The sequence below is a fragment of the Rutilus rutilus genome (genome assembly GCF_951802725.1).
Source record: "Rutilus rutilus genome assembly, chromosome: 2".
Taxonomy (NCBI): Eukaryota; Metazoa; Chordata; class Actinopteri; order Cypriniformes; family Leuciscidae; genus Rutilus; species Rutilus rutilus.
In genome coordinates this window covers 43324383-43385330 of record NC_140210.1, presented here as the reverse complement: position 1 = coordinate 43385330, position 60948 = coordinate 43324383, and the positions used below count along the sequence as shown (strand labels likewise).

Sequence of the window (60948 nt, the reverse complement as noted above, 5' to 3'; positions counted from 1 at the left end):
TATAACTCGCAATTCTGACTTTATATCACGCAATTCTGAGTTTATAACTCGCAATTGCGACTTTATATCACACAATCCTGACTTTATAACTCGCAGTCCTGACTTTATAACTCGCAATCCTGACTTTATAACTCGCAATTCTGACTTTATATCACGCAATTCTGAGTTTATATCATGCAATTGCGACTTTATATCATGCAATTCTGACTTTATAACTCGCAATTGCGACTTTATATCACACAATCCTGACTTTATAACTTGCAGTCCTGACTTTATAACGCACAATTCTGACTTTATAACTCGCAATTCTGACTTTATATCACGCAATTCTGAGTTTATAACTCGCAATTGCAACTTTATATCACACAATCCTGACTTTATAACTCACAATTCTGACTATATATCACGCAATTCTGAGTTTATATCTTGCAATTGCGACTTTATAACTCGCAATTCTGACTTTATATCACGCAATTCTGACTTTATAACTCGCAATTGCACCTTTATATCACACAATCCTGACTTTATAACTCGCTATCCTGACTTTATAACGCACAATTCTGACTTTATAACTCGCAATTCTGACTGTATAACACGCAATTACGACTTTATATAATATTACGCAATTGTGATTTTATAACTCGCAATTTTTACTTTATAACTTGCAATTTTTACTTTATATCATGCAATTTTGACTTTATAACTTGCAATTTTTACTTTATATCATGCAATTCTGACTTTATAACTCGTAATTGCGACTTTATATCACGCAATTCTGAGAAAACAGTCAGAACTGTGAGATGTAAACTCACAATTGTGAGAAAAAAAAGTCAGAATTGTGAGATAAAAAGTAGCAATTGCCTTTTTTATTTTTTATTCTGTGGTGGAAACAAGCTTCCGGTCAAATCAGAGGGCTAATATCAGGGTAGTAAAAATGTTGTTTATTTCTAAATTATGTTGTGTAAAAATCTGATTAACATAATAAGTGCACCCCAGGAAACATTATAAAATAATAAATGCAGTTCATGACCCTTTTAATATTACATTAATTAAAAAAAAAAAAAAAAAATTACTTTTAAATGTAAAATTAATATTGGGGACTAGTTATACTTAGTTTGTTAAAGTCTTGTGGACATTTCTCACCTTCATAATCCTCCAGGACACTCCCTACATAGATATTAGTTCCAGTCACACAGTTTATCTCTGAGGTACCTTAAAAAACAAGTAATTGGTTTCAGGATAAATTTAGTAGTACACACTATACATTAAACCACACAATATATTGAAAACCAAGACAAATAAAGCATTCAGTTTAAAAATTGTTCTGAAATACTGAAATTTTGCTGAAATGCTAATGACATGGCTCAACTGTGGGGATAGAATTGTTGCTTTATTCCATATTATTATAATCCACAAATAAATGTAAAGGGATTCACAAACATTAAACATTCCCAAATAAATAGAATGTGATCCACAAATATATGTGAGGAGTTTCACAAAAATTAATTAAATTCACAAATAAATAAAATGAGATTTGCCAAAAAATATTCACAAATATGATTTGTTTCAAACACAACTCAGCCAACTCCGCATTTGTGGATTTTGAAACATTTCTGTCAAGACATGCAAATTCACAAATAAGTGGACTCCACCCACCGTCTACTCAAGCCAATTAGATAACAACCACATTGCGATTGTGATGCAATTAACTGCAAGAGAGCCAAACTATAAGTCTATATAATGTTCTGGCACTGAAATATGGCTTGTTAAGGTGCTCTAAATGGTTGCTAGGGTGTGGTTCGCTCCGCGACAGTGGACCAGTACAGTGGCAAAACTCTGCTCAATGCCGCTGGCAACAACGCCTTCGTTTTGGGGTGTGTCTGTAGTGAGTGTGTTTAATGTAACTGTTATGTTTATTAAATCACATGGGTAATATAATCATCACAGATGCACGCGATTACATTTGGAAATCGGCAAGCTTTGTTTCCAAATGCCCCAAAGATATCCTGTCAATTTGATAAACTTTTGTAAACCCAGCCAGTATAATCACAATGAACACATCCAAACTGCAATTTTTAACATAAATATAAGTCACCTGTAGTCAAGTCACCTTTATTTATTTAGCGCTTTTTACAATACAGATTTTTTCAAAGCAGCTTTATAATGATGACAGGAAAATAATGCAACATAAATATAACAACTGCAAAGTGTCCAATTTGTAAACAAAAGGATTTACACACTAAATGCAGCATATATTACATGCACAACCTGTATATTTCCAAATGCTCGAGACAAACACTGCCTGAACAACACAGCCTGAACTGCCTGCGTTGTTCGCTTGATATTTGCATTTGCCCAAACTTTTGATGCTCTCAATGCTTTCTCTGGTCCACTGTCAATCCCACAATGCACTGCGTGAGAGTGAGGCTCAACTTCCATAGGAATGAATTGAAAACGCTGAATGAATCTGTTCCCACCCTGAGCAAATCATGATTGGTTGGAGCAAGAGATCGGTCAGCGCAAGGTAGCTATTATCTGATTGGCTTGAGTAGATGGTGGGTGGAGTCCACTTATTTGTGGATTTGTCTGCATGTCTTGACCACAGTCTTGACACTAGAAATATTTCAAAATGCTCAAATGCACGGAAAGGGATTCACAAATGAATGCCAGGAAGAGTTGTGTTTGTGAAATAAAAACATATTTGTTAATGTTTATTTAAAAAATATATATATATATATATATATATATATATTTTTTTTTTTTTTTTGTGAAACTCCTAACGTTTATTTGTGAATCTCATTCTATTTACTTGTGAATATGTTTAATGTTTGTGGATCTCTATACATTTATTTGTGGATCATAATCTATTTATGTGTAAAAAAGCAACAATTCTATCTCAGTACTCAACTGATATTCTCAAATCTTCTCCTTACATCAATTTTTTTTTTTTGCCAACATGGCAGCAGTTCAGATAATGCAAGTTGTTCAGAGAGTAAGCTAAGTTAATGAACAGTGTGTACACATAGATGATGTAAACAAATCAACATTATCCAGAAATTTTTCTTTGCTTCATTAGAAGATCTTTGTCCTGTAAAACATGTTTTTAAACAACAGGTAGGTATGTACCATAGATAGATAGATAGATAGATAGATAGATAGATAGATAGATATGGATGTACATTGTCACATTTCTTTTTCTCATTGTCACAACAGAGTCATGTAAACAAAGTTCCAGTTCTGCCTACCATCTAAACATTTCAACTTCAGCTGGTTACGAATAAATTTGACTTACCAATAGCACTCCTAGCACTGTGGACATGAAAACAAGCTAAAATAAATAGAAGAGAGAGTAAATCCATCTTTTCCATAATACATTATCGACAATGCAAATGTATTGAAGCCTTTGAGGAAAGAGAATGAATATTCCTTGTGTAACTGAGCTCTTCTTTATTGTATACCATAAACAGTTATTGGTATAAGCAAGTATCAAAGGTGCTTCATAAAGGCCAATAATAAGGAGTGATGTGGGAGGGATTTTCTGGAAAGAAGTTGATGTTACAAGTTTATTCAGAGATATTTGAGATGTCTTGAACTCAGATTTTGTTACTGATCTTGTTTTGAGTTTGTACTCCACAGCTTCTCATGCAATAGTTTACATAGACCAATACAACAGTGAAAGCTAACATCCAAAATCAGAGTATAACCAACAATTACTGTATTTCAAAACAATTAACTACTACAGTTTTAAATATATATTTCTTTTTTCTTAGTTTATACCTTACTAATATCAGGAGTCTTCACCCTTTTTCAGGCCATGTTAGAAACATTGAGCGAGGAATCATGGAGTGTTGCATTTTAGACTTGTATTTAATGCATAATTAGTTTTTTTTTTGTTTTTTGTTTTTTGCTCAAAATTCTCTCAAAGACTAGCCCTAAACTCAAATATGGCTTCTGTAAAGATACATGACAACAATGAATATTTCACACTCGGTGAAATGGATTTCCCGTGTTCCTATTGTCAACACAATGAACTTATCACTGCATGAAAATGATCAGAACCAACTATAAATTTATAACACCAACATCATTGAACAAATCAAAGGTTACACTGGATGATAAACAGGGATTATATCTTATCTTGATGGTTTTATGTAACAAAGAATTTGTGCAAGTGAAACATTAATTTTACACCAATACGGTTTACTTTAGCAATCCACACAAATAGACTTGTGCTGGTGTTGGTTTCTTATGATTTACCACACGACTGTGGAGGCACATGACATGCAGCTTGTTGAGAAGTGTGCTATTATTTTTCTTTTATTGCATGTATAGCATGTTCAACTGGCAGAAAATAAAATATATATAAAATATACATATATATAAAAAAATATTCCTTAGCGTTTTTTCATTTAATAATTTGGCAGATGAATATCTACTTTTTGGTTTGTGCTCAAATTGATTGTGCTATGTAAATTAAAAAATGTGCTGTTTAACAAATGCATTATCTCCATTCTTTTGCTTTAGACAGGCTACAGTCTGATTCAGCTAGTTATTTTGAGCTTTACGTGAATGTGTGTTTTACCTGATAAATAAGCTCTGTACAGATTAAAATACTCTTTTCATTGCTTCATTCTCTTATTCTGTTTCCAGTCTCATTTACTTTCTCTTTTCCATTTCCCATGTATGCATGATTTGTGTTTGTTTAGATTAGTTATGTGTTTGTAATTTAGTTTAAACTTTTGTGCACATTTCACATGCGTATTGATTCTGTTGATTCTATTGATTATATGCTAAGAAAGAGTTATTTTTCTGTGGCCAGGATTTATAATTAATTATAACAAGTGAAGATGTGGCTCTGGTTCTGCTGGTGTTCAGTGTGTCAGGCTTACAAATCCATCTCAAGAGAAGATTTATTACTCCACTTACAGCCCAATCTCTAACTCGAGACCAACCTTAATCTCAGACCTCATCCCACCTGCAGGAAAACAGATTCAACAAATACTAAATTATGAATTGCTAAAGAAATCTTATGTTACTATTTTCCCCTGAGGTTCACATATTATGTTACTAAAGTTGTCTATTTTGAGTTCTCTCAGGCATAATCATATGTTCTTATCATTTGATTGTTTCGGGTTGTTTCATTACAATTAATTTAAAGGAAAAGCAATCAAAGACATTTAGTCTATTTGTACAAATGTCAAATTAATCAAGGTTCATGTGTTAAAAATAATAATACTGTAGATGAACTACATTTGAATTCGGACTTACTTCGCGACCGTTAAAAAGTATGCTATAGTATGAATGTGTTGTGTAAAAGTGGCATAAATATACAGTAAGTTGTATCTACAGTAAAGAGTGAGATAGTGAGCAACTGTAAAAACGTGTATTATTGACTCGATGGCTCTTAATAAATATAACTAAGAGCACAGTTGAATAACTTGAATTGAAATTGAATATGGGACGACTCCTGTCCATGGTCACATGCATACCCAGACAGCAACATAGTGTTGGCCCACATCTGGGCTGTGTGGATTCCAGTTGTTCCAGATCTGGGCCGATACTATGTTGCTGTCTGGGTACTGGCCTAACCAGACATCTGCAACTTTTACACCATCCAGACTGCACTCACTCGTCCCTGACAGCTGCTGAGAAAGGTCTGAATCAATGATGAATCAGTTTTGACAAAAAAAAAAAAATCCATCTTGTTTACTATTAAAGGGGTGGTAAAATGCCCTTTTCACAAGATGTAAAATATATCTATGATGTCCCCAGAGTGTGTGTGTGAAGTTTTAGCGCAAAATACCCCACAGATATTTTTATATAGCAAGTTAAAGTTGTCACTTTTTGAGGGTTTGCAAAAATGCACCGTTTTGTGCCTGGCCCTTTAAATGCAAATGAGCTGCTGCAGAGGGCGGGGTTTCAAGAGCTCCTGTGTGTTAGCAGCTGCTATTACCTCACACTAAAATGACAGAAACTGTTCTGCCTTTAATGTTAAAACGGAGTCAGACAAAGATGGAGAGACTCAAGAAGAAGTGACAACATGTAGAATGCAACAGGACGTCTCTGAATGGTTAGTTGATGAATTTATGTTGCTGATGTGGAGTTAACTATCTTCAATTAAAGATACACTGTGTGATATTTTCCCCCATCTAGCGGTGAAATTGTATATGACTACCCAGTGAATATTAGTTTCTGTTCCTTTGAATTTCGAGGGCGTTTTAACTCCTACGGTGGCCGTATTATTCCAAGATTAACATGGCTTTCAGTTCGACTTCGTCCAATTGCGCCTTTAAAACTATTCATCACCTGTGATCCGTCGCAGCACAGATTTATGTTACAAGGTAAACAATACTTTTTCACCATTGACGTGAGGAAAAGTAACGCAAGTTATAGTAGAGGTCGTTCTGGCGTTATGCACAACCATGCTATGGTTAGATGTCACGGTGTGACAAATGAGGGCGGAACTAAAGTTCGCCGCAATTGTGTCCCCTCCGGTATAATAACAAGGAAACACTACCCCCCGTGTAAGTGTATATCTGTTGCCCTGCCAACCGGGATGAGGAAATTGACACCAGGTGTGGGAAATTAATTTAGAGCCATGACGAAGCCATGTGGGCATTGAGAAGGATATAAAAAGCCAGTGAAGAGAGACTGTGGGGTGGTTCTCTCCCGTGAGAAGTCGTTCTATTTGAGTGTTGCATAGAAGAATTGCGGGGTGCAAAGGGAAGTGCTGCTGGAGGGGACTTGAGGAGTGTGGAAGAGTTGTGAAAACACACCGTTTGCCTGGAAGGGAGAGAGATAAGTAATCGACCATCGTATCTCGTACCTGCATGTTTCAACACTGAATTTGAGGTGGATTGGAGTGCTTGATTGTGCTATCTAAACGTCACTGAGTGAATTATACTGATTCATGTTCGATCTCTTGCCCTCTTCCCCCGTGTTGGAACGGTGATGTGAATCCGTCTATGTCTGTGGAGGAAAACCCTGAAACATCTTCTTCCCAACATTGGAGCTCGTTGCTTGTGGCACGGAGATCCCTGGGTGAGTGCTGGCCTTATCTGCACTTATTGAAGTGGATTGCAGTGCTTAAATTGATGTTTCCCCCCTCACGTTGCATGTTTGGAGTGAAATTGCCGTGTGTGTGTGGAAGATTTATTCTCTTTTGCCGTGCACTCCCCACGTGCCATGCTGGTCTACTGTCAGTAACTGGAGCTTAATAATGTCGATCGGTCCCATCTGTTGAGGACTAGAAGGAATAGCATCTGTGAGTCAAACTAACCTCTCTGTTTTGAAGTAGCGATTCCGACTGGCTTAGAAGAAGCTCAGTCCAGCCTGTTGACTTAAGTTCGCTACTTGCCTGTCAACCCACCTGTATGGTGAGAAGGTTCGCCCCCCTTGCAACACATGTGAGACTGCACACTCTATCTGCAATCTTGATTCTGTTTGTCTTAGCAGGAGCTCCGCTCAGCCTGGTGACTTTGAGTCTGCTGCAGCCCTAAGCCCACCTGCATGGTGTGAAGTTATCTGTCCCCTGCAACACGTGTGAGAACTGTATATTGCTGTTGAAGTTGATTCTGTTTGTCTTAGAGGAGTTCCGCTCAGCCCGCGACTTGAGCCTGCTACAACCCCAAGTCCATCTGCATGGTGTGAAGTTATCTGTCCCCTGCAACACACGTGAGAACTGTATACTGCTGTTGAAGTTGATTCTGTCTGTCCTAGAGAAGTTCACCTCAGCCTGCGACTTAAGTCTGCTACAACCCCAAGTCCATTCTGTATGGTGTGGAGTCATCTGTCCCCTGCAACACACGTGAGAATTGTATATTGCTGTTGAAGTTGATTCTGTCTGTCCAGGAGAAGCTCCGCTCGGCCTGCACCTTTGAGTCTGCTATAGCCCCCGGTCCATCTGCATGGGGTGGAGTCACCTGTCCCCGGCAACACACGTGAGGCCTATATACTGCTGTTGAAGCTGACTCTGTCTGTTCTAACTGTCTGTCCTAGAGAAGCTCCGTTCAGCCGTTGACTCGAGTCTGCTGTAGCCCTAGAGTTCCCACTGTCTACTCACCTGTGGAAACTTACCTGTCCGTCGTAGGCCTCTGTGAACTTTGCATCAGTGTGGGAAGAGGATTAGCCCTGACTGTATATCCATCTGTAGAAACTCACCTGTCTGTCGTCGGTCCCTGTGAACCCTGCATCAGTGTGGGAAGAGGAAGGGCTTTGACTGTCTACTCACCTGTGGAAACTCACCTGTCTGTCGTCGGTCCCTGTGAATCCTGTATCAGTGTGGGAAGAGGAACAGCTCGACTGTCTACTCACCTGTGGAAACTCACCGGTCTGTCGCAGCCCGACTGTCTACTCACCTGTGGAAACTCACCTGTTTGTCGTCGGTCCCTGTGAATCCTGCATCAGTGTGGGAAGAGGAACAGCCCGACTGTCTACTCACCTGTGGAAACTCACCTGTCTGTCGTAGGTCCCTGTGGACCCCGCATCAGTGTGGGAAGAGGAATAGCCCCGACTGCATACACACCCGTGGAAATCCATCGATCCATCTCAGGCCATTGCGAACCTTGTATCGGCGTGGGAGTGGGCCCCGGAGACTGCTGCATTGCCTCGATTCCGGGGAAGAAGAGGAAAGGAAGATTTTAGCTTAGGTTATTCAAATTACTTTTAACTTTAATAAAAATAACTGTTATTCCCTTGAATTTTGTTTCCGTCTCGTCTCTGACACGCTCCTCAGGGTGGTCCTGGTTCAGGGGTGGGCGCAGTCCGGCTTGGCCCATCCCGACCTGTGACATAGACAAGCAACTATAAAACTTCAAATTTACACAAATAGGCTGAATTACCTGCCGAGAAGAAAGCAGGCAACTTCGGCGTCCGTTTTAAAATCTTTGCTCCTCATGAGCTCTTTCCATCTGGGAAAAGTTACTCCAGTATTGACTTTGGTCTTGCTGATTTGCCTGTCGCGTTGACGTTTTAATTCACTCTTTCGCTTCCTTGGCGACTCTGCTACATGTCCTCGAAAATAGGCGTGATCCTCCATCAGCAATCTTTCAAATCTGCCGGCAGTCGCGAGTAATCTCCCCCTCGCATTCGTCTCTGAGTCACTGAGTGTAAAGCACGAAAGGCGAAGCTTGAATTTACAGGTATGTCCCTCTTTGGCTAATGTAGTTTCAAGATGAAGGGGCAACATGGCGACCGGCATTCAAACCCCTCACCCGTATGTACTTTCAATGGCAGATTATAAACTTACGAGAATACTTTATTACTTGAAAGATGTAAATATACATTAATGAGCACATATATTTTTTTAAAGAACTAAGTGTTTTTTGCTAAGAATCAACAAAAAAAATTACACAGTGTAGCTTTAAGATATTCTGTCATGATAAATCTATAAATCGCTCATATAGGAACTGTTGTGAGATGCACACAGAGTGACTTTCTATTGCATGTGAGAAGATGGATGCTAAAGTTTGAGCTGACTCACAAATGTACTCTTATACAACAACTTTCCCTCTTCTCAACATGGACTGCATGCTCCCGGGGGCGGGGTTTATGTAAATTCTAGGGTTAGTGATGTCACTAACCCGGGAGGAATGTCGTGTAGTCCCAACCAGCCTTTTGTTGTAGTCCTTTTCTTTAAAAGCAAATATCTTCCTTTGCTTTGAACTTTGAGTATTGTAACTTTGCAGATGTTGTTTATGCTCAAACGGCAACATTACACACTAACTAAAGTTAGAAAAGTGAAATCATAATCAACCACCCCTTTAATACTGTTTTGTTACACATTTATATATATATATATATATATATATATATATATATATATATAATGATATATTTAAAAACACACATACACACACATAGCCTATATATATATATTTAAAATCTTAGAAATCCGTATATGTGTACTTCGTTTTCGAATGGAAAAAGGGTCTTATAAAAAGAGTATATATTTTAAAGTCTTTTATGGAGTTAGCGATCACATACACTCAGATTAGTTGCACTTATTGCGCCCTTATGTAGCCCCGCCCATTTTCAGCGCTGCGCTCGTTGTCTTTTGACTTCCGGTCTGTATTTTCATAGTGATCTTGCATATTTATGAATGAACATCTCGTTTTAAAATCTTCCCGGTCTACTGACATTTGTTAACACATCTGCTTTAAACATTACTATCCTCATGATAACTTTCGTCAACTTTACCTTAAGTTAATCCACTTCAAAAGCTAATTACTCCTGGACAGCAATGCCATAGAAATATACAGAGCGACCGCAAAAACGGAAGTTAAAAGACAATATTTTAAAGATGGCTGTGCCCTTTTTTCTCTGGCGCATAAGGTCTGTAGGGAACTGCCTTCTTAGGGCCGGTTTTCTTCTCAAGTGTTTGTGTTTAAACTCACTGCTTTTATTAAAAGCTTCCAGGCTCTATTATATTCATTCTGAAGCTGAATGCAAAGCTACCGCAGAATTCATCCTGACCAATCACAGTTGTGGTCTGCGTAGAAATGCATATAGTTACTTTATTGTCATCTTATCATTATGTATCTTGTATAGACAGACTCAACTCACATTTTTACTCACATTTAACTCACATGTTTATTTAATGAGACAAGTAAGAAATCTTCCCAAAGGAACTGTGTAACAACTTCATAAAACAAATGTTGCAAACTTTTCTTCCAACATCTTACAGAATACACATAGATTGAATACATCAGCAAAAGTAACAATTAGACAATTTGCTGAATATATGTTATGTGATGTAAAATGACAAACCAAATGTGGGTCATTCCAAACCAGAGTAAGTGATTGGTCCTTCATTAAGGGCATTTTTATGAGACCGTTATTGAAAGGTAAATGTGATGGTCACTTCAAGGAAGTCATTTTAGAATTTATTTGATAAGTTACCTGAAAATGTAACTCATTTAAATATCCTTAACATAATAATGTTTGTTAGTTTTTACCAAATGTAAAATGGGAATTAAAGACACAGAGGCTATATTTAAAAATCTACATTTATTTACATTTACACATTTGGCAATTCTTGTATTCCTTGGGAATCAATCAAATGACTGTGGCGTATCCAGCACCACCTCTCCTGTTTGCTCTACAGGACCGCTACATCTGTCTTAACAGCTGTATTTTTCAGTATGAATTCTGTTTTAAATAACATTTCAATTCATAATAAAGTGTCAGTGACGTCTGGCTTCATGTCGGGTGATCCAGACAGCCATTATGAGACAGTAATATATAATGAGTGGAGCAGAGTGATGCTTGCCTCTTTGAAGGGAATTCACCCTGTGTTGTGTCTGTTGTGACCTGAGTTTGTCATTGTGAGAGTCACATGACAGCTGATCCTGGAACTGAGGACACATGATTAAAGATGTTAAACCCTGTAATGCTGAAGCCCAGAGCCTGATTTCTGTCTAAAGAAGACTTGATACTCGTGTTGTTTCCTCCATGTTGGGAACTAAACCCTTAATAGCTGCCTAGATCTCAAGTTTAGGATTAGGGCTATATATAGTCATAATCAAGACATCAGTTCATGAAGTCTTGTACACCACTGAGAAGAAGTGAGGAGCTTTGATCCATCAGGGTGTTTTCAGAGGGCAGAGATGCTGTTTCCACTGATATCACTTCCATTCTCTCATTCTCTGTCAAAATGTCTCTCTAACCTCTTCCTGGGAAACACACAAAACACATGGGACAAAATTATAAATAAGAATTTAGATTCCATTTTTAATGACAAAATGATACTTAATGAATTATATTCTATGAGTTTGTTGTTACAGTAAGGGGCTTTGCCTCTCTGGGTTCTGGGTATCTGTTAACAAAAGACGAAACATGTTTAGTCAAACATCTCACAAATCAATGCTGATAAAAACATGGTAACTGATGCATATTTTGTATTTGAGAACAATCTTTTCAAACTATTTGTATCAGATCTTTAACAATATTTTGACACTTACGTGTTAAAGTTAGCAAGGTTGTCAATACTGTGTCTCCTTTCAGTTAAATCAATAGGAGTATTTGAACTCTGTCTCTCAGAATCGGTGCCCTTTTTCCTGAGGCAGCAAAAATATGTATTATAACTAATTGACCAAACATATTCATTTTCTTCACTGTATAAAAAATACTCCTAAAACATGAGCAATGTTCAACATGAAACATCATTTTATCACTATAAAGAGTAAGACAACTGGCATCACATTACGGCATTTTAGGAAAGCTGTATAGAACAGGTGAAACAGAACAGACCATTTAATCAATCCTGATTTCAAGTTGACTTTAAGCTTATTTTTCAACTAGGAATTCTTTTCAGGATAGATAGATAGATAGATAGATAGATAGATAGATAGATAGATAGATAGATAGATAGATAGATAGATAGATAGATAGATAGATAGATAGATAGATAGATAGATAGATAGATAGATAGATAGATAGATAGATAGATAGATGCAGTACATGGCCAGTAATAACTTACTTGACAAGATGGATAATTGTCGACACTAAAGTCACACTGATTACAGCCAGCAGAACACTGACAGCGATGAGAGCTATTGTGACGGTTTGACTGGATTCTCCAGAGTCTCCTGAACTGTCCTCCACTTTGATTTCCAAACCAGGACCAAAAACCTTCTCCAGCTCAGATGTTAAAACTTTGTTCTCACTGTTCAGCTTCCTGTGGGAGTGAAGATATTATTTCAGATGCTGCCCATTACACTCTCATCCTAATTATACAGAATAGATGTAATTCAGGCAAGCAGGCCAGAGGGAAATGTGAAGACTGAGGAGTATATGTTTTTGTTAATGCACATACATACATTTTTTTTTCATATTTATAGCTTATACTTTTGTTAAAGTATTCATATATTATCTTTGAACTGATTACGAAATTGGCATGATGCCTTTACCTGACATAACAAATTGTAAACATTGATTTGATTCTAACAGACTCATTATTTGCAGTAAAGAGTTAAAAGGAATAGTCAAACATTCGCTCACATTTAATGATGCACAGATATCATTAAAACCTTTTCATTTATGGAGTCAGATGAAAAAATGAGAAAATACATATGAGAAAATGTGTTGCATTTAATCAAAAATACTTTGCCACGAGAAAAGACAGTAACACGTAAAGACATTCCCTGCTGACTGGTTGCCTCCATTGGGCCGATTGAGCGCGGGCTTACAGCCTTTTGGGCAGCCAGAGTTCAAATAAAAATGAATGTATTCAGATCTCAGATTCATTTTAAGTCAGAGCACTGACCACAAGGCTACAACCATTATGACTCTATTTATTGTAAAACATGTCACTTGCACATTTCCACATCAGCTTCCACATTAGATTAGTCTGAATAAACTGATATTTGTTCAACTTACTCTTTGACCACCGTGGCTTGGATGACAGCACCACTGGAGTCCATGGCGATGAAACTGACGTAAGTTTTGTCTGTAGATTCTCTAAGAATGGTGCGCATCTCATTCCCATTCTCAGCTCTCACACTGAGGATTTTCACAGTCCAGCCTAAAACTTTCCCCATGGAACTGAGAAAGAAAAAGAAAAACACACACACAATGGTGTATAGAACACAAAATACCCTGATTTAACAGCTCAGTAGAGAAGAAGCTTTTCTGTAAATAATGGCGTATATTTCAGTCTGTTCTATACAAGTAAATCATGCGGAAGACTTGGAAATGCAGCCCACAAGTCATATGCACTACTTTTTTATTATGCTTTTTTGGTCTTATTGAGAAATAAGAAAAAACATTTCTGTGTGTTTCAATGAAAACATAGCAGCACACAGGTTAGGAATGGAGTAAAATAATTCATGTTTATATTTATTTTGGGTTAATTAATCCTTAAACATGTTTCCACTTACACTCGTCTTATCTCATAACACATTAACACTTCACAACTGGAAATGCTCAATAACGAACATAGATTACTCACTCTTCCATCTCTGGTATCTTTTTCTCCACTATGTATACGGGCTGGTTTAGGGAGATTACGCTGTCACGTTGTGCACTTTCTTTCACTTCGATCTGCAGGTTGCAAACATAAGAACACAATCTTTGGATTGACTGCTCTGTTTCACTGCTCTCTCAATCAAAATGCAATTGGTAATTTGAAATAGTCTTTCAAAAGCGTTGTCTTTTTTGTCCCTCTGTTTCTGCTCACCTCTACTGTTGTAGTCGCGAACAGCCCATGTTTATCAGTGGCTTTAACCTGAAAGGTGAACAGATTGTCTCCAAATTTTGATACATCCAGTACGTAGATCTGACCAGTGCTTGCCTCCACATCCAGCAGAGTTGTGGACTCCTGCAGGGAATACTGCAGTTCTGAGCTCTCGCCCACATCAGGGTCCGATGCCTGAGGGACACATGACCACACTTCAACCACATTTACACATCCACATCTACAAAAAATCATGGTCTGATCAGTTTGAAAAATACCAGCACACATCTCCTCAATAAGACATGTGATTTGAGGGATTATTCATGTCCATAGCACAGATGGCATGGGATAAGTTACATGTCGAAATGTATTACTTACGGTCAAGGGTCTTAACAAATCACTAGCCCTTTAAGCATGAGCAATAACAAGAGTAACAGTGATGTTTGCCTTAGTGAACATCACTAATTACAAAATAGATCTGACTACATCCATTGCATTTATATCTGTGTCTATGCCCAGCAACACTCACCTGGACCTTCACTATAGGGAATTTGTATGGAGAGATACTGAAAATTTCTGCTTTATAATTTTCAGCGTCAAACACAGGAGCCTCATTCACGTTCTCAACCTGAACGCTGACCTGAAGATTGTGAGAAAAAGAAAGTCAAATTCTCTGTGCCAGCTTTCTTTAAGAAGAGAAACTTTGCCATTGACATGCTTGAAGAGTAAGACGTAAATATGTGAACACAAACACTTGTGTCATTGCATTTTGAAATGTGTCAGAATGCAAATGCAATGCAAATTGTATTGCCAGTGTTGCTTTAATGGGGGATAAAGAAAGCATTAACACAGTTTATACTTAAAAACAAAGTACATTATGCATGAACATAAATTGGATACTTGTGTAGAGTTTGTTTCTGGCCTTAGTTTAAAGTAAGAATAGTACCGTTGTCTCTGCAGTGTTTGCAGGAGTTCTGGAGTCTATGGCTTCTACTGTGAGGATGAACCACTCCTCTTTCTCCTTGTCCAGCGTTCTCAGAGCTTTTATGGTTCCCTCACCATCCACAGAGAAGACATCCTTATGTGACTTCATGTTATAGCTGACCGTAACCACTGGACTACTAGTTAATGCCTTGACCTTGCCTACTATTGAGGCCTCAGGTTCATTCTCTTTTATTGTGAAGTTGTAGAAAGAGCTTTCAAAACTCACACTCTCAGGGAGAGAGGCAATTTTGAAGTGGATCAAGACTTCAGCTATAGAGAGAAGAAAGATATTAATCTTGACATGTTTATCAGATCAGGTTTGAATATTGAAGGGGGAATTAACCGCTCCCAATAAGATTTGTTTATTTGCTCAAATTATCTGCATTGTTATAACATCAGATTCACTAAAGAAATTACGCAAACCAAGCCCAAACCTTCATCAGATTCTGGTGGTGTTCCATGATCTGTTGCTATAGCAGTAAGGTTTAGCAGCGTGTCTTCTGTGACCTCGCTAAGGTCAGAGGTCAAAGTGATGTTTCCTGTTTCAGCATCCAATGCGACCATTGAGGAGTCTTCAGAGAAACTACAGAAAAACAACATTCATGCATCTGTCTTAAAGGAGTGATGTAGGTAAGGGTGTCCATGGTTTAGCCTTCATATTATTGATGCTAATGAAATGGAAGTTTAGTTAGCTTAAGCTTACCTGTAACTAATAACCGCGTTGTTTCCAGCATCTTTATCTGTGGCCGAGAGCATCAGCAGCACATCTCCAACCTTGGCGTCTTTAACCCGAATGCTTTTGCTGTAGGTGTTGGAGCTGAAAACTGGAGCGTTGTCATTGACATCTGTGATACTGACCCTCACTGTGGTGATGTTCTGCAGAAAATGAACCCAAACAACCCTTTGTATTACAGACCAAAAGTTAATATTTGCAATGTCTAGTATCTAGCCTAAGGATTGTACTAGTATCAGATATCAAGAGCTTTGAATATTGACAAAGCGTTGGATCCACAGTGCAACATGTTTGTGAAGAGTAGCCCACTTAGATCATCTGCGCAAAATAATAATAATGAAAAAAACATCTGCCTTGGGTTTGCTATGTGTCATTTTGGTATGTAACCTTTATAGCTGGGCTTCTCAACTCTGGCCTTGAGATCCACTTTCATGCAGAGTTTAGCTCTAACCTTTATCAAACTCACCTGCCTATAACTTTCTAGTAATCCTGCAGGAAAGTGGACCTTGAGGAGGAGAGTTGAGAACCCCTGCTTTAGAGCATTGATAGCCAACCCTGATCCTGGAGAGCAACCATCCTGCAGAGTTTAGCTCCAACCCTCCAACCAAATACCCCTGAATCAGCTATTCAAAGTATTCAGGATTACTAGAAACATTTCAGTCAAGTGTGTTGAGGCTGGTAGAATCTAAACTCTAAAGAACATTGGCTCTCTATGAGCAGGTTTGGACACCCCTGCTTTAGAGCAAGATTATCCAGCCCTGATCCTGGAGAGCAACCTTTCAGCAGAGTTCAGTTCCCACCCTGCTCCAACACACCTCCCAGACAGCAACATAGTGTTGGCCCAGATCTGGCCCACATCTGCTACACGTGGATTCCACACATACCAGATGTGGGCCGGATCTGGGTCGACACTATATTGCTGTCTGAGCTCTCAAGGGATTGGGTTTGCCTACCCCTGTTCTATGTCATTTAGATTATGTGCTACTTTGTGCCTTAAACAAAACCCTAAAAAGTCTTTTAAAATGTTGGTTCCATGAAACTTGCAAACTCTGGAAAACCAAGCAACTTGTACTTTCTTGGAACAAGATTTGTATCCTGGCAGATATTTACACTCTGACTTCCATCCCTTACGAAAAAGTAGTTTATTCAAGTGTTCTATTAGTATACTTCTTTTAGACTAAAAATAAGAAAGTATACTTTCAGTCTACATTTTATATACTTCTCAAAAATATACTTTATGTACTTCTCAGAAATATACTTTAAATTACACTTAAATGTACTTGACTTATAGGCTACTGAGAGAAAAGTCCAATTATATTTGGCCTGTACTTGTACTCAATCTTTTGATCGAGATATACTTAAAAGTATAATTAAGTATTCAAAGTATACGTGGCTTGTAGTTGTGTTAACTCTGTTGATCAAGTAGCCTGTTAAATATACTTTTTTACATAGTTTTTCATACAGTCTTATGAAACTTACATTGTTTGAAAATGTTGATTAGGATATTGATATAAAACAGATATGTTTCTAATTCTGCGTATCTGAATTTTTGTGTAGGCTAGTCCACTGGTAGTGTATAGGAATTTACTTTAATTCTACTTTACTCTTTCCCCACCATTAAGGGATATGTTACATGAAGCCTGATGAACAGATTGGAGCTTGCATTTCGAGATAGTTCTTGTGTTTTTTTTCTACACTTGCAATATGAACTTGAAGTCCATGAACAGACTCAAAATTGTATTGAAGTACAAGGTCGCATCATGGAAATCATAAAAATAAATTACATTTCCCTGTGGCATCCCCTGATCCATAGCAACAATGACCACATCATACACATCCTGTGTCTCCCGATCCAGCTCCTCAATAGCTAGGAGAGTCCCATCCTGAAGGAATGAAATAAAGTAATAGATTTTTAGGAAATTAATGAAGATCTGAACATCTGACAATACATTGTCATGTCAATAGGTTTATGTCCTCACATCTCTGAAGCTGAAGAACTTGCTGTAAGAGAAAGTAGTGATGTTAACACGACCGTTGTCTCCAATGTCAGCGTCTGTGGCTGAGATTTTGCACACCTCTCCAGGTGATGAGGGTGTGTACGCACCTTCCTGAATCTCAATGGTCTCTGGGAGAGGAAGGAATTGTGGGTTGTTGTCGTTGACGTCCAGAACAGTGATGATGACCTGAGCTGTGGAGCTTAAACCATCGACAGGCTGGTCTACAGCTACAACCTGAGAAAGACAATGCAAGCATCCCATTCAGAATGAATAGTCATCCTGAACATTTTGTAAATAGTTGGATTTAAGAAATTAATGTGATTGCTTTGTACCTCTATATTGTAATTGTCTACAGTTTCTCTATCCAAGGTGGCGTCGCTCCGGAGTGATATTACTCCTTGACTGTTGATAACGAAGGTACTGTTATCCATGATAAAGTGACCTTTAGAGAACCCACCCTAATCGGAGAGAAAACTAGAAAAGGTAAGTACATAAAAAAAACTTTGAATGTTGACTTGACAAAACCTTACAATGAACTTTACAGGATTAATTTGAAGGTTATTTAGATCTTTTGTAGTTTACATACTTGAGCAGATAGAATAAATATTCCTTGTATACTTCCATGACTAATCTGCTGCTAAACTGGTAGGGAATTCTACCAATTTGTTGCTGGGGTAGCTAAGATGTTACTAAGTTTTAAGTTGTTGCTAGAGTGTTCTGGGAAGTATCTGAGGGTTCCTAAGAAAATGCAAATGTGTTCTGAGTGGTTGCTATGTGGTTACCATGCAAGAGTGATGAGTTACCCGCGCATGGACACGGCATTGCAACAACCTAGAACACCTTTGCAACTGCTTAGCAGGGTGTATATATGAAGGGTGTTGTTGCTATGTGGTTACTAGTGTTTTCTGGTGATTGTTAGGTTGTTGCTAAATTATTTTGAGAGGTTGCAAAGGCATTTCTAGAGACAGACTTTGGCGGATGTTGCTTGAATACTATAAGAGTTTCATTTGGAAATGCTGAAGTTTAATAACAATTATAAAATGGCTAAATCCCTTTCAGTCGGTCAGTCCCGACATCACGTTGGGTCAGTGAACCGATGAATTGGGATCTTGCTTGAGAGACCAATCCACTTTGAGTGCAACTAAATGAGCCAATGTACATTTGCATGCTGGTTTTGCATCCGATGCTCCGCGGGTATAAATACGGAAGTGGATGCATCGCATATTTGCCGTTCTGCTGTGCCAAATTCACAGACAAGTGTTCTACTGCCAGTCTGCTGCTCTTCCTGGAAGGTGCCTCTCGGTTGGTGTTGGTGTGACGGTGCTCTCAGTGGAGATTGTGAACATCAAAAAGAACATTTCTAACAGCTGTTTTCACAGCTCTTCAGAGCGGTTGCGCCTTCAAAGAGTTGTGAGAGCACACAGCGGGCTGCACTATTCCCTTGTTGTGTGCCGTGGCCATCTCCCCTGTGAGCTTCAGCACTAGACAGAGCAAGCACAGGTGTGATTTCTGTGTCTTTTTAAAGACGTCATTCCGTCCGTGTTTCTGGATGCGGTCATCATCTGGCTCCTGTTGATGGTCACGATCACTGCCTCTCGTGTCTGGGTCTTAAGCACACTGTGGCAGCGTTTGTGAATGCGTCATGTTCTCATTGCGGGAACATGACCATCGTGTGTTGAAATCGAGACTCTAATACATCCTTCAGAGTCCCTTGCCTATTCCCCGTTCTAGTTCTGGATCTGTTGGCCACCCGTACTTCATTGTAACCAAGAAAGGTGGTGGGTTATGACCGATCTTGGACCTGTGAGTTTTGAATCGGGCCCTTCACAAGCTCCTGTTTAAAATGTTGACACAGATACACATTTTGTAATGCCCACGTTCCCAAGATTGGTTTTGATTGACCTGAAGAACGCGCACTTTCATGTCTCGATTCTCCCTCAGCACAGACCGTTTCTACGTTTTGTGTTCGAAGGACGGGCATTTCAGTACAAATTCCTCCCCTTTTGGGCTGCCCCTGTCGCTTCGCATCTTTATGAAGGTCGTGGAGGTGGCCATTGTTCCTCTGAGAGAAAGTGTTGTTCGCATTCTCAACTACCTCGACGACTGGCATGTCAGTGTTGAACTGCTTGAATTCATTCAAAGGCAGGACAGCGGCCCCACTGAAATTATTTCAGAGGCTCCAGGGGCATATGGCAGCCGCAGTAACACCGCAGTAACACCGCTTCATATGAGGCCGCTTCAACACGGCCAAGTTCTGAGATGGGTGTGGCAAAGCGGCAGGCCTTTCCATTACCCCGCACTTTTGCCAAACCTTTGGCCTTTGGATGGACCCTTTATTTCTGCAGGAAGAAGTTCCCCTAGAATAAGTGTCCAGGCATGCTGTGGTTTTCACGGATGCCTCTGCCACCGGCTGGTGGGCCACGTTCAACGGGCATGCAGTCTCAGGTCTGTGGACGGGTCCCCAACTGCATTGGCACATCAACTGCCTCGAGTTGCTAGCAGTACGTCTTGCGCTGCGCCACCTCAAAGGGCCGCTCCATGGCAAGCATGTACTGGTCCGTACCGACAGCACTGCGACCGTTGCATACATCTACTGCCAGGGTGGTCTACGTTCCCCTCGCATGATGCAACTCACCCGCCATCTCCTCCTTTGGAGTCAGGAGCGTCTGAGGTCGCTTCGTGCCATTCACATCCCAGGCGTGCTCAATCGTGCAGCCGACGAGCTCTCATGACAGCCTGCGCTTCCGGGAGAATGGAGACTCCATCCCCAGGCGGTCCAGCTGATTTGGAGGTGCTTCGGAGACACGCAGGTAGATCTGTTTGGCTCTCCGGACACGTCGCATTGCCAATGTTTTACTACCCTGACCAATGGGACCCCCGGCACGGACGCACTGGCCCCCTCTACGAGGCGCCTTTATGTAGTGAAGTGGAACCTATTCGTTGAGTGGTGTTCTTCCCAATGGGGAGACCACCGGAGATGCCCAATCAGGGCTGTGCTTTCCTTTCTGTAGCATGGGTTGGAGCGAAGGCTGTCTCCCTCCACCCTGAAAGTGTATGTTGCCGTGATTGCCGCACATCACAATGCAGTTGATGCCTCGCCCCACCTCTATACCCTCTTGGGACTTGGTGCTCGGTAACGAGGGTTACATGCATAACCGAGACATTTTACCTGCAATCATCCTCAGCAAAATGAACATTCAATATAGTTCCACGTATTATGTATTTCAGCTAAATTAACTGTTTATTATTTATGTAATGAATTATGAGGGACCTCTGCTGGCGTTATGTTACCTTTCATTTTGAGGCCACGCCCTTCCTGCTGTCAAAGAGTCTTCTCTTATGGGAGATACGTTGATGTGTGCGCATGTCTGTGTGGAAGCCCACAGTTTCCGAAGTGCGGAGGGAATATGACTGTATTTAATAGTTTTCTGTTTCAGGTATGGTACAGTATGTCCATCAATTTACACTGTTATGAAATCTGAAAACTCGCACTGTGCATCAAATCGGTCTGTTTTAAACTAAAAAACAGAAAACAGATGTTTTCTCATGCTGAGAGATAAGCATATATGTGTATGAGAAGATATTATATATGGTGTTTAAAAATGACAGCGGATGAGAACAGTTCCTATTTTCTGTTTATATTTGAGCTCCACAAGATGAGGCATTTTACGACATTCTCTTGCCATTTACTGTCACTGTCAGGAACAATTTTTTAGCGGAAGGAAAAAGATTTTATGAATTTACTTCAAAAAAAGTTACATTAATATATATAGTTACATATAATATATGCATTTTTGTTTTTTAATACTTCTATTGTGTTTTTATAAAAGCAATAAGGTAGTCGAGACGGGCTTTATTGTGAATAAGGACGCCTTCAGCTGTGACTTATTCATACAGCACACCTCGAATCTCACAATAATTATATTACTTTACAAACAGACAGATGTTTTCAGGAACTGTACCAGGTCTAGATCAGTGACTCTAGTCTGAAGCACCAACTGATCCGGTGGTGAATTTTCCAGAATAGATACGGTGTACTCATCCTGGTCAAATTTCGGAGGGTTGTCATTCGCATCCTCAATGGTGACGGACACCACAGCGTTAGCCATCTTACGGGCATCATCCTGCTGAGTTGCCTATTTATAAGGAAATCATGAATAGAAAATATAATCTCTTCCGATTCATAAAATCAGCCTAATGGTTTTCATGAATGTCTTCAGAAACGTCTGATACCTGTATGTGAACAGTTATCTGGTTGATTTTCTCTCTGTCTAGTACCGTTGTCACAGAAATTACTCCACTGTTTTGATCGATGTCAAAGTTGCTCTGATATTCATTTGGAAAGACTAGAACAGAAATGTGAATATTTGCTGTGTTATTATCAGAAACTTCATATAGAATATGACTATATTTCTTTATTCAAATAGAAGTGTATTATTAGGTGTGTAAAATGCTTGTTTTATCACAATTACTGTGCTTGACTATAGTTAGGTGGAATTTTCTATATTATCAGATTTAAAATCAGCGTTTCACCTCTAGCTCTCACACATCTACAGAGAAACTTTAATTGAAACAGGAAGAGGAGGTTATTTAGATTAGGACTCATGTCATGTAAGTGTGTTGTAAATCTTCTGTTAACAGCACCTGCTGTTATGCTGTAAAGTACAGGCTCGTTGATGCCCGTGTCGCCATCTTGAGCTTTTATGGCCTCAGGAGTGACGTCTGAAAACTGTCCTACCTGTGCATGGACAGAAAAGACATGGAGGGTTTCATTTGTTTGATCAGACATTCGTTTAAATATTGATCATGATGTTATTTACCTGATTTTCCTCAATGGATGCCTTGTAGAGACTGTGATCAAAATAAGGGTTTAGATTGTCAAAATCTTCAACCGTTATTGTAACTGTTGTGGTGTCACTGAGATCTCCTATATCCTGCAAATAATAATAATAAAATCAACATATTACAAATGTTTATTCAAAAGTGAAAATTGTGTAATTTGTTTTTGGTCCTTATCTACTTTCATGGAAAAAGCAGCTTGGACATTCTGCTAAATATTTGCTTTTGTGTCACGAGTGATATACGATGACAGAGTTGGTGTGAACTATTCGTTTAAAGAATAAACTAACAAAGCAATTCGGTGAAGTTTAGTGATCAAAGTAATCTGGAGGTTGGTAGGATGTCAGAGAGTTTGTCTTTACTTTAGCTTGCACAGTGAAGATGTACTGTTGAGCATTGTTGTAGTTCAGACGTCGTTTCAACCTGATGTTTCCGTCACCTCTCACTTCAAAATCATCTGGTGCTGGAGGCTGTTTAAAGAGGGAAAGTGATGAATTACAATGAAATTCATGGACACAAGCTGTGCTACTGACTAATTAAATATATGATTTAGTTTCCTTTCATTTAAAAAAACCTGTATGAATAAAAACTATAAACAAACCCATGAGATTAGGTACGATTAAATACTATAATTGATTGACAGTCCTGTTGAAACTAGTGCCTGATACCAGTAATGCAGTTTTGTGGAAGCCTAGTATGATATTATATCAAATATATGAGAATCATTCATGACTTACCAGTATAGAATATATAATATTGGTGTTTTCTGGATAAACATCTGCATCTTCAGCTATAACCCTGAGCACATCTGAACCCACAGCTGTCGCCTGGAGCAAAAGACACAGTTTACAAAGAGATGTGAGTCTCTGAGTGACCAAACACACTTCTGCTGTATAAAGATGTGACATTACACACACCTCTGACACTGTGGCGCTGTATGTTTTATTCTGGAAGATCGGAGGATTGTCATTGACATCCTGAACTTCTAACGTCCTGATGTTTTTCAGCTGAAATGGAGAATGAAGACTTTATAGTGAAGGTTTCTGTGATGAATACTTTGTCTTATTAAATAATTTGATAACGTTATTGTTTAAACTTACCGCCGGGTTTGGGCAAGTGAGTGAATAATACAAAATCCCTCCTGACTAGAAGAAATAAAACACAAAGAGACATGTGGCACTTAATTTCTTTATGAAAAAACAAACAAAAAAACATTTAATACAATTACCTATGCCTAAGCTAAACTATTAGTCAGTAGGGTCTATTGTTTTTGTTTTTTTGTTATTGATAAGCTTAAATTAAATTAAAGGTATTAAAAATGGAGAAAATAGAATTATATATATATGTGTATGTGTATATATATATATATATATACTGTATATACACACTATGAAAAGTGAACGTGCAGTTGTTGCTTTAAAGAGGTATTTCTACCGATTCTACCTATAAATTCTAATTCTGTTGTTGTAACTTAATTCAATCAGGTTTATGTATCATAAAACCAGGGAATACTGTTTTAACTAAATTGAGTTACACTGACCCAATATACAATTTCCAATAAAGCTCAGGATGGACACATTCGACACTAACGCACTGCGACTTCACCCGACCTATAGAGGGCAGTATATACGAGTACGAGGTCACCAACGTCTCCTCACTGACGTCACTCACTTCTAAAACTTGTCTGCCGCCATCTTGAGTACCTGATTCATGTCAGTCGCACAGGAACTAGCTAACTATGCAGTCAATATGTTGTGCGGTGGGGTGCAACAACAAAAAAGGAGACCCCAAAATATCCTTTTACAGGCTAACGTTACCTCAGGACGAAAAAAAAAAAAAAACGTAATTTGCGGGTGGGACGGGTGGGACATGTCCCTACCACTTTTGAAACATCTCGCGGCACGAATGTACCAATACAAATAAACAAAACATCTCCAGTTAACTAGCAGAGCATTAATTTCGTTCGTTTGTTAAATAAGAGGCGATCTAGCGCTGAAATGTGTTGTTTCTGAAATCAAGTGATCAAAGTGCTCGTTTGCTGCTGCGATCAGTGGCGTGACGCGGATACTGTGTTTGTTTGTGGCTCGCGCACAGTCTTAACTCGGATGCACGCTTCAATGTGGAGAGACTCTCTATTCGTTCCGGTGAAATTACAAAACAAACTGGACACAAACGTGTCCCTGCCTGATATACAACCACTGATAAACATAATCGGTTTTGATGAAAAAAAAAAACTATGTGAGTGCGGATTAGAACCCAGAACCTCTGACACGCTTGCCAAAAGTTCTGCCCCTGGACCATTTAAATACACGGTTTAAATAGTTGGATCAACATATAATATCATTGCGGCAGTCAACTGGAAAAAGAGCGGATGACGTAAGAGTCATGACTCGTGTCAGCTACAGGACATCTGCTCTAAAGGACAAATAAGAAATTTAGGGATTAAGTGTTATTTTATGAGATTTCAGTAAAGGAGAAGATGGTAGTTTATGTTAATGTTTGATGTTCAGTTATGGTGGACATTTAGAGGAGTTTCTGTTTTTGAATGTTGCAGTTACCATTGTGCTGAAGAGTAGCACTTCTGGAACTCCTTGAGATTTGTGTAGTACTGTCAGTACTGATACCTGTCTTTACTTAGTGGTTCATTATATACATTGTGTAAATGATGAATGGCACGACTTGATTGAAAATTAAGCCTCAGTAAATTAATTTTTAAATTAGGTTGGACAAACAAAAATGTAATAAATAATGTAAATTAAACCAAATTAAATTGTATGTAAAGAAAGGGTAATGAATACATTTTAGGAGTGTATTTACATCAAGGTGGAAAAGGACTTTCATCAAATAAAACAAAAAAGTTTATATCAAACGAATTCAGTTATAATCAGTAATCTTAATTTATTTCATTTCAATAAAACCAGTTATTGTAGATGTTACCACATGAAGTACATTTTCTAAGTTGAACTGACAAATAATTTTTTTTCAGTGTATAGGCCTATGTGGATCAGTGAGGAACAAACCTCCTTTAGTACATCAGCGTCCAGTGTTTTGACGGTTCGTACAGTTGCGGTTGAGTCTCCATTAGAGTAAACCAGCTCCAGAAATGTTACACCAATGGGAAAGATATGTGACTCCAGCTCCAGACGATCATCAGGTCCAATATTAGTGATAATCTCTACATCTCCTGAAGGCCAGATCAAATACATATTCTGACACAATTATTTTTACTGTTGGGGAGTAACTAGTTACATGTAACTGAGTTACGTAATTTAATTACAAAATAAATGTAACTGTAATCGGTTTCAGTTACTAATTAAATTACAGTTACTTAAGAAAATGTTAACGATTTCAAAGGGGGTTACATCTGAATATGTTCTGTAAAAAGCTAGGATATGTTGAATTATATTACTTTGTTGCATTGCCTGTTTTTGATGTGCACAATATCTCCTGCTATTTAAAGGCCGTTTAGTAAAGCGATGCTATTCTGATGCTTTTGATTGGTTCTTTAGGCTCTGTCACCATGGTGAGTGATGAAAATGCATACCAGTAATGGAAATTAGAAAAGTAATCAAATGTAATCCGTTACATTACTTTAATAAAGTAATTTAAATAGTTACACTACTTATTACATTTTAAATAAGGTAACTTGTAATCTGTAACCTATTACATTTCCAAAGTAACCTTCCCATCACTGATTATTTTATTTGAGCGGTTTCAATACAAATCAATACCAATATCATTTACATTGAAATAAAGTAATTACATTTTTGCTCCTGATTTGTATTTTATTTTTTTGCTTGCAAATGTGAAAAGAAGCATCTAATATTGTGGACATTTCTCACCTTCATATCCCTCCTGGATTTCCCCTACTCTGCTATTGGTTCCAGTTGCACAGTTTATAGGTAAAGTACCTTAAACAAAAACAAGTCATTGGTTTTAGGACTTAACAAACAGCTTAAAGCCTGAATATGGCAGCACAAAATACACTTAATCACACAATATGTAAAAACAATACATATAACAATTTAAACGAGCTTACAGTTTTAAGATTAATTTTTCATTCTTATTTTCATTATGCTGGAATTATGATTGGAAAATGAATATAACTCCAATGTTCAAACTCTTTGCACTTAATCCTAAATCATTTCACTTGAATATTAAACACAATATTACTGAATAAAGTGGCTTCCTATTAAATCCTGACAAGCATTTTACTTCATTAGAAGACTGTTGTCCTGTAAAAAAAAGTTTTTTTAACAGTAGACAATAGATAAAACTAAATATATATATAGTAACTAGATATATCTTGTTAAAGTAAGTTAGGCCTCACATCCACATGTTTGAATTTAAAATTTATACTTCAGCTGGTTATGAATGAATTATATGACTTACCAATAGCACTCCTAGCACTGTGGACATGAAGACAAGCTAAAATAAATAAAATAGAGAATAAATCCATCTTTTCCATAATTCACTGTCAGTGTCTGTATTATGAAGGCTGGCAGGGAAGAGAATGAATATTCCTTGTGTAATTTCTCCCTCTGAGCTGTTCCTTATTGTATGTCATAAACAGTTATTCTCTGGTGTAAGCAAGTATCAAAGGTGCTTCATTGAGGCCAATAATAAGGAGTGATGTGGGAGGGATTTTCTGGAAGTAGTTTCATGCTATGACTTTATCAGAGGATATCTGAGATTTTAAACCGATAGACGTTATTATTACCTTTACTAGAACTTGTTCTACCATTCCTCCTCATGCAAAGGTTTCAGTCATCCAGGTCTATTCTTGTTTATTACAATATGTCCCTCTGGAATACTTGATTCTGATTGGTCAGTCACAACATTCTGAGCTGTATATTTGGCTGTTGCCCCAGGCAACCGATCTCATACACTGTACTCATGCCTCTTGTATCACTTCACACTCTTTCTTGTCACATAAGGGAATAATGTCAACTCAAATCAATATTTTACATCAATTTATTCACTTATTTAGTTAGTGGGTGAGGTAATTAAGAGGAAGAAGAAGAATGTCAATTGCTCATTAAAATAAAATAGATCATGCTGAGGAAATTATCATCCTAATAATGACTGTAATATGAATCACACACCTTCCACTGCTCTGTAACTCAGATTATATATAAAAAAAAAAAATCTATATCCTTTATTCCATGTTTCTTCTGCCAACACAATCTTATTGTCTTGGAGTGTTGCGAAAGAGTACTCATGAAGACGAAATAACAAGAGAACAGTCTTTAATCCAAATAACTCAGGGAGATACAGAGAAACAGGCTTGCAAAACTTTACTAATACTACGTTCAGAGAGAACAAAGAACTCAGAAAAACATAGGACTATATAAATACTGAACCAAACGAGGACTAATGAGCTAATAAACAAGGGACAGGTGAAGGAGATGATACAAAGAAACACATGGAAAAACTGAAAATTAGCAAACAGAAGGTGAACACAAATGAAAACAGACAAGACAGAACATAACCCTGACACTTATCACTGCTTACTAGTTATATGAGCCTTGTATATCAGATCCAGCGTTATACTTACTACAGCAGCATTTTAATGACATTACAGAACAAATCAAAGATCACACACAATAAACACTGTACATAGATTTATAAAAGATTATTATTATCATGTTATGCTGATGAATTTATACAATAAAAGATTAGAACATGGCAATTGTTCACATAAAAAAAGTTATCTTATGGCCATTTCAGTTGTGAAGTTGGCACCAGTTCCCTCAGTGCCCCACAGAGAATTTCTCCCCCCTCCTCCCACGGGGTTACAATGGAGGGTAGAGGCAAGGACATGTGTGGTGTGAAAATAATAAACTCATTCCCTGTGCATCCAGGCAGTCGGCTGATCCATTCTGGATTTGCGGAACCTCAACAAACACCTCAGAAAGTAGTAAGTACACATTCAAAATGAAAGGTCTGTATCATTATATTCGTCCCAAAGACTGGTGTACATCAGTTGATCTAAAAGAAGCATATTTTCACATAGACATCTAGCTGGCACACAGAAAATTCCTCAGGTTTGCCTATCAGGGCACAAATTTTTGACAGTTCCTTTCGGGCTCTCATTAGTCCCGAGAGTGTTCAGCAACTGTTTTGTATTAGCTCAGACACTGCTGAGAAAAGTGGGTCTCAGACTGTCAGCTTATTTGGACGACCTGCTGCTCTGTGCTCTGTTGTGGCAGCAGGCAGAGAGAGAAATACAAAAGTGCTCGAGTTTCATTTGGACATAGGCTTAAAGATAAACGAGACAAAAAGCTGCTTGGTGCCCACTCAGGAGATAATCTACCTGGGTCTCAGTCTGAACTCAGTCCTGACTGTGTTTATGTCTTCTGGGGCTGATGGCCTCAACAGTTTCTGTCATTCCACTGGGACTGTTGTGAATGAGAGAGTTTCAGCACTGGGTAATACTGAATAATGCGGGGGCAGATCTCCTATCCAGAGGAAATCCTCTGCATGGTGAATGGTGGACTCTCCACCCTCAGGTAGTGAGCCAGTTGTGGGAGAGGTTCAGCCAAACTGCTGTAGGTTTCTTCGCCTTGCGTGAAAACACCCACTGCCCTTATTCTTCTCTCTAGCGAGAGACGGTGCACCCATGGTTGTGGATGCTCTAGCGCACCCATGGCCAAACGCACTGCTGTACCCAACTCTAAGAAGGGTAAGAGAGTACCAGAGGTGTAAAGTCCACGGGTCAGAAAGTAAAAGTTCTGCCATATGTTTATTCCACCCATGAACTCTGCTGATTTCACTAATTAGTTATATCTCCTGACTGAAAAACTGTGCTAATTAACAAATCCAGGTGATTGGAACAATAGCTACTGAGGAGGACTTTTCTTTCTGAACCTGGACTTTACACCTCTGGAGTATACAGTCACTCAGTAATACTGATCGCCTCGAACTGTAAATGGTATGTGTTTGAGCAATGGTGCATGCGTGCACCGACACATTTCTCTGTCTGGTTGTGGATGTCTTATGCTTTCTGCAGGAGTTTTCAGACAAGGGCAGATCCTTTTCTACAATAAAGGTATATCTTGCCGTGATTTCTGTGTGCCATGTGGGGATTGACAGAGACACTATAAGTCAACATCCACTCGTATGCAGGTTTATGAGAGGTGTGCGGCTTCTGAACGGGGTTTTAAAGTCGCTGATTCCGCCGTGGGCTCTGTCCGAGGTCCTTAGACCCCTTTTGAGCCCATAGGGAGTATTGATTTAAAGCTCCTTTCGCTAAAGGTTGCTTTATTATTGGCTCTTTTGACCATGAAGTGGGTTAGTGAACTCAATGCTTTGTTGGTTCATTTATATTAGGTTATAATAGAATGGGTCTCGGTCCTCCGGAAGGGTACATTTACATCTACCTCATGGACACTACTTAAGGGAATTCAGTTCAAGACATTTGTGCAGCAACAAGTTAGGCTTCGCTTCACACTTTTGTTCGATTTTTATAAACTGGACATTACAGAGCCATCGTTGGCTCATTCCGTCATGAGAGTGTAACAAAAGAGAAGAAAGGAAGAAAAACAGCAAAACAAAACGCTCATTCATGAGGTGATTTTGATTTTAGTTTTCACATATGTTCCCATTCTATTCAGGGAATAGTTGCGAGCTGTTTATATTACATAAATCACTGAGTTGGTTGACATGCCTGCTTCGGACAGCATATCTGCAATACAGGAGTTGTCTATATATATCCATGTATGCACATAACTGGTGCGCATGCGTGTTAAAAATGAACGATGCTCACCAGAAAACGTGGAAGGAAGCGCTTTTGAGTCCCAACATTTTTGGGGACACGGACACGTTTACTTACTGGAGTAGGACTTTTCTCCATCTCTGGTAATATAGCAGTCATGATTAGGACAGCACGATATAACGTTTTAGCATCGATATCGCGATGTGTGTATCCGCAAAATAGTCACATCGCATGATGTGTGATGTCATGCACGTATAGGGATCTTAGTTGATCGGTTTAAACATCAAGCGCAAGAACAAGACTCGAACTCGCGCGCTGTTTTGTGCACCACACATCCTGCGTTATTATGCGTAAGATCTCTTGTCTTAAAATGATAGCAGCCTAATATACCCGCAGCTGTCTGTTAACCCAATGTTAAAGGTCCCATTGCATGGATAATTTTATTATTTTAGAATGTTTCCTGGGGTGCCTTTATAATGTTAGTATGTTTTTTAGATCAAAAGTTGTTATAATTTAGAAATAAAAGGCATATTTCCTAGCCTGATTTTAGCCTCTGATTTGAACACTCTGTTTGAAGGGGCGTGTCTGCTATGAGACTTCAGTGTAAACGCCCACTGCTGTGATTGGCTGACATGCTTGCATATGAAATTTTAGCATTACATGTGGAACTCTCTCGAAAACTTTTACTATTACAGCTATTACGTTTTTACTACTACAGCTATCGGGATTAACGAATTGTGAGAAGTTTTTGAAATCTTAGAAATCCGTATTATATGTGTCCTTCGTTTTCTGATCGAAAAGGGAGCAAGTCTTTTAGTATGGAGTTAGTGATCACATACACTTTAGATTAGTTTAGTTTAGATTAGTTGCACTTGTTGCGCATGTGATTTGCTCTGTTCCAAAATCTAGCAAGCTGCCTTACTGCCTACTCCTATAGGGAGCTGCCTTCTTAGGGCCGGTTTACACGGAGCACGTTTTGCTTTCTCCTGCACTGTTTTTTATTTGTTTTTCTATATACAGATGCTCTAGTCAAGATAAATGTCTTTGAATTTTGACGCACACTGCTCCGCCTGACCTGCAGATGTTCCTATTGCATGTGCTGTTTCCCTCCAGGAGTTATGCTCTGTAAAAATGTCTTTGTACTGTGTACTTACAAAAAAAAAAAAAAAAAAAAAACACTTTAGTTCTACAGACATAGAGATGTGGGTATCTCCTACCCAAGCCTAATCACCAACATCTATTGTTGTGGTCTTCTCAAGTGTTTGTGTTTAAACTCACTGCTTTCATTAAAAGCTTCCAGGCTCTATTATATTCATTCTGAAGCTGAATGCAAAGCTACCGCAGAATTCATCCTGACCAATCACAGTTGTTGTGGTCTGGTAGATGCAATGCATCTAGTTACTTTATTGTCATGTTATCATTATGTATCTTGTACAGACAGACTCAACTCACAGTTTAATGAGACACATAAGACATCTTCCCAAAGTAACTGTGTAACATACATCTTCATAAAAACAAATGTTGCAAACCTTTCTTCCAACATCTTACAGAATACACATACATTGAATACATCAGCAAAAGTAACAATTAGACAATTTGTTGAATATGTTATGTGATGTAAAATGACAAACCAAATGTGGGTCATTCCAAACCAGAGTAAGTGATTGGTCCTTCATTAAGGACATTTTTATGAGACCGTTATTGAAAGGTAAATGTGATGGTCACTTCAAGGAAGTCATTTTAGAATTTATTTGATAAGTTACCAAAAAATTTAACTAATTTAAATATCCCTAACATAATAATGTTTGTTAGTTTTTACCAAATGTAAAATGTGAATTAAAGACACAGAGGCTATATTTAAAAATCTACATTTATTTACATTTACACATTTGGCAGTTCTTCTATTCCTTGGGAATCAATCAAATGACAGTGGTGTATCAAGCACCATGCAATTTTCAGTATGAATTCTGTTTTAAAATAACATTCCAATTCATAATAAAGTGTCAGTGACGTCTGGCTTCATGTCGGGTGATCCAGACAGCCACTATGAGACAGTAATATATAATGAGTGGAGCAGAGTGATGCTTGTCTCTTTGCAGGGAATTCGCCCTGTGTTGTGTCTGTTGTGACCTGAGTTTGTCATTGTGAGAGTCACATGACAGCTGATCCTGGAACTGAGGACACATGATCAAAGATGTTAACCCTGTAACGCTGAAGCCCAGAGCCTGATTTCTGTCTAAAGAAGCCCTGATACTTGAGTTGTTTCCTCCATGTTGGGAACTCAACCCTTAACAGCTGCCTACATCTCAAGTTTAGGATTAGGGCTATATATAGTCATAATCAAGACATCAGTTCATGAAGTCTTGTACACCACTGAGAAGAAGTGAGGAGCTTTGATCCATCAGGGTGTTTTCAGAGGGCAGAGATGCTGTTTCCACTGATATCACTTCCATTCTCAGATTCTCTGTCAAAATGTCTCATTAACCTCTTCCTGTGAAACACACAAAACACATGGGACAAAATTAAAAATAAGAATTTAGATTTCATGTCTAATGACAAAATGATACTCTATTAGTTTGTTGTTACAGTAAGGGCCTTTACCTCTCTGGGTTCTGGGTTTCTGTTAATAAAAGAAGAAACATGTTTACTCAAACATCTCAGAACAAATCAATGCTGATAAAAACATGGTAACTGATGCATATTTTGTATTTGAGAACAATCTTTCTAAACTATTTGTATCAGATCTTTAACATTATTTTTACACTTACTTGTTAAAGTTGGCAAGTTTGTGGTCAATACTGTGTCTCCTTTCAGTTAAATCAATGGGAGTATCTGAACTCTGTCTGGCAGAATCGGTGCCCTTTTTCCTGAGGCAGCAAAAATATGTATTATAACTAATTGACCAAACATATAAATTTTCTTCACTGTGATAAAATTAACTCTAAAACATGAGCAATGTTCAACATGAAACATAATTTTATCACTATAAAGACAACTGGCATCACATTACGGCATTTTAGGAAAGCTGTAGTACTAATTACTGGCAGTCCAGGTGAAACAGAACAGACCATTTAAATCAATCAAATTAAAAAATCAATTCTGATTTCATGATGAATTTAAGTTTATTTTTCAATTAGGATTAGTAGACAGGTTAGTTGACCATATCTAAGTTTATTCTGTGTCACACACACACACACACACACACACACACACACACACACACACACACACACACACACACACACACACACACACACACACACAGAGAGACTGCAGTTACATGGCCAGTAATAACTTACTTGACAAGATGGATAATTGTCAACGCTAAAGTCACACTGATTACAGCCAGCACAACACTGACAGCGATGAGAGCAATTGTGACGGCTTGACTGGATTCTCCAGAGTCTCCTGAACTGTCCTCCACTTTGATTTCCAAACCAGGACCAAAAACCTTCTCCAGCTCAGATGTTAAAAATTTGTTCTCACTGTTCAGTTTCCTGTGGGAGTGAATATATTATTTCAGATGCTGCCCATTACACTCTCATCCTAATTATACAGAATAGATGTAATTCAGGCAAGCAGGCCAGAGGGAATTGTGAAGAGTATATATTTTTGTTAATGCTCATACATACATTTTTTCATATAAATAGCTTATATTTTTGTTAGCACTTACATAAAGTATTCATAAATATGTATATTTATGATTTGTAAATCATAAATCATAAATCATAATTCTGAGGAGGAACACTTTTCAAGGTGGATACATATCTGCGTATTGTGATGTTAAAGGGCCCCTATTATGGATTTTTGAAAATGACCTTTCATGTAGTGTGTAACATAGCTCTAAGTGAATGAAAACATCCTGCAAAGTTTTAAATCTGAAAGTGCGAGACATAAGCCGTTTCGGTGTGACGTCAAGACGAAACATTAGCATATTGCCCGCCCACTTATTGCGCGCGCAGACACCAGGGAAACCTTGAACCTCAAACCTGCAGCTGATTCCTGTGGATACTGGACAGCATCATGTCGAGAAGACGCTGTGCTCTACAATGTGAAGGTAAAGCCAGTTTTTTTCACTGCCCAAGGCCGAGCATGTGAAGAATCAGTGGTTAAAGTTCATCTTTACCACGATATCACAGCAGTATAATCCTAAACTTTTGCTGTGTTCCCTTTATTTTACTGACGACTCCTTTCCAAATCTCTGAGGTCAATGCAGGATTCGCAAACCGCTTGCTCTTGAAAGATGGTGTTCAAAATACTTAGTTTTGAGATTTATATTGTGTAGGTCTCGTGCTAACTGGCTAACTCACGCTATCACTGTCTTACTGAAACACTTCTGCTAATCAGCTGTGGGCCACTATTACATATAACTGTCTATTAAAGCTGCCGTCGGCAACATTTTTTTTATCATATTCAGTGAAATCGACACTATAATCCGACAGAACAACGTAAAGAAGGTGGTTTTAGAAAAAAAAACGAGCTTCTAACTCCACCTGGAGCGTGTTATTTGTTTTGCAAAAATCCACCGCTCCCGGATCATCGGGTCCAATCAGCGCAGGGGGGTGTGAGATCTGACTGTCAATCACAGGTCGTGCACACGCCACAGATCCCACTCCCCCCTCGCGCACGTTACAATCACATGCACACGCCTGAAGTTCGCGCAGTAACGAAGAGTGATGGCGGAAAAGATTCAATTCCTCGGTTAACCTCAAAAGCTAGGAGGTCAGAGCTTGCAACATTTCTTCTCGACAGGTAATTGTGCTTTATCATCCATTTACTTTATGAGTACTCCATGGTGTTGATCGATGCTGATGAGACGGGCGCGTTCACAGAAAATCTGGTGCACACGCAATGACCAGTATGAACTCGATGGGAGGGTATTAGTTGATAGTGGGGGAGGGGCATGAGAGTTGTAAACATTCAAAATTTTGGCTAAGTCCACTCAATCTTCCAGGGTTGCCGACGGCAGCTTTAATGCAGATTGTCTGTCATTCTCACTACTTTGAGGAAAGATTAAGCATGGAGCAAGATTTGTTTTACCAACGTTTATGTTACACCAGTCATTCACATCAGTCATTCATGCAGAGTTATTGATACAGTTTCCATGTGTTCACCGCAATATATTACAAAAATACTCTGTAAATAAATGAGTACAAGTAAAATAATCGGTTTGTTGATGGACATGCACTTGTTAATGCTGATGGTGAGGAATTAGTTGCAACATCTCAATGTGCCTCAAACTGAGTAGTGTATCACTGAGAAACATCCTGCTTGAGTCGTCCTTGCGATGGAGATTCGGGTTGAATAACTAGTTCTTCCAGTGTTTCATCATAGGACTTGCGCTCGCATTGATATGGTAAAATCGACGTCATTGTTCATTACTGTCTTTAGTTACGGGACAGCTGACGTTGTTATGGCAATGGGCGTTTTTGTTTTTCGCCGCGCGCACTGTACGCGGTAAACCAATCACAACAGACTGAGCTGTCTGACCAATCAGAGCAGATTTAGGGAGATTGATTCATTTGACCAGTCGTTTGAGAATCATTGAAAATGTGGTGATGTGCAAATGTATATTATGAGGAAATTAAACAGTTTTTTGACCTTTGATGCATGTAAACCTGTTGTAGGAGACTCCAAAACAACATTAGGAAACTTTAAAATAGCATATGGGGGCTCTTTAAAAGTTTGTGCAATCATGCAATTGTAGCACTCGCACTTGTCACATAATTCAATCCCTTTCTGATATTCTTAAACGAACATAGTTGGCAAACCAATAGCCTTGTAGACAGTCAGAGTTAAAATAAAAATTATAACCGATTTAAAGTCAGAGCACTGACCAAAAGGCTACAACCATTATAACTCTATTTATTGTACAACATGTCACTTGCACATTTCCACATCAGCTTCCACATTAGATTAGTCTGAATAAACTGACATTTGTTCAACTTACTCTTTGACCTCTGTGGCTTGGATGACATCACCACTGGAGTCCATGGCGATGAAACTGACGTAAGTTTTGTCTGTAGATTCTCTAAAAATGGTGCGCATCTCATTCCCATCCTCAGCTCTCAGACTGAGGATTGTCACAGTCCAGCCTAAAACTTTCCCCATGGATCTGAGAAAAAGTCAGAAATCAGATGGTGTATAAAACACAAAACAATAACAGGAGGTAATGAGAAGCACCAATTCAGTCTAATCTGTAAAACATAAAAAACAATGAATTGATAAGAACTGGCTTAAAATAACGATTTGCTCATGATCGATCCGTTTCTATAATTTGACACCCTGACTTAACTCACTAGAAGGGAAGCTTTTCAGTAAATAATGGTGTAAGTTAAGCTTTTTTTTTTTTTTGTGGGAAAGAACTATGAACATTTTCTTTGAAAATTTAGCAGGACACACAGGTTAGGAATCCCATGAGGGTGAGTAAAATAATTCATTTTTAAATTTAGTTTTGGGTTAATTAATCCTTAAACATGTTTCCTCTTAGCTCAAAACACATTAGCACTTCACAAATAGAAATGATCTTATTCTGTCTCAGTAACACGTTTCAATATCAAATAGAGATTACTCACTCTTCCATCTCTGGTATCATCTTCTCCACAATGTATACGGGCTGGTTTAAGGAGATTACTGAGACGCTGTCATGATGGACACTTTGTTTTACTTCGATCTGCAGGTGGCAAACACAAGAAGTCCGTCTTTGTAAAGGTGTTCTCTTCTCAATCAAAATGCAGTTGGTAATTTGAAACAGTCTTACAAAAGCGTTCTCTTTTTTCTCTCTCTGTTTCTGCTCACCTGTATTGTTGTAGTCGTGAACAGCCCATGTTTATCAGTGGCTTTAGCATGAAAGGTGGACGGATTGCCTCCAAATCTGGATGCATCCAGTACGTAGATCTGACCAGAGCTTGCCTCCACATCCAGCAGAGTTGTGGACTCCTGCAGGGAATACTGCAGTTCTGAGCTCTCGCCCATATCAGGGTCCGATGCCTGAGGGACACACCACCACATTTCAACCAGTTATGTGAATAAAAAAAAAAAAAAAAAAAAATCATGAAATCAATTGTGATTAAAAATTGTAATTTATTGACTACTATGAAATATACAGTTCTGAGCTTGGTTATGTACTTTCATTTAGTAAGTTCACTGTTTAGTAATATTTTTACAGATAGCACTCTTCTATATTAAAAGTTTCTGCCAGGCACTTCATATATCGATTTTTTAGGGGTTCCCATCATGGGGTCATTTTATGGATTTAATTAAGCATGAAATCTCCAAATTCGATTTAGGCAGGAAAAATGTTCTGCTATGTCGCATTTTGTCCAAAACCTACTTTTGCGAACTAGTCCCTGGTTTTTCGCCCAATCGGAACCAGACCAGTCTAGGACAATTCTCTGGACTCTCTAGATCAATAATTATCGAAAAAAAGTTGAACTTTTGCATTTGGGTGGCTGTAACAGGGTCATTTAGAAAAGGGGCGTGGCAAAATACACTAAAAAGCCTATAAATCCCAAATGAAGACTCAAAACTTCACAAAAATTGGTGAGCATATGTGTCATGACATGGTGAGGAAGCATGCCGAGTTTCATGCCGATCGGACCAAAGGTGGCGCTATAAATGGCAAAAATCTTCCATTCTTATTAGGGGTTCAAGCATGAAATGCTGAAACCCTATTGTAATTGTAAGGATTCGTAAAACGCATCGTGCAGGCCAAAACGTAAGGCCTAGAGATGTGAAACCTGGCCAGATGGTAGGCCTCAATTTGGGGACAACCTATCAGAGTATGACCCCGATTGGCCCATAGGTGGCGCTACAGCAACCAAAAGTACAAAACCGTTCATAACTCTTAGGCCGTTTGACTCAATTGCCTTACATCACTGTGATCCCTGGCTCAAGCCGGACAAAATGGCTATCTCCAAATTCGATTTAGGCAGGAAAAATGTTCTGCTATGTCGCATTTTGTCCAAAACCTACTTTTGCGAAGTAGTCCCTGTTTTTTTGCCCGATCGGAACCAGACCAGTCTAGGACAATTCTCTGGACTCTCTAGATCAGGGGTCGGCAACCTTTTTATCATAAAGTGCCATTTTTAAGTTTCCGAGTTCATCACTGTGCCACAACACACATTTAGCCTATATATATATATATATATATATATATAGACACACACACACACACACACACACACACACATATTTTACATTTTCATAATAGCTAACACAGAAATAGTACAAAAAAATTAAATATTCTCTTGAAATTTGTTTTCGATTTAGATAGACAAATGACAGTATTTATAACTCCTAACTAGAGATGCACCGATTACAATTTTCTAGGCCGATTCCGATTTCCGATTTTTCATTGAGTTTGACCTGCCGATACCAATTTTAGCCGATTCCTATTTCATTTTACACTTTACAGCACACACAAATATTTATTTTCTATATATATATATTTTTTTTAATAAAATACCATATCCTTTTACCCAAACTGAATAATAAAAACAAGTTTAAATGGGTAAATTTTTTATAAATATTTTTGAGTCTTCATTTTCTTTTCTGACATAACCTAATCCAGTTCATGTTAAAACACACTAGACATGTGCATTTTGGGCACTTTTGTTTGAAATCATATTTATTTTGTCCATCAAAAGTGGGCTTTCACTTTCATTGAGCGTGAGCAGCGCAGACAAAATAGACTCGGCGGCGAAACCCGCGCTTCACTGCTGCTCACGCGCTGCTCCTGCTCCCGCGTGAATGCACTCATTGATTAACATGCACGCCAAAAAAAATATGCGTGAAACGGCCGTAATTCACGAGGTTTCCTACATGTGCGTTCCGTGTTTTTTTACTATGAGGAATTATTACATCAAAATGTAGATCTGTGTGCAGGTAGACTACTTTATCTGAATGAAATACATACACTTCTCTCGCATTTGCGCGCGTGCCAGCGATTAACCCTCCGCGTGCCAGTGTTGGCACGCGTGCCTTAGGTTGCCTACCCCTGCTCTAGATCAATAATTATCGAAAAAAAGTTGAACTTTTGCATTTGGGTGGCTGTAACAGGGTCATTTAGAAAAGGGGCATGGCAAAATACACTAAAAAGCCTATAAATCCCAAATGAAGAAAATTGGTGAGCATATGTGTCATGACATGGTGAGGAAGCATGCCGATCGGACCAAAGATGGCGCTATAAATGGCAAAAATCTTCCATTCTTATTAGGGGTTCAAGCATGAAATGCTGAAACCCTATTGTAATTGTAAGGATTCGTAAAACGCATCGTGCAGGCCAAACCGTAAGGCCTAGAGACCAAAAAGCGCGAAACTACTTATAACTCCTAGACCGTATGTCGTAGACTCAAGTGTCTTATATCATTGGAAAGCTGGACACATGGCGAACAAAAACGTATCTCTCCGATTTCATTTCCGCATGATAGATTTTCCGCCATTTTGAATTATGTCAAAAACCTACTTTTGCAAAGTAGTCCTAGGTTTTCTGTCCGATCGGAACCAAACCAGTGCAGAAATGTTCTTTGGAGTCGGAATATCAATAATTATCGATTTTTTTTTTTTAAATTTCGATTCATGGTCGCCTGGGGGTGCAAAATAAACGTTGTGGGAGGAGCCTATTTTACTAAAATGGCTATAACTCGAGAAGTAAATGAGATATCTTCACCAATCTTGGTACACATGTGTATGAGTTCAATCTGAGGTCACATGAAAAAAAAAACACGACGATTGAACACTAGGTAGCGCTATAACATGAAAAAACATGAAAAGAACATGCCAAATTTTATGGACATCGGACCAAAGTTGGCGCTATAACTGTTAAAAAGCTTTAAAACCATATGTTTCCTATGGTACATTGCCTGTATTGGCTGTAAATGGTCTTTTACATCTATTATGTCAGTGGTTACATGCTTGCTAAATAAAACTTAATTACTTTTGATGCTTTTGTGCTTAAAGGCCTTAAAGGCCTTAATTGCTTGAACCCCGATAAATGCTGCTTGCAGCTTTAATTTTAATTGATTTTTAACCTTAATTAGATTTTATGAATTAACCAGCTTACCACTAGAAACATTTTTAATAATCCATTTAACATGAAAGTATTATTCAATCATTTGAGATATTTAAAATATATAAAACTTTTTTAGCATAAAGGGTTCTTTAAAATTGAGTCAAGGGTTCTGTATAGAACTTTTTTTGAAGAGTGGCTCAGCTGCTTTGGGGTAAAGATTTCAGACATCAAACTTTTATATGCCAGGGGATAAAAAGTAAGTCTGATCACTTTGAAAAATACCAGTACACATATCTCCTCAGATGGCATGGGATGAGTTGCATGTCGAAATGTATTACTTAGGGTTAAGGGTTTGAACAAATCACTAGCCCTTTAGTATGAGCAATAACAACAGAAACATTGATGTTTGCCTTGGCGAACACCACTTATTACAAAATAGATCTGACTACATACACTCCATTTATATCTGATGTCTATGCCACACTTACCTGGACCTTCACTATAGGGAATTTGTATGGAGAGATACTGAAAATTTCTGCTTTATATATTTCAGCGTCAAACACAGGAGCCTCATTCATGTTCTCAACCTGAACGTTGACCTGAAGATTGTGAGAGAAAGAAAGTCTATAAGAAATATATATTAGGATTAGAAATATAAATGAGCCCTGTGACAGCTTTCTTTTAAGAAGAGAAACTTTGACGTGCTTGAAGAGTAAGACTAAGGCCAGAAACATACTCAAGGTAAGTATGAGAAAGTAAACACTTATAACTGCACAACTTGTGTCATTGCATTCTGAAATGTGTCAGAATGCAAATGCAATGTTGCTTTAATGGGGGATACAGCGGGCATTAACATACATTTTAACAAAGAACACTATGCATTAACATAAATTGTGCACTTGTGTAGAGTTTGTTTCTGGCCTTAATTTAAAGAATAGTACCGTTGTCTCTGCAGTGTTTGGAGGAGTTCTGGAGTCTATGGCTTCTACTGTGAGGATGTACCACTCCTCTTCCTCCTTGTCCAGTGGTCTGAGAGCTTTTATGGTTCCCTCACCATCCACAGAGAAGACATCCTTATGTGACTTCATGTTATAGCTGACCGTAACCACTGGATTTCCTGTTAATGCCTTGACCTTGCCCACTATTGAGGCCTCAGGTTCATTCTCCTTTATTGTGAATTTGTAGGAGGAACTTTCAAAAATCACACTCTCAGTGAAAGGAGCAATTTGGAAGTAGATCAAGACTTCAGCTACAGAGAGAAGAAAGATGTTAGTTTTGACAAGTTAGTTCTATTGACGTCAGGTTGATTCTTACATGCAAACCAAGGGCACACGTTTGGGACACAAATGTACCATAACCCATTTGTGAAGAATACCATTATGATCTGGTATGAAGTTCATAAATTTCTCGGAGAGGCCCCATTGTTGTCTTGCTTCTCCCTGATTTGGGGGAATGAATATTTCACTCCAGCTAAAAATGATATGGGGTTTACTTATATGAAGACAATATTTTAATGTCATTTGACAATCTGGTTTCAAAGTTTCATTTACCCCGGAATTTTTTTTTTTAAATACCTGCAGCATAGAAGTTTTATTTTTTCAAAACTAAAGAATTCTGTGCAACTCCCTTCATTATCCACACTGGAAACCTTTTCCACACAAGAATGTTACAGTAAAGGGCAAATTACCCAATTATATAATATACTGTTACAGAATCATAAAGAAAAAAAAAGACGAGCATGGATACAGGATTTAAATAAAGACATTTCATTTGACGAGTGGGGTACAATATGTATAAAAACACAAACTCAAACTATAAATATTCATTTGGGACTCTTAGAATATAATTGGATAATGAGAACTTATATCACTCCGGTGAGATTAAATAAATTTAACCCTAGTATTTCTGATTTATAATTTCCAAGGTAAATTTTTTCATTGTGTGTGGGAATGTGGTGAGGTGCAAAAGTTTTGGAGGAAAGCGACTCTCAATTTACTACTACTCCTATTTCTTTAAACCCGGTAATATGTGTATTGGGTGTCTATGTGGACAATTGCTCTCTGCCCGTCAAAGAGAAAAAACTGATGGATTTGTGCCTACTACAAGCCAGGCGTTCAGTTGCCCTTTGCTGGAAGAATACAAGTTGTCCTTCCCTTGGACTTTGGCTGAAAAACTTGATATCGAGTTTGGCCCTTGAGAAGCTTACATATGTGATCAAGGGGAAGTCTTCTTAATTTTACGAAATTTGGGAGATGGTCTTGAGATTCGTTAAAGAAGGAGATACTGAAGAGGCAATAGATGTCTGAAGGTGTATTATATGCTTAATGCTTAACAGGAGTGTGTGATATAAAGCACTGTGTTTAAAGTTTTTTTTTTTTTTACCGACTGCCAGGGTTATTGTGGAGGGGGAGGGATTTGAGTAAGTTATGTTTGTATTTAAGAAGATTATGTTTGTTCTTTTGTTAAATGTGTTGTAAAATTCAATTCAAAAATATGTTCGCAAATGTACCATAACGTGCACAAGATGCAGGGCTCACTTTAGATTTGAATGACTGTGCAGGCAGTGTTTTAGCAGATTACAGAACAATTTGTGCTCTAAAAAAGATAATTCACACGCACAAAATTCACATACGAATCCACAGTGATCCACACATACACACGATTTGCAAATGCAGATTCAACAATCAATTTGTACACATGAAAACGTCTCGGTTACATATGCTAACCAGACGCCACATCGAGACAGACGAATAGGAATCTTGCTAGAGAGGCCAATCTACTTCAAGTGAAACTAAAACAAGCCAATGTACATTGGCATGCAATCATTTGCATCAGCTGTGCAGCCTTGCAGCACGGTTATATAACGAGCAGCTGGTGTGATTGCACTTCAGTTTTTTGCTAAGGAGCCAAGCCTGGAAAGCTGGCCACGTCGAGACCGACGAATAGGAATCCCGGTAACGCTTTAGAATACTGTTACTTCATTAATGAATAACTACACAGGAACAAATGAGTAATGCACTATTAACATTGTAGTAACTACTATTAACTAACAAGAAACTCTGATTAACGAATTAGTAAGTCATAACGTTCAGTCGAATGTGGTAGTTCACTATTAGCTAATCAGTAACTACTATTTTTCATACCTCACTGAATACTACTAAGAACTACTATATACAGGTTCATAATTAATATTAATAATGCATAATATATAATAAGGTAATGGTAACTCATTAGTAATTAATCAAGTGTTACTACATCCTTCTAAAGGAACTACTAATAATTTGGATCAGTATTCTAAAGTGAAAAACATGATAAATACCTAATATTGACTAAAGTCATTGTAAGTTTTAAGGCTTTTGTAAGGTTTTTGATAGTAATGACTCAAGTGTTACTACATCTTTCTAAAGGAACTACTAATTATTTGGATCAGTATTCTAAAGTGAAGATCATGGGAACACACTAGTAATGACTAAAGTGTTACCAAATCCATTGGAAGGAATTACTATTCAAAATCTTACAAAAATCTCAAAAGCTTACAATGACTTCAGTCAATATTAGGTAGTTATCATGTTTTTCACTTTAGAATACTGATCCAAATAATTAGTAGTTCCTTTAGAATGATGTAGTAATACTTGAGTCATTACTAGTGGGTTACCATTACCCTTTATTATAAATTATGCATTATTCATGTTAATTATGAACCTGTAGATAGTAGTTCTCTGGGAGGTATGAAAAAAATAGTAGTTATTGATTAGCTAATAATGAACTACTACAATCATCTGAGCGCTATTACTTACTAATTTGTTAATCAGAGTTTCTTGTTAGTTAATAGTAGTTACTAGAATGTTAATAATGCGTTACTCTATTGTTCCTGTGTAATTATTCATTAATGAAGGAACAGTATTCTAAAGTGTTACCGGAATCCCTACTAAAGGGCCACAGCTGCTGCACCCTATCCAGCGCCCTGTGTAAGCCTCTACACCCTCTTGCCTGGAAGGACGATAGGAGAGGGCTTACACCGAGTGTATCTGTCTCTGTTATTCTATGATAACCCATACAGTGAAATTATTGGATAACACTGGGAAAGCATGCCCTTTCTATGGAGGGACGCTGTGGAAGTCACAATCTTCAAAGGAGTTATGTGGAAAGATACATTAGGCCTGCTTCTCAATATCCCTCCTTGTCTCCTCGCTCCTCCGTCCTCCATCCTATGACCCGGAAACCGATCGAGCTCAGCCATCTTGAAGGACATCTCAATTCTCTAATTGCACCGCGAGGAGGCGAGGATCGAGGAGTGAGGAGGCTTCCTGAGGAGTCATGAGCAAGGATACACAGGTGTATCCAATGCGGAAGAGTTTTATCGACTAAAACGTGACACACGTATAAATTCTCCTCCCCCTTCACATCGGTCACTGTAATTTTTATTAATACTTTATCTTTGCAGTTTATATAAACCACACATCTCACATTTTTCAACAGGGTATCTTGCTTTATTATTATTTATTATGAATTTCTTAAATAAACAAACTTCAACAACATAAGGGCAGATCCTTTGAGCGCTGCTGATGACGCGGTGAAGTGACGCTCGAGTGATCAACTATTCCAATGTATAAAAAAAGTTACATTCGATTACTCCGTCCTCATTTTCTTTCCTTGCAGCCTTCCCTCGCATCCTACAGGGGGTGGAGCTGAGACGCGAGGAAAGGAAGCGAGGAAAGGAAACGAGGATGCACAAATAAGAAATGAGAAGCACCCATGGACTAGCCGAAGGTTGTACTGCATATGAATATTGGGTGACTTAGCCCGAGGGAAAGAGACAGGCTTCGATTAGGAGCAGTCGTGGAGAATACAAATATGGGATCCCCGTAGGGTCACACATATGGGACCCAGCCTAAACCCGGTTCTCAAGGATTCAACGGATAAAGGCCTGGCACTGGACGCTCCGCCATGTCCGGGCCGAGGGTGTTGGAGGACTCACAGGTTTTTCACTCTGGAGAATATGGAGCACAGTAGGGTGCAGCAGCGGGCCTCTCAGTGCTTCTACCCGTTTAGGGTGAGAACACGAGAGGAGACCGGCTCTACACGAAGGCAATAGTATCTAGCGAACATGTTAGGTGTCGCCTAGCCCGCAGCTCTACAGATATCCGAAGAGCCACATATCAGTGCCCAGGAGGATGCAACGCCTCTCACGGAGTGAGCATGCAACCTGAGCGGGCAGGGCATGCCTTGAGCTTGGTAAGCCAAGGCGATGGCATCCACTATCCAGTGGGCCATCCTCTGCTTGGAGACAGCCTTTCCCTTCTGCTGGCCTCCGTAACAGACAAAGAGCTGATCTGAGGTCCTGACGCTTTGAGTTCTGTCCACGTACATACGCAGAGCGCTAACGGGACAGAGCAAAGCCAGGGCTGGGTCTGCCTCCTCCAGGGGCAGCGCTTGCAGTTTCACTACCTGGTCTCTGCAAGGAGTGGTAGGAACCTTGGGCACATAGCCAGGCCGGGGTCTCAGTACAACATTGTTGTCACCTGGCCCGAACTCTAGGCACGATTCGCCGACCGAAAATGCTTGCAGGTCCCCTACCCTCTTGATAGAGGCCAGTGCAATCAGCAGCAAAGTCTTCAAAGAAAGAAGCTTTAAGTCTGCTGACTGCAAAGGCTCAAAGGGAGCATCCTGAAGTCAAGTCAAGTCAAGTCACCTTTATTTATATAGCGCTTTTTACAATACAGATTGTATCAAAGCAGCTTCACATTGATAACATGAAAATAATACAACAAAGTTTATTTCTAGAAGAAAATTGCATCATCGTCCACCCTAAGTAAGGTAGATCAATAATATTGTTGAATATTAAATGTGTGCTCGAAGTGCTCAAAGCACCAGGGAAAGGTCCCAAGAGGGTATGGAGGGGGGTTGAGGAGGGGGGTTGAGGAGGGTTTAACCGTCTCGCCCCCATAAGGAACCTGATGACCAGGTCGTGCTTTCCAACTGATTTGCCATCTATGTGGTCTGATAAGCTGAAATAGCGGCAGCATGTACTTTGAGGGTGGAGGGAGACAGCCTTCGCTCCAATCCTTGCTGCAAGAAGGAAAGCACTGACCATCTATCGAACATCTTTGGGGGTCCTCTCTACGAGACAAAACACCATTCAACGAACAGGTTCCACTTCAAGGTGTACGCACGTCTCGTAGACGGTGCTCGTGCAGAAGTGATGGTGTTAAGTACCTCTGGGGGTAAGTCACCTAGAACCTCCACATCCTGTCCAGGGACCAGACATGGAGTTTCCAGAGGTCCGGACGCGGGTACCATAGGGTGCCCCGTCTCTGAGTCAGAAGATCCTTCCTCAGAGGAATGGGCCAGGGAGGGACTGTCACGAGGAGCATGAGTTCTGGGAACCAAGTCCAGGTGGGCCAATAGGGAGCCACCAGAAGGTCCTCGTCCTCCCTGACTTTGCACAGGGTCTGTGCAAGTAGGCTCACTGGGGGAAATGTGACAGCTCGTCGGCCACACGGTTGATCACACCGGGGACATGCATGGCTCGAAGCGATCTCAGATGCTTCTGACTCCAGAGGAGGAGATGGCGGGCGAGTTGCGACATGCGACGGGAGTGTAGACCACCTTGACGGTTGATGTACGCAACGGTCGCAGTGTTGTCCGTACGGACCAGCACGTCTCTGCCCTGTAGCGGCCTCTTTAAGCGGTTCAGAGCGAGACGTACTGCTAGCAACTCGAGGCAGTTGATGTGCCAATGCAGTTGTGTCCCGTCCACATCCCTGACACTTCAAGCCCGTTGTATGTGGCACCCCAGCCGGTGGCAGAGGCATCTGTGAATACCACAGCATGCCTGGACACCTGTTCCAAGGGGACTCCTGCCCGCAGGAACGAGGGATCTGACCACAGGCTGAAGGTCTGGCGGCATGCCGGTGTGATAGTCACCCGGTGAGTGCCGTGATGCCACGCTTAAGTCACTCCAGTGCTTAAGCGGTCTCATATGGAGTAGCCCGGAGTTACCGCTGCTGCCGCTGCCATATGCCCCAGGAGCCTCTGAAAGAATTTCAGTGGGACCGCCATCCTGCCTTTGAACATGTTCAAGCAGTTCTACCAGAAAGACTCGGGAGATAAAATGATATAACAAGAGTAAATTTATTAATAGCTCAGCAAGCATAGTCTTTGGCGTAGGCCCCGTCCTTAGCAAGCAATGCGAGGGTAACGGAATCTGCAAATCCCGCCTGAAGATGAAGGCAGGGGCGCAGCCGACCCCCTGGAGGTAAAGGAAGGGACCATCCTGGTGGTGGTGGGGAGGATGGAGGGAAAGGACCATCTTGGAGGTGGTTGGGGAGGATGGAGGTAATTGGCGCCGTCAGTATCTGCGAACTCAGACGGATGTAAGTACCATTCTTTTATACTGAGAGTGTTAACACATGATTGGTTAGAAGTGAGTTAATTCATGATGCGCTGATTGAGTCTTCCTGGCAGAACTTAACGCTAAGCTTACATTTCAGCACCGACTGAGCACATTGCTCTGTGAGGCGCGCTGTCTGTGCTACCGAATCCAACTTCATACCAAGAAAAGAGATCCTCTGTACGGGGGCGAGTTTGCACTTTTCCCAGTTGACCTGAAGGCCCAGCTGGCTGAGGTGCCTGAGCACGAGGTCCCTGTGTTCGCAGACGCAGGAGGACACCCCCGGCGACGAGCAGACTGAGGGGCCACGGGCGTTAGGGTGGAGGCAGCGGCTGACCGCCGCGGGAGGATGTGCTTGATGGCCTCAGTCCGCTTTTGTACAGCCGAGAGCTGCTGGGCAAAGTTCTCGACCGCATCGCCAAAGAGGCAGGTCTGGGACACGGGGGAGTTAAGGAACCGGAGCTTGTCGGTCTCCATCATGTCGGCCAGACACAGCCAGAGATGGTGTTCCTGGACCACCAAGGTAGACATCACACGACTCATGGACGAAGGCGTCACCTTCGTCGCATGAAGCGCGAGGTCTGTCGCGGTATGAAGTTCCTAAAGAACTTGGGGATCGTGACCACCCTCGTGCAGGACCTTCAGTGCCAGGGCCTGATGGACCTGCAGCAACGCCATGGCGTGCATGGCAGAGGCAGCTTCTCCACAGGGCTTGTAAGCCTTGCCGGTTAGGTCCGACGAGTACTTACAGGCCCGGGAAGGAAGACACGGTTCTCCGCGCCAAGTGGAGCTAGGGCACAGCTGCATAGCAACGGACGCTCCACTGGCGGGATACACGTGTATCCCTTAGCTTCCCCGCCATCAAGGGTGGTGAGGGAGGAGGAGCCACCGGAACTGTTTCTGGCAGTAAAAGGTGCCGTCCATGTCCCTGTGAGCTCCTCGTGCACTTCCGGGAAGAAAGGCACTGGGGTGGGTTGCTGAGAACCAGCGCGCGCCACCCCGAGATACCAATCGTCCAGCCTTGAGGGTTCGGGACACGGTGGAGGGTTCCACACGAGTCCGACCCTGTTGGCGGCCCGGGAAAGCATGGCCATCATCTCCGGGTCTGTCACGGGCACCGCTGACACACCCGAAGGAGGCAGCGGCGCTGAGTCGTCATCCGTGGAGAAGTCTGACCCACCCTCCGATGCAGCGATCGACATCTGATCGTCGTGGGGTGCACCAAAGGAGACGACTGGTACACACCGCAGGGATGGTCCAGCGCTCTCCTTTGGTGGCTCAACTGGCTGAGAGGGGTGAGGGCTCCTAGGGGGTTGGTTCCCCGAAGGAAGCATACTCACCGTAATCCTCAGGTCTCCCGTGTCACTGCCCGAAGCAACCCTCTGATCAAGGCAGAGGCACGGGGACTCCGCCCCTTTGCAGGAACGAGAGTCTCGACCGCAGCTCCGCGATGGTCATCTTCCCACAATGGGTACATGACTCATCCACAAAGGCTGCCTCAGCGTGTTTAATGCCCAGACACACGAGGCAGCGATCGTGACCATCCCGTGACCCCAGGTACCGACCGCATCCAGAAACACACAGATAGAAAGTCATCTTTAAAAAGACGCGTTCTATCATTGTAAGCTCTTTTAGGGACTGCTCTCACTGGTGCTGAAGCACGCAGGGGAACAGTCACTGCGAACACAGACAGGAATGTACATCTGTCTGTGCGCTGTCTCTCTCTCTCTCACTGGCAGGTCTTACCAGCTGTAAAAACAGCTTTTGAGTGCTCTGATGGCGCACCTTACCAGCTGTTATAACAGCTTTTTTGTTTGCTCAAAAACCAAAACAAAAAAGACAGAGAAGAGAGAAGAGAAAAAAAGACTGTTCGCGCTGCTGTGCTGTGACACCCGCACCGGGAAGGAGAGGTCCAGAAAGGCTTGTTTGAAGTCACACTCTCTGTGTAGAAGCATCGAAGTGCTTGGCTCCGAAGCAAAAAGCTGAAGTGCAATCACACCAGCTGCTCGTTATATACCCGCGCTGCGAGGCTGCACAGCTGATGCAAATGATTGCACGCCAATGTACATTAGTTTGTTTTAGTTTCATCTAAGTAGATTGGCCTCTCTAGCGAGATTCCTATTAGTCGTCTCGACGTGGCGTCGACTGACCAACCAAAGAGGAACATAAGATACTTGTATTTATGAATTGTGTTTTTTCTTATTTAGTGAATGTAAATTTGGTTGTGCATTTACATATCATGTTTTGTGAATAAGAATTATGAGTTTGTAAATATATAATATATATTTGCTTACGCATTTGTGAATCATATTTTGTTAAACATTCATTTTGAGACTATTGTAGCTCTATATGTTATTTCCAATCATGTGAATGGCCCCCCAGTTTTAACTCTATAAATGTTTTGTGCTGGCATAAACTGCATTAACACTAGTAGTACTACATTAGAGCTAGCATTTTTCTGCCTCTTTGTGGACATATTTACAGTATTTAGGTGAGAACACACTGCACTAGAGAGATAGATAGAGCTCCTAAGGAAGAACAACAAAGTTGTTATGAAGCCCAAACCTTCATCAGATTCTGGTGGTGTGCCATGATCTGTCGCTATAGCAATGAGGGTTAGCAGCGTGTCTTCTGTGACCTCGCTAAGGTCAGAGGTCAAAGTGATGTCTCCTGTTTCAGCATCCAATACAACCATTGAGGAGTTTTCAGAGAAACTACAGAAAGACAACATAAGTAAGTGAGTTTAGCTTTCATATTATTGATCTTAAAGAAATGGAAGTTTAGTTAGCTTAAGCTCACCTATAACTAATTAGCGCATTGCTTCCAGCATCTTTATCTGTGGCCGAGAGCGTCAGCAGCACATCTCCAACTTTGGCGTCTTTAACCAGAATGCTTTTCCTGTAGGTGTCGGAGCTGAAAACTGGAGCGTTGTCATTGACATCTGTGATACTGACCCTCACTGTGGTGATGTTCTGCAGAAAATTAAACCAAGCAAACCTTTCGTATTACAGACCAAAAGTTGATATTTGCAATGTCTAATATCTAACTTAATGTCTGGAATTAACAGTAATTCACTTGTAAGGATTGAACTAGTATCAGGTAGCCAGATTTTTGAATATCTGTATAAAATCTAGAACATACTGCAGCTACTTTTTGCATGTTTGTGTGTCATTTAGGGATAGAAAAATAAAAAATTAAACTGAGATATAACCTTTAGGACAATATAAATGTGCAGGTGTGCTCAAGGTTGTAATGCTACTTAAACAACGGCTCAAACTAAATTGGGAAAATCTTTCAAAGTTTATATTCCATGAAGCTATGGCCAATCAGTCAACTAGTTCTTCCTTGGAATCACTTTTACAAACTTTGTATGCTGGCAGACAGATAAAACCCTTTACAACCTTCCAAATGAGGAAATGCCACAAAATGTTCCAATCGCAAATTGAATTGAACTACATATATTTACATTATGCAATAATACAAATAAATAGATATTGTTACTGTACATTTCTCTGTGGGATTGCATGGTCCATGGCAACAATGATCACATCATACAAATCCTGTGTCTCCCGATCCAGTTCCTCAATGGCAAGGAGAGTCCCATCCTTAAGGAATGAAATAAGCGGGTTTTTTTTTTTTTTTTTTTTTTTTTTTTTACAATTTCATATTTATAAATGTATGATATCATTTACTGTAGGCACAGTGACAGCTGCCTTTCCCATAAGTTCCCTCACCTCTCTGAATCTGAATATTTCACTGTGTGAGGAAGTAGTGATGGTGACATGTCCGTTGTCGCCAATGTCAGCGTCTGCGGCTGAGATTTCGCACACCTCTCCAGGTGATGAGGGTGTGTACGCACCTTCCTGAATCTCAATGGGCTCTGGGAGAGCAAGGAATTGTGGGTTGTTGTCGTTGACGTCCAGAACAGTGATGATGACCTGAGCTGTGGAGCTTAAACCATCGACAGGCTGGTCTACAGCTACTACCTGAGAAAGACAATGCAAGCATCCCATTCAGAATGAATAGTCATCCTGAACATTTTGTAACTAGTTGGATTTAAGAAATGAATATGAATGCTTTGTACCTGTATGATGTAATTGTCTACAGTTTCTCTATCCAAGGTAGCGTCGCTCTGGAGTGATATTACTCCTTGACTGTTGATAATGAAGGTACCGTTATCCATGATAAAGTGACCTTTGGAGAACCCACCCTGATCAGAGAGAAAACTAGAAAAGGTAAGTACATCAAAACAGACTAGGAATGTTGGCTTGACAAAATCTTTAAGTTTATAACAGTTGTAAGGTTGAAGACTTGGCCAGTTAGAAAAGAGATTTAAGTGTTATGCCTTGTATACTTGCATTTCAATACTTTACATTTTATTAAAATGTCAAATATAACCAGCCATTTCTTGACAGTTTTCATGAGTTTCACCATTTTAGTCACCATTATAGGAACAACAGTACCAAGTCTAGATCAGTGACTCTAATGTGAAGAACCAACTGATCCGGTGGTGAATTTTCCAGAATAGATACGGTGTACTCATCCTGGTCAAATTTCGGAGGGTTGTCATTCACATCCTCAATGGTGACAGACACCACAGCGTTAGCAGTTTTACTGGCATCATTCTGCTGAGTTGCCTGTTTTTTAAAAGGAAACACTGATTAAAAAATGTGAACCATCAAAATACTAAAATCTCTTCAGATTCATGAATGTCTTCAGAAACGTCTGATACCTGTATGTGAACAGTTATCTGGTTGATTTTCTCTCTGTCTAGTGCTGTTGTCACAGAAATTACCCCACTGTTTTGATTAATTTCAAAGTTGCTTTGATATTCATTTGGAAAGACTGGAACAGAAATGTGGATATATGCTGTGTTATTATCAGAAACTTAAATCAGAATCACACACATCACTTGCACACAGAGATCATGCTGTGCACACACAGAAACATTCAGGAGAATGACATCACAGAAACTTGTTGTCAACCCTGCCCGCGACTTTTATTAATAGAATGGCTTCGCTACTGAATCGCTACATTACATTATTCAGCAAGGAGGTGGTAACATTGCTGTTTTTAATGTAATTAAACTCACAGCTTCATTGATAGTAGAGAGATGCTGCACTGATGCAGGTAATTCACACACACATTTCTCTCTCTCTAATTCATTCAAATAAATGTAATCTTACCACACTTCTTTATTTTCGTGTTTGATTTAAAGTGTGCAGAATGCCTGATCTAACAAGTTGTAACTTCCTTCGGATCAATTTATTGCACTGCAAACAGCTTTAACTTTTCACTGTTGGCAAGTGACCCTCTTGCATCCCTCCATTTTGTCAGATTGACTAAAATCCATATTTCATGTCTAGCTCTACCATGCCTATCAAAAAACTAGTAGTAGAAATCTTCTGTTAACAGCACCTGCTGTTATGCTGTAAAGTACAGGCTCGTTGATGCCCGTGTCGCCATCTTGAGCTTTTATGGCCTCAGGAGTGACATTTGAAAACTGTCCTACCTGTGCATGGACAGAAAAGACATGGAGGGTTTCATTTGTTTGATCAGACATGCGTTTAAATACTGATCATGATGTTATTTACCTGATTTTCCTCAATGGATGCCTTGTAGAGACTGTGATCAAAATAAGGGTTAAGATTGTCAAAATCTTCAACCGTTATTGTAACTGTTGTGGTGTCACTGAGATCTCCTATATCCTGCAAAGAAATGTAGTGTTGTATTACTATCTTTAAAATTATAGTTCATCCAAAAATGTATATTTCGTTGTATGAGAAAAAGCATTTTGGACAATCATACTAAACATCTGCTTTAGTTTTCCACAGAAGAAAGAAAGTCATACACTCTCAGAAAAAAGGGCATTGGAGTGGTACCCTTTCAACAGGTATTATGTATCTTCAAGGTAGTAATATGCACCCTTTAGGGGTAAAGAAGGTACAAAGGTGTACGTTTTGAAAGGGTACTGCCCTGCTTTTTTTCTGAGAGTGTACAGGTTTGGAACAACATGTGGGTGAGTAAATGACGACAGAATTTTTACTCTTGGGCAAATTATTCCTTAAAGTTTAGAACAATATTTAGTAAAATGGAGGTTAGTAGGATGTCAGAGAGTTTGTCTTTACTTTAGCTTGCACAGTGAAGATGTACTTTTGAGCAATGTCGTAGTTCAGAGGTTGTGTCAACCTGATGTATCCGTCACTTCTCACTTCAAGTTCATCTGGTGCTGGAGGCTGTCAGGGCATGGGATTTAAATGAGAAAACACAAACCGAGCTCACACATTATTACACTCAAATAGTCAAATAGTTCAATTTGAGGTATAGTAGTGTTCTAAACAAAAGTAAACGTTTAGCAGACATAAGTAACATTTGTTAGGTCAGTGGACTACAATTCACACCTCATTCTTCAAACATGGCCGCCCCGGACTCCATATCCCAGAATACTCACACATGGCTGTCTTCAGATCACACATGCTGCATCTCAATACTTATACTACGCCCTAACAGTATGTACTCTATTTGTGAATGAAGAGTGTGCAGCAGAAGAGTAGACAAGCTTTGGGACATACAAAGTATGTCTGAGTACGGAAAGTATTCAGACCCCCTTAAATTTTTCACTCTTTTTTATATTGCAGCCATTTGCTAAAATCATTTAAGTTCTTTTTTTTTTGTACACACAGCACCCCATATTGACAGAAAAACACAGAATTGTTGACATTTTTGCACATTTATTAAAAAAGAAAAACTGAAATATCACATGGTCCTAAATATTCAGACCCTTTGCTGTGACACTCATATATTTAACTCAGGTGCTGTCCATTTCTTCTGATCATCCTTGAGATGGTTCTACACCTTCATTTGAGTCCAGCTGTGTTTGATTATACTGACTGGACTTGATTAGGAAAGCCACACACCTGTCTATATAAGACCTTACAGCTCACAGTGCATGTCAGAGCAAATGAGAATCATGAGGTCAAAGGAACTGCCTGAAGAGCTCAGAGACAGAATTGTGGTAAGGCACAGATCTGGCCAAGGTTACAAAAAAAGGTTCCTAAGAGCACAGTGGCCTCCATAATCCTTAAATGGAAGACGTTTGGGACGACCAGAACCCTTCCTAGAGCTGGCCGTCCGGCCAAACTGAGCTATCAGGGGAGAAGAGCCTTGGTGAGAGAGGTAAAGAAGAACCCAAAGATCACTGTGGCTGAGCTCCAGAGATGCAGTCGGGAGATGGGAGAAAGTTGTAGTAAGTCAACCATCACTGCAGCCATCCACCAGTCAGGGCTTTATGGCAGAGTGGCCCGACGGAAGCCTCTCCTCAGTGCAAGACACATGAAAGCACACCTGAAGGACTCCAAGATGGTGATAAATAAGATTCTCTGATGAGACCAAGATAGAACTTTTTGGCCTTAATTCTAAGCAGTATGTGTGGAGAAAACCAGGCACTGCTCATCACCTGTCCAATACAGTCTTCAACAGTGAAGCATGGTGGTGGCAGCATCATGCTGTGGGGGTGTTTTTCAGCTGCAGGGACAGGACGACTGGTTGCAATCAAGGGAAAGATGAATGCGGTCAAGTACAGGGATATCCTGGACGAAAACCTTCTCCAGAGTGCTCTGGACCTCAGACTGGGCCGAAGGTTCACCTTCCAACAAGTAGAAGACAATGACCCTAAGCACACAGCTAAAATAACGAAGGAGTGGCATCACAACAACTCCGTGACTGTTCTTGAATGGCCCAGCCAGAGCCCTGACTTAAACCCAATTGAGCATCTCTGGAGAGACCTGAAAATGGCTGTCCACCAACGTTTACCATCCAACCTGACAGAACTGGAGAGGATCTGCAAGGAGGAATGGCAGAGGATACTCAAATCCAGGTGTGAAAAACTTGTTGCATCTTTCCCAAAAAGACTCATGGCTGTATTAGATCAAAAGGGTGCTTCTACTAAATACTGAGCAAAGGGTCTGAATACTTAGGACCATGTGATATTTCAGTTTTTCTTTTTTTAATAAATGTGCAAAAATGTCAACAATTCTGTGTTTTTCTGTCAATAAGGGGTGCTGTGTGTACAATAATGAGGAAAAAAATGAACTTAAATGATTTTAGCAAATGGCTGCAATATAACAAAGAGTGAAAAATTTGAGGGGGTCTGAATACTTTCCGTACCCACTGTACTATCACGTCATACAATTGCGTCTTTAACGCCGTCATGCAATTGCGTCTTTAACGGTTGCTGTCTATCACATCCTGTCACAGTAAACTGGCCTGTCAATCATCTTGTCATCTTGTAAAATTTCCTACTGTATCAGAGAGAAATGCAGTAGCACTTTGATCTGCAGTCGCGAGTCTTTCAAGCAGAGAACTCTCCTCATATTAATGCATAATGATGCATTTAAAAGTTAATGGCCAAACAGATCTTTATAAAAGTCCACATTGTTATTGCAGATGAAATATAACACGGATAACATTAAATAATATATATATATATATATATATATATATATATATTTTTTTTATCAGGTTACCCTTTGATTAGTCACTCAAACCTTTATCTAAACCTTTCACCATTGGTCGCGCATATCCGCCATGTTTTGTAGTTTTCAACACTTTTTACTCGTGTTTGTAGTTCCTCCTCCAAAGCGCAGTGGGTTGTAGGCAATATTTGCCGTTATAGTGAGCATGGATCCACACTTCGAAAATCCACCGTAAGCAGTAGACCATCTGGGGTCTTCTGGCATACTCAACTTACTATGCTTTGGGATACATTTATTTTAATCTCACATACTGTTTAGGATGGATAGTATGGACATTGAGACGCAGGGACACACTTGATATCAATTCACGCACATACTCAGATACCCTATGTAAAAAGACTCCCATCTCCACACTCTTTGTGAAGTTATACGCTCATTCCCTGTTGTTGTGATGTATTTTTTTGTGATCTGTGTTCTGCATTTTTGACTTTTTTGACTTTTGGACTGGTTCTCTGGATTATTGTTATTTGCCTCTTCTGAGTTATATTGTTCGCTGATCGCCTGAACTCTGCCTGTTCTGAATTATGCCTGTTGGATTTTGGACTGTTTGGCTTGTGGTACATTTAATAAAGCTGCCATATCTGCAGCTGCATCTGTCTTGTAGTCCATACCTGATAAAATTGAAATGTCTTAATTTTGGTCTTTCTCTTTTGGTCTTTCTCTTTTGCTCTCTTGAATTTTGCTCCTTCTAGTACTACCTTCCACTGATAAGCAATAGCAAGTAACAAATCATAGTCCAAGTTTTCAGAGAAATGTAGTTCCAGGAACATGTCTACTATCACAGTCACCAGTAATTCAGTTTTGTGAAAGTTATAGTTATATAGTTATAGTTACCTGTTAGTTATATATCAAATACATTAGACTCAGTTGAGACTCACCAGTATAGAATATATAATTTTGTTGTTTTCTGGAGAAACATCTGCATCTTCAGCTATAACCCTGAGCACATCTGAACCCACAGCTGTCGCCTGGAGCAAAAGACACAGTTTACAAAGAGATGTGAGTCTCTGAGTGACCAAACACACTTCTGCTGTATAAAGATGTGACATTACACACACCTCTGACACTGTGACGCTGTATGTTTTACTCTGGAAGATCGGAGGATTGTCATTGACATCCTGAACTTCTAATGTCCGGGTATTTTTTATCTGAAATGCACAAAGACTTTATAATGAAGGTTTATTTGCTTAATTTTTATTTTTTATAATGCTTTGTCTTATTGAATGATTGGATTATGCTACTGTGTAAATAAACATACCCCTGTGTTTGAGCAGGTCACTGAATAATACAAACTCCCTCCTGACTGGAAGAAATAAAACACACAAAGAGACATACAGTATGTGGCACTTTCTTTCTTTATGAAAGTTATATATTATGTATATTAAGTATGATTATCTTCATTTTATATTTGTTTACTTTATCTAACAAATATAATAGTGAAACAAACCTCCTTAAGTTTATCTGCATCCAGTGGTTTTCTGGTTCGTACAGTAGCGGTTGAGGCTCCAGTAAAGTAATGCAGCTCCAGAAATGTTACACCAATGGGATTGAAATATCCCTCCAGCTCCAGATGATCATCAGGTCCGATATTAGTGATAATCTCTACATCTCCTGTAAGCCAGATTGTATACATATTTAAATACTCTTAATACACATCTAAAAAATAAATATAATGTCATTTTGATCTTGCATTAGGCTACTGCTCTTGTAATGATGTTCCCAGAAGGAATGGTGTTTTAATAAACCACAGAGGTCCTCAATCAAAATATTAACAATTGTAGATTAATATTATAATAAAAACATATTAATATATGAATACATTTTTTGAATCTATATATATTGCGGACTATAGAGTTGTACTTGGTTTGTTAAGTGGACATTTCTCACCTTTATATTCCTCCAGGACACTCCCTACATAGCTATTAGTTCCAGTTGTACAGTTTATCTGTGAGATACCTTAAACAACAACAAGTCATTGGTTTCAGGACTTAATAAACAGATAAGAGACAACATAACAAGACAAATTAAGCATTCAGTTTAAAATTAGTCTGAAAAGCTGATTTTTTTTGCTGAAATGCTTTAGTGACATGTCTCAACTGCCATCCTCAAATCTTCTCTTTACATCAATTATTTGTCGACACTGCAGCAATTTAGAGAATGTAGAATGAGAGTGAGCAGAACGGTGTGTACACTTAACCCTCTGGTGCTCTGCGCGTGGCGGTCAAACATAACCAATTAATTTGTTTATTATTTCAATGAAAGGAATGTACTATACTTTAGTTTGATAATGTAAATCTTGAATGCTTTAAGACTTAACACAGACTTAAATTTGGTCTCTTTTTAAGACACTTGGCAAATTATTGCTGAAGTGAAAAAAGTTTTAAAAAGTGAACTTAAAAAAAGTTACAGAATTTTACGTTTATTGTTATGAAAAATGCACAAAAATACTATTTTAATTTTTTTTTATGAAATCTATATTTTCAAAAACATAAATCTAAACAAGTTGTGTTCCAAATTTGAGCTTGATATCTTAAAAAATGAGCTTTTAGTGAGATTTTGTTTGGCCACAGTACCAAAGATTTCACTAGATATTCACAAGAAATTCGTCTCCCATTCATTTCCAATGCGCTCATTATTGACCGCCAGGAGCACAAGTGTGACTATTTTTTACAGGATCATTTAACCTTTTCGAATCATGTCCATGATTTTTCGGTATGTTCACATAGCAAGTGCCAAAACCTTTACCAAGTTTCCTCAAAGAGCACCGGAGAAATTTTTCAAAGAGCACAAAGAGCAGAGGGTTAGGAAATGAAAATAAAACAAATCATCACTAAATCCTGACGAGCATTTTACTTCATTAGAAAAAGTCCTGTAAAACATGTTTTTAAACAACAGGTAGGTAGATAGATATTCAAATCTTGATGTACATTGTCAGATTTATTTTTTGATAAACAACACTGTCATGTCAGCATTTAAACTTCCGCTGGTTATGAATACATTTGACTTACCAATATTACTCCTTACACTGTGGACATGAAGACAAGCTAAAATCAATAAAATAGAGAGTAAATCCATCTTTTCCATTATTCACTGTCAGTGAATTATGAAACCTTTGAGGAAAGAGAATGAATATTCCTTGTGTAAAATCTCCCTTTGAACTGCTTTTTATTGTATACCATAAACAGTTATTCTCTGGTGTAAGCAAGTATCAAAGGTGCTTCATAAAGGCCAATAATAAGGAGTGATGTGGGAGGGATTTTCTGGAAAGAAGTTGATGTTACAAGTTTATTCAGAGATATTTGAGATGTCTTGAACTCAGATTTTGTTACTGATCTTGTTTTGAGTTTGTACTCCACAGCTTCTCATGCAATAGTTTACATAGACCAATACAACAGTGAAAGCTAACATCCAAAATCAGAGTGTAACCAACAATTACTGTATTTCAAAACAATTAACTACAGTTTTAAATATATATTTCTTTTTTCTTAGTTTATACCTTACTAATATCAGGAGTCTTCACCCTTTTTCAGGCCATGGACCCTTTGGTAGAAAGATTGAGCAAGGAATCCTATATTGTATAGCTAACATGGAGTGTTGCATTTTAGACTTGTATTTTTAATGCATATTTAAAAAAAATTCTCTCAAAGACTAGCCCTAAACTCAAATATGGCTTCTGTAAAGATACATGACAACAATTAATATTTCACACTCTGCATTGCTGGATAACTGGTAAAGTTTTTATTTATTTTCGCATGTTCCTATTGCCAACACAATCAAAATGTCAAATATTAACTTATCACTGCTTGAAAATGATCAGAACCAACTATAAATTTATAACACCAACATCATCGAACAAATCAAAGGTTACACTGAATTATATCTTATCTTGATGGTTTTATATAACAAACTATTTGAAAGTGAAACATTAATGTTACACTAATATGGTTTACTTTAGCAATCCACACAAATAGACTTGCTGGTGTTGGTTTCTTATGATTTACCACACGACTGTGGAGGCACATGACATGCAGCTTGTTGAGAAGTGTGCTATTATTTTTCTTTTATTGCATGTATAGCATGTTCAACTGGCAGAAAATAAAATATATATAAAAAATATTCTTTAGCATTTTTTAATTTAATAATTTGGCAGATGAATCTGCTTTTTGGTTTGTGTTATGCAAATTTAAAAATGTGCTGTTTAACAAATGCATTAGCTCCACTCTTTTGCTTTAGACAGGCTACAGTCTGATTCAGCTAGTTATTTTGGGCTTTACGTTAATGTGTGTTTAACCTGATAAATAATCTCTGTTCAGATTAAAATACTCTTTTCGCTTCATTCCCTTATTCTGTTTCCAGTCTCATTTACTTTCTCTTTTCCATTGCCATGCATGATTTATGCATGATTTTGTGTTTGTGATTTAGTTTAAACGTTTGTGCACATTTCACATGCATATTGATTCTGTTGATTCACTGATTGTACCTTTAATGGTGCGATGCAGCTACATGCTAAGAAAGAGTTATTTTTCTGTGGCAAGGAAAAAATTCCTTTTGACAGGATATTTGATA

The 60948-nt window shown here is 39.3% G+C and overlaps 1 long non-coding RNA gene across 1 annotated transcript; it reads right to left on the bottom strand.

The window, feature by feature from the left end:
• Positions 1–23483: 23483 nt before the first annotated feature.
• On the bottom strand, positions 23484–23864 carry LOC311286814. The gene is made up of 3 exons (XR_014626654.1): positions 23827–23864; positions 23644–23733; positions 23484–23553 (listed from the first exon to the last, which is right to left on the bottom strand). It is a non-coding gene; the product is annotated as an uncharacterized lncRNA (long non-coding RNA).
• Positions 23865–60948: the final 37084 nt, after the last annotated feature.